The sequence below is a fragment of the Cebidichthys violaceus genome, unplaced genomic scaffold (assembly GCF_023349555.1).
Source record: "Cebidichthys violaceus isolate CVI_PGR_0920_01 unplaced genomic scaffold, fCebVio1.0.p SCAF_42, whole genome shotgun sequence".
Lineage (NCBI taxonomy): Eukaryota > Metazoa > Chordata > Actinopteri > Perciformes > Stichaeidae > Cebidichthys > Cebidichthys violaceus.
The window spans coordinates 1,129,550-1,190,497 of NW_027176617.1; the positions used below are offsets into that span (position 1 = coordinate 1,129,550).

The 60,948-nt window shown below is 40.6% G+C and overlaps 5 protein-coding genes across 14 annotated transcripts in view; 3 read left to right on the forward strand and 2 right to left on the reverse strand.

Moving 5' to 3' along the window:
- Positions 1 to 6,623, reverse strand: part of adnp2b (ADNP homeobox 2b) — a 6,745-nt gene extending 122 nt beyond the window's left edge. The window contains exons 1-5 of one of the 2 annotated variants that reach the window (XM_068728546.1): positions 6,320 to 6,623; positions 6,032 to 6,107; positions 5,458 to 5,579; positions 3,602 to 3,706; positions 1 to 3,465 (exon numbers count right to left, since the gene is read on the reverse strand). The exon at positions 1 to 3,465 is cut by the window's left edge and continues 122 nt beyond it. In XM_068728546.1, coding sequence (XP_068584647.1) covers positions 796 to 3,465; positions 3,602 to 3,706; positions 5,458 to 5,565 — 2,883 coding nt within the window. In that variant the 5' untranslated portion in view covers positions 5,566 to 5,579; positions 6,032 to 6,107; positions 6,320 to 6,623 and the 3' untranslated portion in view covers positions 1 to 795. The remainder of the gene's footprint in view (positions 3,466 to 3,601; positions 3,707 to 5,457; positions 5,580 to 6,031; positions 6,108 to 6,319) is intronic. The other variant, XM_068728547.1, reaches the window with a different exon arrangement.
- A 2,636-nt stretch (positions 6,624 to 9,259) lies between these two features.
- On the reverse strand, positions 9,260 to 15,749 carry azin1b (antizyme inhibitor 1b). 3 transcript variants are annotated; one of them, XM_068728476.1, is made up of 11 exons: positions 15,583 to 15,749; positions 14,618 to 14,761; positions 13,944 to 14,142; positions 13,600 to 13,773; positions 13,203 to 13,375; positions 12,792 to 13,005; positions 12,553 to 12,627; positions 12,069 to 12,234; positions 11,726 to 11,835; positions 10,980 to 11,197; positions 9,260 to 10,872 (listed from the first exon to the last, which is right to left on the reverse strand). In XM_068728476.1, exons 3-11 carry the CDS (start codon positions 14,043 to 14,045, stop codon positions 10,797 to 10,799), a joined length of 1,308 nt encoding a protein of 435 aa, XP_068584577.1. In that variant the 5' UTR covers positions 14,046 to 14,142; positions 14,618 to 14,761; positions 15,583 to 15,749; the 3' UTR covers positions 9,260 to 10,796. The 3 variants fall into 3 exon arrangements, with proteins under 3 accessions (XP_068584577.1, XP_068584578.1, XP_068584579.1); XM_068728478.1 differs by having other exon boundaries at positions 10,783 to 10,872; positions 10,969 to 11,197; XM_068728477.1 differs by lacking the exons at positions 14,618 to 14,761; positions 15,583 to 15,749 and adding an exon at positions 14,489 to 14,589.
- Positions 15,750 to 19,144: 3,395 nt separating this feature from the next.
- atp6v1c1b (ATPase H+ transporting V1 subunit C1b) lies at positions 19,145 to 27,811 on the forward strand. The gene is made up of 13 exons (XM_068728601.1): positions 19,145 to 19,302; positions 20,691 to 20,865; positions 20,972 to 21,039; positions 21,212 to 21,297; positions 21,512 to 21,606; positions 21,837 to 21,928; positions 22,523 to 22,621; positions 23,056 to 23,124; positions 24,488 to 24,580; positions 25,013 to 25,106; positions 25,345 to 25,442; positions 25,620 to 25,743; positions 26,983 to 27,811. Exons 2-13 carry the CDS (start codon positions 20,734 to 20,736, stop codon positions 27,079 to 27,081), a joined length of 1,149 nt encoding a protein of 382 aa, XP_068584702.1. The 5' UTR covers positions 19,145 to 19,302; positions 20,691 to 20,733; the 3' UTR covers positions 27,082 to 27,811.
- A 1,337-nt stretch (positions 27,812 to 29,148) lies between these two features.
- si:ch211-215i13.3 (brain and acute leukemia cytoplasmic protein) lies at positions 29,149 to 32,418 on the forward strand. Of its 2 annotated transcripts, none has more exons than XM_068728559.1 (3): positions 29,149 to 29,467; positions 29,727 to 29,871; positions 30,723 to 32,418. In XM_068728559.1, the coding sequence occupies exons 1-3, from the start codon at positions 29,329 to 29,331 to the stop codon at positions 30,955 to 30,957; spliced, it is 519 nt and encodes a 172-aa protein (XP_068584660.1). In that variant the 5' UTR covers positions 29,149 to 29,328; the 3' UTR covers positions 30,958 to 32,418. The 2 variants fall into 2 exon arrangements, with proteins under 2 accessions (XP_068584660.1, XP_068584661.1); XM_068728560.1 differs by having other exon boundaries at positions 29,727 to 29,851; positions 30,723 to 30,936.
- A 1,167-nt stretch (positions 32,419 to 33,585) lies between these two features.
- On the forward strand, positions 33,586 to 60,600 carry spire1a (spire-type actin nucleation factor 1a). 6 transcript variants are annotated; one of them, XM_068728522.1, is made up of 19 exons: positions 33,586 to 34,112; positions 37,717 to 37,748; positions 46,476 to 46,760; positions 49,004 to 49,129; positions 50,685 to 50,765; positions 50,866 to 51,030; positions 51,250 to 51,336; positions 51,983 to 52,112; positions 53,990 to 54,037; positions 54,312 to 54,469; positions 54,670 to 54,751; positions 54,873 to 55,015; positions 56,043 to 56,066; positions 56,484 to 56,513; positions 57,302 to 57,439; positions 57,554 to 57,624; positions 58,384 to 58,411; positions 58,510 to 58,673; positions 58,763 to 60,600. In XM_068728522.1, exons 1-19 carry the CDS (start codon positions 33,755 to 33,757, stop codon positions 59,031 to 59,033), a joined length of 2,421 nt encoding a protein of 806 aa, XP_068584623.1. In that variant the 5' UTR covers positions 33,586 to 33,754; the 3' UTR covers positions 59,034 to 60,600. The 6 variants fall into 6 exon arrangements, with proteins under 6 accessions (XP_068584623.1, XP_068584624.1, XP_068584626.1 ...); XM_068728523.1 differs by having other exon boundaries at positions 50,685 to 50,759; XM_068728525.1 differs by lacking the exon at positions 56,484 to 56,513.
- Positions 60,601 to 60,948: the final 348 nt, after the last annotated feature.

Sequence of the window (60,948 nt, forward strand, 5' to 3'; positions counted from 1 at the left end):
TGCTGTCAGGAGACCAAAAGATATACGTCATCCACCCAATAACTAGTTTTAGATTTTGTTGAATCTCTCGGTCTCCTCAAGTCTATGCAAACCTCACAATGGCACAAATCATAATTTTATCTGACAACAAAAACAAATGCTCATGCAAGCAACACATGGTCAGAAATATAATATATAATTAATGGTTCATTAACTGAGAATTCAGCAACCTGACAACTCAGATATTTGTACATTCTTATGAATTTGGCTTCCAAACTGCAAGATGAACATGAACCTTCTGCAGGAGTGTTCCCCTTAATCTGTTTAAATGTAGAGGGGGGGGGGGGGCGCGCGTGAATATGAACGATAAAAAAAACAAAAAAAAACACACAGGTCCAAATATGTAAGACAAAAAAATTGTAAAATGAAAGCATAATATAGTGATAAACCAAGTCTATGTTGAAGTGTGCGCGCAAGTTGTGATTTTAGCAGACAAACAGTGACGTAGGAATCACAAATGTTCTTTAATAAAGGGTGCAAAATCAGTGCTGGAGTTAAAGTCAGTAGCCATTGTTGAGTAAGAGATTGTAACCAGCTAAATATTGTTGCAGCTCGACAGTCTGACACCTTTATATCTCTTTAATTATTATATTCTCCTAGGATACGGACCACAGACAACATACTGAGGCCAAACAAAGCACGATTAATGTGGGCTACATTAAGAATGTCTAAAGTCTCTAGTGACTGGCTGTCATTAAAGTTATCTGGGTTGTTTTTCTGTTCGTTAATTAGGGGCATTTTCACATATTTCATGACTTACTCCATCTGCTCCCCGTCCGTAACTTCCTTACTTCCACTTTCATCCATCGGTTCTGGTCCGTCCGCACCGTTCTCCATCTGCTCTGTTGAATCTGCGGACGACTGCTCTGCTGCGTCGGCAGGCTGCTGTTCGGGGATTTTGAGATTGTGCTTGACTTTGCTCAGTTCTGTCATGTTGAAGCCGAGGAATATGGCCGCCGTGCTCTTCTTGAGACTCTTCATGCACTTGCTGCGCTTCTTGCTGAAGTGGGCCGCCAACTCCGCCTTCGTCAGGGTCAGCCTCTTGCACAGCTCTTCGGTCTCGGTTTTGGTCGCATAGGGGTTCAGGTTGAAGTACTTGGATATGAAGTCTTTGCGCTCCTCGCTGCAGCGGCGCTCCACTGCGCTGGGCTCCAGCACCAGCTTCACCGTGGGATCGATGTGAACCACGGGCTCCGGAGGGGGCAACAGCTTGTCCTGCTCTCGCTTCTTGCGCATGGCTGCCTTTTGCTCCCGCTCTCGTTTGTTGGTCTCCAACACCTCCCTCCACGCGGCCTCCAGCCTCTTCTTCGACAGCAGCTCGGCCTCCGTCTCTGGATGCGCCCCAGCGGGTGCGGCTGGAATCACGCGCGCTGGAGCTAAAGTCGGTTTCATGGTCAGTGCTTGTGGCATTTGGAGAAAGTAGAGCGGCTGACTGAGCTGCTGAACGGGTTTTGGAGGCTGTGGTGGTGGTGGTACTACTGTCGTTTTGGGTGGCTGCGGTTGTTTCGGGGAACACCGGCACCGCTGAATGTGGAGCATCACCGCCTGCTGGGTGACCTTTCCCGTGTACACCCCGTTGCAGTATATGCACTTGAAGGCCTCCGTCTTGAGGATAGCGTGAATCGTGGGTGCTACCAAGTGTTTCTGCTTCAGGTGCTGAAGGTGTTGGGTCTCATTCTGAAACTTTTCGTCACAGAAGGGACAGTACGCACTGTTGATCTTCACAGTTGCCGTGCAGATTTCCGACTGGCTGCTGGGCTGCAACTTAAAGAAGATCAGGTCGAGTGAATTCGTGACCAGAGCGAGGTTGACCTCGGTGTCTCCTAAGACCTCTTTCGGTCCAGTGGTGTGGACGTCAAAGTAAGGGAACAGGATTCCTCCGACACCTTTAGAGTACACCCTGTACTTCTGCCTCAGAAAATCACAGTATGTCTTGCTTGTGGGATTGTGCTGCTTCACGTGCTCAACCAGCTGTTTGATGGAAAAGAACAAAGCTGAGCAGTACAAACAATTCAGGCCATGCAGAAGGTGCTGGAAGACGCTTTTTTCGGACAGAAGAATTTTGCACGTTAGACATTTGACAGTTTTGTCAGGCATTTTTTTCAAGAATGCCGCTCGTGCCGCCACACTTTCCGACTTGGACGCGTTGGATTTTTGCTGGTGAGCGACCTCTGTATGCACGTCGAAGACATTAGAAGGGAAAAGTTCATTGCAGAGGGGACATGTAATCCATTTCTTAGTTTGTGGTGTGGAGTTCCTCGTTTGCTCAACAGCCTTGAGAGGGGTGCTTGTGCTCTGAGAGACCGGCATTGCTACTTGCAGCGGAGCAAAAGTGTACGTGGGCATGCCGTTCATCTTGTTGCCAGTCGGGATCAAGTGACTCAGCAAGGACTGTGAAGTCAGCATGGTGCCTTGTAGGGCGACTTGGTTCGTTGGTGCAGGCTTTGATACAGCTCCGGCTGCCATGTTGGTCCGCAGTCCTGACGGGAGGAGGATTTGCTGCGTTTGTGGAGTATGTTGTGCCGGAGCTAGAGCCATAGCTGCCTGTTTCAGAGACACGTTGGACACTGTGGGAAGCTGGACCATAGATCCTGCTCCGTGAGGCAGAGCACTCCGCAGGGCTATCGTGGCACCCGGCTGGAGCAAACCTTTAGCTTCAGCACTAGCTAGCTGCACTAGCGCCGACGCTTGGGGGGGCAGAAAAGCCTGGTTGGTTCCGGGGGCACAGATCAGAGTAGTACTGTTTGTTCTTCCTAAATGCTGTAAGGCCAGCATAGTCCCAGCTGGTTGGCCATTACTCGGTAAAACCAAGGACTTACTGTTGAACATTTGAGGTTGCTGTGGTTTAGGAGCAATGTTTGGGAAAGTCACAAACACGCCGTTCCCATTGGGTGTCGCTTTAATGGTGAAGTTCTTGTTCTCGTAAATCATACTCTGCACTTGTGTGCTGACCGCATAGTGCGACGGCTCCACCAGCATGTGATGCAGCATTTGGTCCAGGTTCCCAGTGTTCACCTTGCACACCTTGCAGCAGTAGACCTTCACAGACGTAGTCCCCTGAGGGAGGAATCTGTAACCGATATACTGTTCTGCCACACTGTCCAGGTGCTTGAGGATGATGTGCTTCTTCATTGTGAAGATAGAGGGGGCAGGAAATCCACATCTTCGACACTGATACCGCTCATTTCCACGGTGGGCGGGTAGAGGCGCTTCCCTTTGCGGTTGTACAAAGGTGGCGTGGAAGAACAGCATGTGCTTCTTGACGGATCTGGGGTGTCCGATGAAGACACACTTAGAGCAGGGTGCCAGCGCGCAGAAGGACTGCACATATCCATGGCAGCGAGAGACGTGGCTCCTGAAGTTGTAAATGTTTTGTGAAGAGTACTTGCACATGGTACAGCACAGAGCTCGAGACCTATAAGGCCACTGATTAGAAAGAGAAAAGAACAGAGTTAAAATCTGCACAGTTTGTAACAAGTATTTAACATTAACACCAAGCTACACACCTAAAGCAAAATGGAACGACTATTCTCAAATGATCATCCAAACGTGTCATATTTACCTTTTTCCGTAGTCTGACATTGTATCCATCTGTGATATCAACCCAAGCAGTCTCCTGAAAGACCTCGTCTTCATCAGCGGTTTTCTCAGACTTTTCATTGAGATCCTGCGCAGTAAACAACACACAAACAAACAAATCTTAAAGTGGCAACAGGCAACTCTCCGTGAAAATCCCATTTGGAACTATAAACCCTGATCTCAGAACTATTATTTAAAGGCAGAGTAAAATACCCCAGTATTCCCGTTATATACATTTTGCAGCGGCGGCCTGCTGCAGAATTTTATGAGATTAAATGAAACAAGAATTAGCTAGCACTCCCCCACGCTAGGAGACTACTTTGCCAGGAGGAGAGCAGGTAGTAGCTCCGGAGACGGATCTTCAGTTAGGGGCAAAGTGGACTGAAGGTTTAGCCGAAGTGACCTGCGGTAAGTCCGTCTGTTTCAGCGTGGGTTGACACAGTAGAAATAGTATAGGAGAGCGGTCATTGAACTATTGTGGTTGCAACCTCCCGGGAGGAGAGCAGATGCAGCTTCGGCGACGGATGGCTGGCTAGTTAGCTAGGTGTCCTTCTCCAAAGCGGTTAGGAGTGAGTAAGAAGGACCGGCAGACTCAGCGCTGACCACCAACCGGCTGTAGGGCTCATTGTCTGTTATCAGTGTAGCATTAAAGCATGGCGAATTAGCAAGCTAGCTAACTACCCCGTTGTTTGCTAGCTTTATTTAGCTATCAGTCCGTGACCTGCTGCAAGTCTGTTTAGTTTATTAGGAAGTTAGCACGCTACAACGGTCCACATAAAAATGTCTGCTGCCACTCTGACCATCCTGCTATGTTATTTGAATGGGAATGTCCCTTCTAATCTATTTCAATGGTTGACTTTCTTGGTGCCGTAAATCAAGCCTTTATTTTCCCGGGAGATCGTACCCGGTGGTACAAAGAATTCTACATTGTGCAATCAACATTGACTTCATAATGATAAGTTAAAGAATCGTATCTATTGCAACTTTAATGACAGCAGCAGCTAACAGTGTCATTCCAGTAGCAGCTTCATGTTCAACTCTGTGTGAGACGTGTTGTTATAGATGCAGTCTAATTGATAAATAGTTGACACATGTATATTGAGTGAGTCATCCTTCAAGATTTGAGTTTTAATTCTGTCACAAGTTAGTCAAGTGTAAGAAAATTTAAATAAAATCTATAAATCCAACATTTCCATCAAGCCGCCCTGCTCATTGATTATCCACATTAGCCCAATACCACAAACAAATCTCTAGACATGACATCATATCGCCCAACCCCACTTGTTGCCATAACAACCAAAGACCAAAAAACCCTCTGAATCGCTCTTTCAAGGTGACCATCAAGATCAAAATTAAATCTGATTTTACATGTTTTACGTTGGCTGTTAAAATGCCTACAACCCAACAAAAAAAAAAAATGTATTATAAAATACATTAGTTTTACCCGGTGAGGCTGTTGCTGCTCATATTATAATGTTGAAACTTGACTGATGTTCTCTCCTTTAATGAGTATTATTTGTAACTAACATATAAAACACAAAATGCATTTCTCCAGAGTAACAACATTTGGTGGCAGACTGTAATTCTTGACCAATGCTTTGCATACTATTAGTGTTAGGACTCAAATTTTTGGACAGCAACGCTGATGATATACATAAATCATCACAACAAAATAGACATAGTGTTTGTAACTTTTGCTATGATTCAAAAGTGTGCGCAGACACACAATCTCATAAAAGTGTTTATTACACTTATATACTAGCTTTAGACCAGACCCAAATCTTACAAGGAATCCTCAGTTGTTAATAATTCATTAAAATATATAAATATAAAACATACCTTCAGCAGATTTTGGCAGTCTTCCAGGCCAATCTCACCAAGGATGTTTTTCACCGCCTTGCGTGCCTTTCGGATCTTCTCAATATTTCCAACCGGATACTGATACATTATTCCTCTGAAGCCTTAGAAGAAAATAAGTTTTCATTTTAGCATGAAGCCATGAGAAATATCACTGAAATGTCACTTAATCTTTAACTCTATGTACTATGTTATTATAACATTCCCCAGTCAAGGCATAGAAAGTAAAACATATTTGAGTAAAATAATCAGTTGCATTATAACTGCAGCCCCATACAGTTGTTTAAATTAGAAATAGCACACAGACAAATGGCACATACTGGAACAAATGGCCACACAAACAACAAGCCGGTCACCTAATCATGTTAAAGAATAGGTATTAAACGCCAATGGTGTGTCAACTTATAAAGTCTTACTGCTAGCTTTATAAAACCTGCACAAGAGATGCAATGATGAATATACTGTAGTGAAATACTAACTGCAGAAAGATAATCCCAGGATACTTTGCGAGAAAAACCAGCATAAGCATTGTGGTAATACAAATAACATAACTTACTGTGCAACAGCTGATTTTACAATTGCACACGGCCAGTCTCTGCGTGAATAATAAATGATTCAATTGCTGGCCATTTCTGAAGGGGAAATAAAAAAAACAACTTATTCTAGCAAGTTAAAACTGTCTTGATTTAACGTTAGATCACCTACGAACTAAACACTTTCCATCCCTGCTCACACAGTGTATAATGCCCACACTGGACTCGTTAAACAGCCTCTAGCAGCACGCTGGCAGCGATAAGCCGGCCACGCCGCTTCTTCCTGCTTGAGGATGCACACAGATATTTACCTCGTCCAAATTTCGGTGTAGATTGACGATAGTTGTCGCTGTGCCACCTCTCCGACAGGGCTAACGTTTTCCACTTCCACCGGCCCTCCTCCGTGTGTGTGTGTGTGTGTGTGTGTGTGTGTGTGTCGCTGAGCTGCGTCTGCTACCACCAGCGCTGCACACAGATACTCATTCGAGCAGCATCCTCTGTCCACACACACCGCTGTATGAAGAACGTAGTTCAATGTTAAAGATGATGTTCGCAGACCCTCCTTCAGAGGTAGGCTCCTTTTTGGTCAGCTTTTGTCCCTTTCTTCCCCTATTGAGGAAAAAATGGCGCTGAAGTTCAGGATATGACGTAGTCTGTCCATATTTGCATACTGCACAAACTGACCAATGAGAGGCCTCTCAGCACAAAAACAGAATAACTTTTTATTATTTCACCAAGACTGTCACACATCGTTCCAGGGTGTCCAGGTGATGCATTTCATATTTATGTTTATGAATTTCTTGTAATACTTGACTTGTTATTTGGACTTTAGTGTTCTACAACAGACAGCTAGGTCGGGGGGCGTGGCTAATGCGACTCCTACTGGCAGTCACGTGGTACCAGTCTGAGGCTAACCAATGAGCTGTCGAGAAAATGAGCTAAATAGGTGGGTCCTTCTCATATGATGTCATATCATGCTACTTTTTCTAGCCAATTAAATTGAACCACCATTTTGATAGTGGAGTGAGTGAAAATTGATAGTTCAGATGTCTTTCAGCTAGCATAGCATAAAGTTTTAGGACTTTTTAAATTTTAAGTTTTAAAGAATTACAATAAAATCGAAATAGCTAGCTACCATTGCATAATAATGTATGCCGATAGCGAAGATTCATTTTACATTTTTATATTTAGTGATACGTTCTTGTCGTAAGAATCGTAAGATCGAAACAATCTTATGTTCAACCTTACTACTTACCAATTTATAAACGTCTCGCACAAATTGAGCAACACCAAAGCTACCTGTCTGAATTACAGCCGACCAATAAACCTTTTGGTCAGTTTGCTTGGAGACAAATCGACAATTCATCAAAGCAACAATGTGACATTACTCAAGTCTAAAGCTTCTTTGTGGTGGACTCATTACCAATCTTCTCTACAATGTTTGACTCCTGAATCATTTTATTAGCTATTTTGAAGTATCACAAGTCCAGATGTTAATAATGCTTTATCCGCATCAATACGCTGTAATTTTCCATTAGAATTCCCTTCATCTGTCAAATCTAAACTTGACCACAAGTTCTTTTGCATGTAGCAGTTTGGTGTTAAAGTGATGTAACAACCTAATTTACATTTTGACTGACAAAATCAAACCATTGTGCCCTCTGGTCAGGCAATGCAAACCAGTGAGATTTTATTTTATGTGCAAACAGAAGAACAACATGAGATAGTAAACATGTCAACATTCATAAGGGCTGCAGCTTAAACTAAAACAGTATTTCAAGCTGATAGCACTGCAGAATTTCCCAATGTTCAGACTGAAGGACAAGACAGTTAGATGGCATCATCTCTAGACCAGTGGTAGAGAGGAAGGGGAAAAGAGGTTTTTCCATCGTCACTAATCAGAATCAACCACTTGGAGTTCAGTCACGTTTACTCAGTCATAGTGAATCTAGTGGCTCCTCAAATAATTTCAAATCTACCCTGTGTGTGTTGTGACCTTGTAATTGTAAAGTCTATTTGTCTTTATGATGCTCTGCAGTGGAATGTTGTGTGTGCTTTGTTCTTGACAGAATAATCAGTCGTCTGCTATTTGATTAACATATCCACCACTATCAAATGCACCATGACCCTTCCTTCTATATACAGTCTACTCAGCACTTTTTGACCAGGGTGATATGCAGCGAGTGGCAAAATATATGAACTCTCCACTCATCTATTAATCTTATTTCTAATGTAATTAACATTTTGTCTCCTCTGATAAACACGTTAACATGAGACACTTAATATTAGAGCTATAATGACTCCTCTTAGACCCTCTCACATACAACACCAAGGAAATCTTTCTTTGGCTGTCATTCATTTAAAAGCTGAGGCAATCGATAGTTTAAAATTAGATGTGTGCACATCAATCTGCCCTCTGTATTTTAATGATGTTAAAGCTCAGAGTGAGCAACAACTAAAGCTACCTACTCAATATATGGCATTGGTCTTGTTTAAAAATCAACACTACATCATCCTACTGGAAGCTACACAAGCAAGGAAGCCGAGTGTGTTGTTCAGGGACAGACAAGACATGACAGGAAGTTTCCATGCATTAATGGAAATCATTGATTCAATATCTATGATTCAATTCTGATCCAATTCCTCTTGAGCCAGCAGGTTGTCCTGGCAACTGGGTATGGATTTCCACCTCCAAATGCCTTTAAATTATTTAATTTTAAAATGGCTGGTTCATTTGAAAATAAAAACAGACACTGTAATGTACAGTAGCAAGTGGGTGGATGAGCCATATTGTAGATGCTGAACACTAATCATTAGACTGTAGTTAAAGTGTTCTGCATTTAATGTATTTGTCATCAAAACACGTGCCGGTTTACTTTACAAGAAACAGCAGCAGCCAATTCTACAGATTAAATCCTGTTTTCTGGCAGAAGATGATACTGTTGTGCTCTGCATTTAAACTAACTTACAGTTTAATTCTCTTTGGGACAATTGAAACCATCATCAAAACACATTAAAATACTGAATCGGCCATAAAGGAGATCTCTTTCTCTGCTGCAAAATACCGAGGCTAAGCGGCCCTAAATTTGGATTAAATTGTTTCCAGGACATTCAACTACTGTACAATCAGAAGACACACCCGATCAGATCAAAACACATGGGTTTTAAATTATGTTAGCCAGTTAAAAGTCAAGATTTTGTGTGGAACTAACTGTTCGGTGCACCAAAGATCACACGTAAACAAGATAAAATGATTTCAGTCAGAAATGTATTAAATTAATCACTTTCATTACTTTAACAAGCACAATTTACAGTCAAAAACAGGCTATGGTCCATTAGTGCCTTAGACAAGCAAGTAATTAATACATTAGTCATTTATAACACACAAGGGCAGGATTCTTTAAAAACTGCAGTTCAGTAACAACACCTTTCATTTTTATCAGACATGAGACATTTAGCTGTACAAGAGACTATGCATTATGTCCCTCATAACTTTAGAGAGGCATGAGGAAGTTTATTATTTGTCATTTGCACTGCCTCAAGAGAGGTCTGTGTACAGCTAGCATGCCTTTCATGTGAGAGATAGACACATTAAGTCCACATCTGCCACATTACAGATCGTTTTATGTTTGAGAAATAGCTCCTTTGCTGCTTTTTCAGATCCTGTAAAAAACAAGGACCAATCCCATGACGAGATTCTAATGTGAAGATCTGAAAAATCAGAGCTGCGGTACTAAATGTCACAGTACTTATTTATTAACCTACAAAAGACGGTGTGCATTTAAAACCAGATTAACCTGTCTCTATTAGAGGCAAGGTGTGCATTAAGGTGTATGCAGCTTCTCTGTATTCAAGTTACAGTTCAGCCAAGAGAGAATATCCCGCAGCAATTCCTTCATGCCTTTCGAGTAAAGGGAAACCACTGAGGTCACAAATGGCAATCACAGCACACTTAATCCATGTAGCGTTAAAAAACACATAAATATCTTATCCGGAAAACACTGTTAGATGGTCCACAGTATAATACCTGGGCAAAACACACTTAAAGATGGAGCTTTACATTTGCCCCAGTATTATCTGAATCCAATAAATAAAAACGCATTGAGGTGAGCTGCAATAAAGAAATAGGTTACATCATTGTCATAATTTCATTTAAACTATGCAAAGTGAGGGGTCTGAAGTATAGAATCTACATGAGGCATTGATTCTTTGAAACAGTTAAAAAAATCATCTACAGACAAAATGTATTGGTGTTGAACAGACACGGGATTCACACGACTGTCAACAGGTAATCAATAGAGAACATGATTTAAATCAATTGTACATTTTGTAAACTGGATTTAATTTAGGAAACAAACCACCCACAACATGTTGGAGGGAGGGAGGGAGGGAAGGAAGGAGGGGATGGGGTCCCCATCTCCAAAGAGTCGTCCATTTTGTTGCATATTGTCATTTTGAGCTGGAGTTCTTTTAGCGGACACATTTTTACAGTCCATTAGAGCGAGGAGCGAGAATGAGAAGATGATCTTCCAAATCAAAATTTTAGACAATTGAGGTATCAAACAACCAATTGTTTCCCATTTCTAGGAGGTAAAAAAAAGTCCAATTCCTGGAAGAAATAATAGGACACTTCTTTTTTCCAAGGTGGCTGGAATGTTGACCACATTGAGCCCCTTGTTCCTCAAAGAGCTCACTGACCCCTCTTCTCACATGGTGAAAGCAGAGGCTAAGGGGGGGGGGGGGGGGGGGGATCTGTGCACTATCATACGAAACAGGGGCAGAGGGCAGCTACACACTGTACCGGACCATGGAGAAATTCTTCATGGCGCTGTCCAGTGCCACACCGGCCCCCTGCATGTCATACCTGTGGGCAACACCAAGCGTCAAAATGAGTTCTTTGTAAATGCAACATGTTCTCACTGCATCGGTATTAGTTCACAGGCTTCACAGGCTAACTCACTCCATGCTCACCAGTCACAAGTGGAGACAGTGTAGTAGACGGGCAGCTGGGGGGAGCTGGAGAGGCAGCTGAACTCCTCCAGGCCACACACTCCCATGTTGGAGAAGCAAAGCCAGTCTCCCACACTGAGCTCAGGCAGCAGGCAGCGCTCCACAACCTGGTCCAGCTGGTCCAGTGACGGGCCCCACAGGCTGCTGGGAAACACCTCCTCCTCAGCACACAGTGCATGCTGCAGAGAGGAAACAATGAGAAATGTTACTTAAAAAGACTGTCAGTCACAGTAAATGACATTTCCACTGCACATGTTGAATCATACTCTGTATGGGAAATGCAAAATAGGGTAAGTGCAATAAGTACATTACAGTTTGCAACTAAAGAAAATAAAAGATGCATCATCATTTGCCAACTGTATTCCTGTAGTTGACAAAAGATATTATTCTTGATATCCCAAACATGCTTATTAGCTAGCAAGCAAGCTAAAACTGGATAGCCATCATCAACCGTTAGTTAGCATCAGGGGATTGAGTTCAGAAAGAACACTACATTTAAATACCCCAGCTTTGTATTGTGTAAATCCAGAACCAATGTAGAGTCTTTATATAGGTCGATATGATTCAATATCTATGACTCAATTCGGATCCAGCTTCCATAAGTACTCATAATGCATGACGCCCTCTTCCTATTCAACTAGCACTGCTCTCAGATTCTTCATTCAGTCCTGAACGGGGTCGACTCTCGTGGGTGGAGGTCTACTAACCTTGTGCACTGACGGGACAGCGATGCAGTTTCCCAGCAGCTTGCGGCTGAATGGGCCATAAACACCCTCGTTCATGTAGTACAGGAACTCTGTATCTTCATTGTTCACACCTGTGTAAATACAGTGATGTGAGAAATATAGAACACGGGGTATTATCTAGCAATGGAGGACTTGACCACTGATGGCTTTGCTGTGATTATGCAATAGAAATCTTGACACAACAAATATGAGAACACGAACCATTCTGTCTTTTCTAAGTCTCACAGTCAGAGTGCAGAGAGAGAGATGTATTACAGTCAGATTTAAATGACCTAAACAGAATTAAGAGAATTGAGTAACTCACCTGGAGTGAGGCTGTCCCAGTGACGGTTCATCACCTTTTTGCCGATCACGTTGACAGCCAGGCTGAAAGCCGTGGCCACGTAGAAGCTGCCTGGCTGGGCCAACACTTGCACACCGGACAGTGGGGGGAAGTAAGCATCTAGCAGCGGTCTGACTGCAGACTCAACCTGCACACACACACAGTTACAGTAAATATGCATTCAGAGGGTATTTCCAAATAAAAACAAAACATGTGCAAGAACTTAGCTATTAGCTACCTAGCCTAGCTAGATGAATGAAAAGTAATTTGGGTGAACTGGCCATGTCTTCAATAATATGTTGATGGCCAAAGAGAATAAAGTAGCCTGAAATGGTGTAATCTATCCAAGTGTTGTATTTTCACTTGTGTGTTCATCAGTTATGTTTTATGTTTCAGGCCTCTTCTTTGCAGCACATGTACATAGCTATTTGACAGTCTGATTAATGCATCCCCAAAATATGTTTACCTGTTTGAGCTGACCCTCTGAGCCAGTAAATCCACCACCAATGTCCAGGATGTTCATGTTGAAGCCCAGATCCACCTGAACAGAAACAGCAAAACAATCAGTTGTTACCCTTAATGAAAAAGAACATACAAGGGATAAAAGGGCATTTAGGGAATCGGAAAGTCTTGAGTTGACACATATCTTCTAAATTCCTGCGAATTTATCATTTTGTGTTCATATATTTTCCAGAAAGTACGTACCCCCATGTCAAACACAACGCGGGCATCCGACAGTGCATGGGTGTAGGCCTGTTGCAGGTCTTGGCAGGAGCTGGGGATGTGAAAAGTCACCCCCACCACCTGGACTCCAAGTTCCTTGGCTGCTTCCAGCAGGTGCCGGCAGCTCTTCAGAGAAAAGCCAAAGGCCATGCTGGTTTCAGCTGCGTGGGCCTCGGTGGTCAACTGCAGCAGCAATCTACAGAGATCAGCCAGAGATCAAAACATGAATGAAACATCCATCTCGGCAAAGTAAGTATGTTTTTGACACGAACAATGACTTTCCCAATCTTGTGTTAATTGTCAGCCTTTGTTAAACTAATGTTGGACTAACAGTCTTCAGTTTTGCAGAAGTGCACAAGGATTAAAAAATTGCTCAGGGATTGGATCACATACTTAGCACCAGGGTGCACGCGTGAAATCTTTGACAACTCTGCCTCATTTTCACACACGAGATGTTGGATGTTGTTCTTGGCTGCGTGCTTGATGTGTGCCAGCTGCTTGCAAACGCCTGACAGAATGATGTTTTCTGGTGGCACGCCGTGCTCCAGCACCAGGCTTACTTCAGTCTGCAGGAAAGAGGACACATGTTAAAAGAAATTAACGCTACAAAGTCTAAAAGCTCCATCAAAACAAGCAAAAGGGTACTAAGTGTGTTGCAGTCATCCACTGACTAGTAATCAATTGAGTGCTGGTAATGTAATTGCCCCAAAATGTCATGTGCTTGCATAAGAGGATGATGCAGTTTGAAAAAATAAATAAAGCTACCTGAATTTGATTCTTTAAAGTTTACCTTGTTGGCACAAATGAAGCCCAGGCCCAAGGAGGCCAGCACCTCAATGACTGCAGGGCTGCTGTTGCACTTGACTGGGTAGTAGGGCTGCAGCCGTGGCACTGCACTCTGCCAGCACACATGCTGCCGCATCAGAGCACCGAGGTCTCCCACCACAAACGCACTTTTCTCCACCTGGGAACATGAGCAGGTGAAGGCTGCACTGAGTACAAATAGCAACTAAAATCACACCAATCATCAGGAAAAGAAAAAAAAAAAAACATGCTCAGTGCTAATGACAGTGTCATTAAAGCAATACATTTTCAAAACTGAAGCCATTAAAAAGGCACGCAAGCTGAACTGACCAGGGCCTGCTCACAGATGTGTCCGTCAATGACATCTTCAAGGGTCACTCCTCCCTCCAGGAGTTCAACAATGTAGCTGGGTTTGTCAACGAATCCTTTCATCTCAACCGTATTCCGCTAAGCCGACAATCATAAAGAACAGATAAGCAAGTCAAGGGGTCACGACTGAGCCAATGGGGTCCTGCCGGTATGCAACAAACTGGAAAAGGAGAAGGAGAAAAAAAACAAAAAAACATGACTTAATATCACCACAATATCCTTTATTTACAGCTTTTAACCAGGGAAATAAAATACACTGGTATACATAGGGCTGATGATATTCTAGCTGGATGCATTTCCATGTTTAAAATCAACAGCTACACTGTACAGTAAGTCTGCAGTGCTTTTGGACACACATATCCTATTTTCTGTGTTTTATCACCCCTGCATTTATTCCTATAAAATTAGTAAATGTGTAAAATCCACACACCTCTTTGAGCTTCTACCTAAATCTATTGACTTTCTCAAAAACACTTCAACCCCAACACAAATATGTCTTCACTCACATCATGGTTTGTGTGCCTAATTCCACCCCAGAACACAATGCTTCTGGACTTTGTTACCGGTGTATATGCATATAAATGCAAGCCAACATGCGTCTTGGTTGTGTACAAGAGACACTGAGAGTCACTCACAAGGACAAGTCAGGAGATGGACCTGTCCCGCTATCAGCTAGGATCCCAAGGTGGCTCAGCGTTGAAGTCAAAGTGCTCCCGGTAGAGAGCCGCCCCTAGGCCCCCTGGGTAGCGCTCATACACCTGTGCAGAGACAGGGGAGCCCTGAGGGACAAACACACATAACGCATATGAATACATAGGAAAAACGCTGTAAAATAATGACAGGCACCGTATGTTCGTCACAAGCTAAATCACCATCGTCTTGTTGGTCATTTTGACTCATCACTACAAACTTCCCCGCTACTCTCTATGAGTTTGTTGTGATGATTTCACCGGCACTATGGCTCCATGAAGCAACTCTCGCGCCGGGTTACGTGGCTTCTGTATTTAACCCAATAAACACCCAGTATAACAACCCTGACTATAAATATTACCGTAGCTTACTGTTTTAAAGTCACTATCAGTCCACAGCATGCAGTAATTGTCTATTAATAAAACACGCGAGTGTGTGTGTTGTGATAATGCAAATATGGACATAACTTCACCAATTCCATATTTTTATTACAATGCGTCACCGTAAACAAACACGAAACCTTATACTTCTTATTCATATTTACAAGTAGCACGTAAGAGTGCAGCTGTATTTAACATAGGAAACATAATCGCGAGGAAACGCGGCTGAGACGCGATTGGCAGCGAGAGAGCACGTCGAAGGAAGAAGCTCATGTTAGCGCCGCATTTTGTTAACAACAGCCAAATAAACATCAACACCGGCACTAAACTGGAATACACTATATACTACAGGTGCTAAGATCACATGCTGTTTACTAATATCGTTAAGTGTAAGGTTATTACATCTCAAAAACACAGAATTCAATGAATCGATGTGTCCTGTGTGGCTAGGAGGCAGAACGACCAGCCCGCCATGTTACGTCCGCCTGCTGAATACAAGAAACTCAACACAAGTATTACGCGTTACTTACGTGAGATAACGGCCAGAATGTTTTGGAAAATCGTCTTCTCTTTTTCGGCGGAATTTTTAAAGAGTAGTGGGCACAACGATAAAGGAAAGAAAGAGGGCTGTTTGTGCCATATGTCTGGCTGACAGACGAGCGTTGAGCGGTGTCTTCACTGTCGGTTGATGGGTGGAGAACGACTGGAGCCGAGTGGAGGAAGTGGGAAGAGTAATCAACCACTATGGGCGGGGCCTAACGTTTCAGTTCCACCAATGAGCTCTCAGCATTTTTAAGAACATACCAAATGAGTATTTCCGAAGATCTCACAGGCCGCCGTAGATCTGTGATGTTTGTTCAAGTTACATAACCATAAAGTTTCCGTAGATGGCCACTCGTTTCACTCAATCAGACCCTTGCTCTTGTTTTCGTGGGACAATTCAGAGATAGAGAGAAGAGAGTTATATTTTTTTGCTTGAAGAATAACAACTAATGGGCATCAAAATAAACAATTAACAACAAACAACTATATATAAGTAAAATACACAAGTTATTTTCCACACTGTAGATACACAATTGTAAGATTTATCAGTGTGTACAAAACATAAAACAACTAATTTTGTAATCTTATTTAACATAAGAAGCAATTTAATGTTACAGCTATTTAAGATGAAGCTCATTTGAAATACTCTATTTACAGTTGGATCATTTAATATAATATAAGATATGCTTTAATCAAATGTTAACACGACTAAGAAGTCTTTGAAGACATTTGGGCATTCATAGATGTTGAGGGCAATTGTATTTTCCTTTTTTAATCTTCTTTCCAAGTCTGTTTGAGAATGCAAAAATATGGCATTGTTTTAAGTCACATGCTGTCAATAACTGTTTCTATGATAACATGGCCCTACGCCCACCATGATGTTAATTATATGAGTTATGAAGTGCTTTTCATTGACATCTTTATATTTAGTGAATACAAAGGCATGTTTTCATTTTCATTCCTGTTTTTTTTTTTCAGACAGCATTTTATGAGCATTGGTGACAGTTGTGAGTGCATTTAGGCCTTATGGCTGCAAAGTTATGAGGTCGAGAAAGTCAGTGTGTCAAAAGCCTTCTAATTGCAACAATCTCAGTCAATTACATGTTTTTACAGTTTTCACTACCATGCTGAACTCAGCAATACACCTTTCTCTGGATCTGTATGGAGATTTGATTTATTTTAAAAACACTCACAAACTTTTACAACACAGTAATGACAAAACATACAAAATATGCTGATGTCTAAGCTGTGGATGTTTTGTTTGTGCTCATGGAATCTGGGGGATTATTAAGATTCAAAAGCTGTCAGGTTATTTTGTTGATCCGTCCTGAAGAAAAACTTTGTCAACTGTGATAATTTAATGTTTTGTGCACATCAGTTTGATGGGAAGAAATTCATTTTGGAGAATTTATCTCATAAAGCATGGTAGTCAGGAGTTCAGTGCAGCAGTGAATGGAAATCTCAGCCTGCAGCCACCTTGGTCGTATGACTTGTATTTCTGTGACACTGGAGCAACTCGCTGCATGTCTGTAGCTATTTGGCTCTCCTATGGCTCTTATCTTTGTTTTATGACAGTTACTCCGAGGGACACTGTGTTCACAAAACAGTGTGGCCTAGAAAACCGTGGAGTCTAAACAACAAGGAGAGTCCTATATGAAAGCACTCTGACACAGATATTTTAAAGTGCCTGAGCTGGCTGGCCTTCTTAACAGAGACATAGTAAATTGAATAAATGTATGGATTAATGCAGTACAGTCATGCTCATGGCCCTGAGGTACATATTACAGGAATAGACAATCAATTACCATACAGTTCACAGTTATGACATTGACAATATATATATTAGTATATGTATATTAGTCCAAATACTAACATGGATTTTGTATCCTTTCCACTCGATTATGACTGCACAATTAAAGTTATCAAGAAAAAAAGGAAAATGAAAGCTTTGATAATTATTTTTAAATGGGTATATTGCTGTTTCCTTTAATATGTTCAACGATGCAACGTTTAAAGTAAAGTAAAAATAAAAAGTTAACTAAGTGCTTCAAGGTTCATGACAGGAAATGAGATTTCATGCTTCAGTTCTGCTGAGTTCAGTTAAATGCCTTGACTGTCAACAGGAAGGAAACTCAATTTGCAGAAAGAAGTCAAATTTATAAACAGCTGCATTAATAATCAATTCACTAAACCCCCAGCATACAATTCCAAAATTAAAACTTTTTCCAAACTATGAATCGTTGGTTGTAAAGGGTGTTCGATAAGCTGGGCAGATATATCCACCAGTATCAGCTCATGTTGGTATCTGTTTATATGACATCTGATAAATAACAAGAAAATATCAGTAAAGAAATGCCCAAAACATTTTGTCACAATTACATACTTTGTGATCAAGGAAGTACTGACTATTGGTAAACTATAAACTACTACTAATATAAACTACTAATAACTATTATTTCTCAATTTTAAAATGTTCTGCATTGTACATATGCTATTTACAATAGGCCTATTTCACAGCACACATGTGGGAAATAACTTTAATTGTATCATTTACACATGTGGTTTTGATGCTCTTACTTTGACATGTTTTCCATGAAAAAGGGCTGTTCTTAAAAAAAGGGTCTGCTGATATACCGTCCTTTTTAACTCTCAAATATTATTAGAACTAATGAATAAAGAAATATTATTATACTAATTGATGTCAGTCTAAAAATCCAACATTGGCCAGTCTCTTGCATAATAGTGGTATTAACCTTGACTCTAGTAATAACACTTTTCACCCATTGACAGATGGACATGTAGGATAATTTATTTGATTTCATAATAATGGACAGAGATTGTTGAGAAATTAAAAACAGCTCAATCATGATAAGTCCACTCCACTGAAACTGTTCACTGTCACCAAAGGGCTGAAAACATGAATGTGTTAGATACATTTTACCAGAAGAGGGCGACATTGAGTGATACTGACTGAGCTGTCAAAACAAACACACATGCTGCCTTAAATGACTATCGAAAATACTATCATTACTTTGTAACCAAAAAATGAAGCAGCTGTAAATAATCAAACATTTTTGGATTGTGATATGACTAAACAAAGGGGAGAGCAAGTAATCTAATAACATGTGGTAATACTTATCTTAATAATATTAAACTGACCAATTAGGGCTCAGGAAACGTGTTTTCCCATCTCCATTCAGCCACTTCTGTACATGATTAACAGGAGCATCTACAACCAAAAACTACATTTGATTTGTACAACGCCTACTCCCATTTGTTTTGTAATGGCAGCGGCTTCTTGTATACAGTTATATACAGTCTATGGGCTGGACTTGTCAACCATTTCTCCAGGACTTATCCATTTCAGATGTGAGTTCAGGTGTACCTTTGCAGATATATGTTTTTTAATTATTTTTTTTTTAAATCAAATCACAGTTTTTATGCCTTCCACCACGTAACACCTGCTATTTCTGTTTTTATATTCAGACGTTGAATCTTACAAGGACTTGTTGGTCACGTGGAGGCAGTCCAGCGCGCAGCAGCCTTTGCGCAGACGCACAACTCTGATCAGCTGACTGTGAGTGAGAAGCTATGTTGATGCACCTTTGAGTCGAAAAGCTGCTATTATCTGCGCCATGTATGGGAAGCTGCGTCTGTCTAACTGAATTACACCGCGTGGACCAAATACTAAAGCCATAAACATACCGGTAAGTACGGAAATATACCGATTCATGACGTCGTGACAGCGTGAGAGACTGCGATGCAAACAAGCTCGTGTCAGCAGCGAGCTAACACTGAATTTAAACGCACATGAACCAGGTGTACTTTGCTCATTAACAGTGCTTTAGAGTGAGTATGTTCAACACATCCAACATAAAGAGCAGCAGCCCTCAGTCACGTGTTGTTCATGGTGTTTAATTAAGAGGAGGGTCAGTATTTAGCATGTACTCTGCAGAGCAGAAACTGATCATATGACTGTCAATCAGCAGACATGGAGACCAGTCTCTTCTGAGTTTTACTAATGCAAGCAACCTGTGTGTGTGTGTGTGTGTGTGTGTGTGTGTGTGTGTGTGTGTGTGTGTGTGTGTGTGTGTGTGTGTGTGTGTGCGCGTGTGCGTGTGCAGTGACCGTATTATAATCATAGGGATATGTGAGGAAGATAATGAATCAGAAGCAAAATAGACGTCAAAAGAGGAACAAACATCTTCTTAATATGACTCTGATTCATGATACTCACACAGCTGCGAATCCTTCTCTATAAGGTGATGGAAAAGTACTCGTACCGTTTACTAGCATGTGAAAATACTCAGCTGTCATGCAGTACAGTAAACATTTACTTAAGTAAAGGTACCAAAGTATGATTAGCAAAATAAACTTGAATATCAAAAGTGTAAGTTCTCATTATGCAACTTTACAGTATCATGTATATCATATTATTGGACAAGTAACATGTAAGCAGCTTTAAATGTTGTAGCAGTTTGAAGAGGAGCTGAATTCAACTACTTTATATACAGTTGATTAGTTTAATGTGTACCCAGGCATCATTTGTATATGTTGATCATGTGTTTTGCTTACAAATCTCAACATCCAAAATAACTGGCAACAAATGTCAGATAAGTGTGGTGGAGTAAAAAGTACAATATTTTTGGAAGTATTCTGGATAACATCTTTTATCAGTCCAAGCGTCATTTTGTTTTTCACCAGTCATGTTATTAGGTTATTTTGAAACCATAATATTTGTGGAAAATCAGAGGAGAAACTGTAAACTGGAAAAATTACCAAACAAGGATTTCTGTTTTTGGCCAATACAGCAAATTGAATGTTTTACAAAACAGAGTACTTCATGGTTTTAATGCAAAAATCATTGAAATAAGTATTTTTAAACATTGCCCACAGTGGCTCAATACACCCAAAGCTGTCCAAGGAATATCTACCATTTTATAAATGATAATAGCAATAATTCTGATACACTGTACATATCATCGTCACCAATTCTCTTCTTACTTTCCCTCCTTCTCAGAGTCAGCAACAGAACAGCAGCCCTGGATCAAATCACAGAGCTCTACTGATACTCTTTCACTTACTTCACCCTCAGTGACTTCCTCACATCAAAGTGGACAAACCTCCCACCAACAGCCATGACAGAATTCTGGTTGATCTCTGCTCCGGGGGAGAAAACGTGCCAGCAGACCTGGGACAAGCTGATGGTGGCCACCACGCGCACCAACAACCTGTCCGCTAACAACAAGTTCAACATCCCTGATCTCAAGGTAAAACACAGCAGTCATGTGCATTCCCCACCAAAGACAATCCACCTTTAAGTAGTCTAGTGGAGGTTTTTTGTTCATGTTTTTGTGTGTTTTGTCTCTTTAACAGGTCGGAACATTAGATGTCTTGGTGGGTCTGTCAGATGAACTGACTAAACTAGACACCTTTGTGGAAAGGTAAACCTCTATGTGTTAAAACTTTGTTGAAAGAGTTTGTAAAATTCCCTCTATATCTGTTAGGGAGCTAGGAGACAATTGTTAGATAACCAAATACCACATTTTAGTACAGTTCTGCCTATTGTTGTCATCTATTGCTTCTCTTGTGTTTGTTCCCCGTGTTTTGTTTCAGTGTGGTGAAGAAGGTTGCTCAGTACATGGCCGATGTCCTGGAGGACAGCCGAGACAAAGTCCAGGAGAACCTACTCGCTAATGGAGGTAATGGCTGTTCACTTAATCATCAGACTGGTGTCCGGACGAACGCTTTTCAGTTGTTAACAGACATAAGTGGAAGGAGGTAGAAAGCAACATGATGCTGTTTATTAGACTTCAAAGTAAAACATTACAGGTTCCTGTGTGTTCAGATGTACAATCATACACAGACATTGGAAATTAAGGTGATTAATGCAGATGACTTTAATCTGTTCTACAGTGGACCTGGTCACCTATATCACCAGATTTCAGTGGGACATGGCTAAGTATCCAATCAAACAGTCGCTGAAAAACATCTCTGAGATCATCTCTAAGGTAAGAATCTGTCGTAGTTTGATTTTGCCCATTTCTGTGATCCAGTGAGAGTTATTATGTTATGTTATATGTTTGGTGCAGGAAATGATCCTTTACTGAACTAATTATAGTATCTTTCTTCACTCATTTCAAAATATGGAAACCATCATAATATGTGTTATATATTTATTATATTTTTACATTTTGGGAAGTATCGGTACGCTTATTCCTCCTCTTATTGTTATTGTTAGCAAGCCTCTCAGATAGATAATGACCTAAAGGCCAGAGCTTCAGCCTACAACAACCTGAAGGGAAACCTGCAAAACCTGGAAAGGAAGAATGCGTGAGTTATAAAATACTAATAACATGAATATGCTCTATGTTTTCTGTAATTTGATTGCAGAAGCATTGACTAAAGCCAAGTACTGTGGCACTTCTTCAGCTTTATCACAAATTACTAGCTTGTATTTTATCTTTGGTGTGTTTTTAAAGTTAGTCCTCATGTACTATTTACCTTCATGACAGCATGTACAAATATCATCCTTGTCCTACACACAGCAGTTACAAACAGAAAATATTTTTCTGTTGCATATGTTTTCCTCTTTGCTGCCATAGCTATGGAGTAAAAACTCACTTAACATTGTTGCCTTAACAATATACATTTCACACTTCACCCTCTCTGAGCTGATTTCCTGCTGTAGCTTCAAGAATGTTCCCAAAATGTGGACTTATAACATTTGGCAGCCTTTTTTGCATAATGGTACACCTCTGTGTATCAACTCTAAGGAGGATGGGATTGAAATATTAAAATATATAAAAATAGTTTTGTTAAATGTGTGCAATACTTCTGCTCCACACATCGTTAACAAAAATATTTGGACTTTATGTGAAAGATTCAAGTTGCCTGAGTATCTGAACTACACGTGTCGTCCTTTAGAGGGAGTTTGTTGACCAGGAGTTTGGCTGACATAGTGAAGAAAGAGGATTTTGTACTGGACTCAGAGTACCTTATTACCATGCTGGTGGTTGTCCCAAAGTAAGTACCCTTACATCAATATCTATATATTCAATATACGGTGAGGTAAGAGTTCTCATGTCATTGTATCTATGGAAGATCTCCTCTTACTGCAGCTGCATAAAAACAGTCAAGAAACAGATTTTTATTTTGTAAAACTATCTATTTTACATTTTTAAAGGTATAATGGGGGTTACATGGGGTAGTTGACAGTCATTTAAGAAGACACCCAGTTAAAATAATTTCTCTTCAGTCCCATGATGTAGTGTCAGAGGCTTCTTCGGTCTCATAGCTCAACACATTCTAACCATGGAAATAGTGAAATTGTAATGCGTTCAATTTCAAAATAAAATAAAAATCTTTTTTTTATATTATCAGCATTGGTATTGGCCTTAAAATGTAATTTTTAGATGTAAAATACATTGATGCAATCTTTCCCTTTCCACCCTCACCAGGATAAGTTATGCTGACTGGCAGAAGACGTATGAGACCCTGTCAGAAATGGTTGTGCCGCGCTCCACAAAGTAAGTTAGGTGGTTCAGTTCATTTTCTTTGACAAATTTATGATTTATGATTCACCAAAAGAAGAAGACAATTTAGTTCTGCAACGTATCTGAATTTAAAGCCTCAATGAGTCGGTTTTTTGAAAAAAACAAAAGAAATTATAGACTAAATAGGCCAAATAATTCCTCTCCATCGTCACTTATGAGCCACTAGAGGTGTGTGGTGGTGTCTGTGTCTGCAGAGACCCGGCCCTCTGCCTGTATTTTCTTATTTCTTTTCATTTTGCTGTGTTCGGGACATTTCTGGCTATCAACCTCCTATAAAAACGTAGCGGCCAGGTGAGAAAAACAGAAACATTAAAAGCAATAACTGTATAAAAACAGCTACAACAATGAAAAAGGAAAAAGAGGGGTGGGTTGTGAGTGGTTTTGAAAGAGGGGAGTGAGGGAGGTTTTGGCAGGAGAGAGTTCCAGAGGGAAAGGGCAGAAGTGGAGAAGGCCCTGGTGCTTGGACCGGGTGAGAGGGGTGAGGAGGTAGGCCTCTGCAGATCTGAGTAGGCGTGTGACAGTGAGGTGGGAGGGGGCCAGGTTTTGGAGGGCTTTGCAGGTGATGAGGATCATTTTTAACTGGATTCTTTGGTGAATGGGGAGCCAGTGGAGGTTTTGAAGGACTAAGGTGATGTGATCTCTGGTGTGGGAGTGGGTGAGCAGACGGGCAGCTGACTTTTTGGTTGTATTGTAGTTTGTTAGAAAGAATGAGATAGCTGTTGTAATAGTTGAATCGTGAGCTAATGAAGGATGAGTGTTTTCAGCAAAGAAAGAGATGCGAAGATTGGCAATAGTCCTGTGCTTCTTTTTGTCATAAGGTTTCCTTTTATATGTGAAAACTGCCTGAAATGTGTCAAACATACTTTGTGTATCCAGCTTCTATGTTAAAGCTTAGTTTATGGTCCGGCAAGAGTTGTGCACGCCAGAAAATAACGTAATCATGTCCCGTGCGTCGTGTGTAAAGGGCGCTTGGTCGTGGTCCTCTGAATTTTTGTAACTTGGCGCTGCATGGCGTGGGAGCAGACCTTTTCAGACATGACTATCACAAATAGTTCACTGATAAAAGCACTGTTTACATGTCTAGGGATTATACAAAGAAGGCCAATTCGTTTGTGATGCTTAAAAAACAGGAGGTCTTAAAAATCTACATTTGAGTAAATATTTTGCAGCCAAATCAAATTGATTACAGGATATTCAACCTTTTGTTTCTTTATGATGAATGTAATACTTGACTTCTTACTTTACAGGGCTTGTACAAAGACATTAAAGTAGTCCATGAATATGAGATATGAGTTTACAGTATAAACAATGCTATGTGTCATGTCTTCTCCTCCAGGCTGCTGTTTGAGGACAACGACAGCGGTATGTTCAGTGTCACTCTCTTTAGGAAGGCTATAGATGACTTCAAGCACAAGGCCAGAGAAAACAAGTAAATTCATTTTATTTTCCACTTAAGCTGTGTTTCACTTTTTGCCACTTGAGAGATCTTAGTTTTGGATTACAGATTATGTTTCTCTTTTGTGTTTTTGTAATGTTTGGAAAATCAACCATAGATAAATATCAGTAATGATACCTCATTATTGTAATATGCTATTTGTTAACGCAGGAAAAAAGGCTTGTTATGCTCTAAAAATAGACTGAAAATTCTATAATAAACACAATTTGCCGGCACTCGACAGTCTCTCCAATTAGCACAACTGAGGGATCTGTGTGTTTAAGTATCATGTGTCTGTTTGTATGTAGCCCTTTTTCAGGTGTGCACTTGAGTGTGTGTGTGTGTGTGTGTGTGTGTGTGTGTGTGTGTGTGTGTGTGTGTGTGTGTGTGCTGATTGCCAGCTCTCTGCTCTGTGTCCTGACCTAGGTTTACAGTGCGTGATTTCCAGTATAATGAGGAGGAGATGAAGGCAGACAAAGAAGAGATGACACGGTTGTCCACTGACAAGAAGAAACAGTTTGTACGGCTGCTGTTTTCTACTCAAACTACTGACTAAGTAGGGAAGGAAGACGTTCAAGGAGCTTTCTGACATAGTGGCTGAAAGCCTAAAAACCAGTTTAATACACTTCTGTCATTATGCTTACTGGTAATTCACGAGGATGATTTCATTAAAAAACATCCAAAATGGGAATTTCAGCTAGTTAGAAAGTATATATTCTTTATTAGAAAATATTAAATTGCTGTTTCTATCCACCCAGGGGCCTTTGGTACGATGGCTGAAAGTGAATTTCAGCGAAGCCTTCATCGCGTGGATTCACATAAAAGCCCTTCGTGTGTTTGTGGAATCAGTTTTGAGGTAAGCAAATGAAGACCCAGCAGCTTCCATGAAACGCCCTCTGTAAAGTTCATCGGTCTGCTACTTTTTGCATACTTTGGTAATCCGTTCACTCGCCCTTCTTTAATCCAAGATTTGTTTCCTCTTGCTTCCTGTGAAAGATAAAAGATGGCCTTAAAGACTTCTTGTGTTTCATAGATATGGACTGCCAGTGAACTTCCAGGCCATGCTGCTGCAGCCCAACAAGAAGAACATGAAGAAGCTGAGAGAGGTGCTCTCCGACCTGTACAAACACCTGGACAGCAGCGCTGCAATCATTGATGTGAGTTCCCTTCATGCGCTCTTTGACAATTTAAGTGGCAAGTAAAATTGTTGGAGGAAGGCAGGTCCAGCTCTTTGAAATGTAACGGGATCCTAAGATCATCCCTTGTGTTTGAGCTGCTAACATCTGGTTGACACTGGTTCAGCATGGAGGGACTAGATTATCCTTCATGTCTGTTGCTATTGGCCTGTTAAACATACACTTCCTTAACTGGACTTGACTCGGCTGCAAACTAATTATTTCAATAAAACAATATAAATTATTACATTGGTTTTCTCCACCAATGCAACGTCATTTTTCATAAAATTCAGTCATGCAAAATGCGTATTGTAACAAACATGACTGAAATTGGAAAAAAAAGATGTTTCCTTCAGATGCCAGAAAACTTGTCTCCTTCACTATGCTAGATGAGCTTTGCTTTGCCTTATAGGCTCGGAAACAAAGAGGCTCTGGCAAGCTTCTGGATTGTTTTATCGCCGTTCACTGTTCACCATCCTGAACAAATGGGAAAGCCTTTATGTCCTTGTAAATCTGTTCTTTATTTGACACCAAATCATCCTGTTTGGTGTGACAGATATTGCGTCGCTTGTTTCATGTAGGAACTGTTCACTCACAAGGTTTGTGGAGTATCTTGAGTAACCGGGTCATGATTTCTGGAAAGAGACGTTGCTGTTGAGTTTTTCAAAGGTATTTTTTGGCGCTTCGAGCATCACAAGTCGAGTGTCAGCTAGTTCCATTATTTTGGAGATAAGGCAGACATCTCTTCGGTTGATGTCTTCATCGGGCTGTGACCTCCAGCACTCACTGGATCGGTTCGCAGCTGAGTGTGAAGCGGTTGGGATGAGGATCAGCACCTCTAAATCTGAGGCCATGGTTCTCAGCAGGAAACCGGTGGATTGCCCACTCCGGGTAGGGAATGAGTCCTATTCTGAGCCGAAATGGGTTTCTTCAGGAGGGTGGCTGGCATCTCCCTTAGAGATAGGGTGAGAAGTTCGGTCATCCGTGTGGAAAGGAGCCAGTTGAGGTGGTTCGGGCATCTGGTAAGGATGCCACCTGGGCGCCTCCCTAGGGAGGTGTTCCAGGCACGACCAGCTGGGAGGAGACCCCGAGGAAGGCCCAGGACCAGGTGGAGGGACTATATCTCAAAACTGGGGGAACTTGGGAACTTACTGTATGGATACAAACAATGATTTTGTGTGTGTGATATTTTGTCTAACTGTGTCTCTGTTGTGCGTGCAGGCCGCTATGGACATCCCAGGGCTGAACTTGAGCCAGCAGGAGTACTACCCCTATGTTTACTACAAGATCGACTGCAACCTGCTGGACTTCAAAGTCTAGATACATTTCCATCATCATCTCACTCTCTGTGCGGTGGTATTCCGATGTGACTCTCATTTATTTCCACCCTGTTTTTCTTGTTTTCATTGCCATCCTCTTTTCCTCTCTGATGCTCCTGGTACATTCCTGGGTCCATATTGAGCAAGTTGTTGAACTTCTGTTCTAATATACTTGACAAATATGGGCCGTCTTCTTTATTCTTTTTCACTTCCTCTTTGTACAATGATGTAAAAGTGAATAGCTCCCCAGGTGACACCCACCAAACATTCCCCATCAAAGGACATAAAACTGCTGCCTTTTTATTGTTGTTTTTCTCTCCTGTCAGTCTACTTCATTAAAAGCAACAAAAACGGTACATATGGGGAGAAATATATATGTATGTTAAATATAGTATTTATTTAAAGCCTCTAAAATCAGTGAACATGTTTTTGTTTTGTTCAGTTTTTGAAAGTGATGTGTTAGCTCCATGTAAGGAATGTCTGTTACAAGTAGATGTTGCCATTGTTCCCCCCAAATACAGCTGTAATCCTGTGAAACACAGACGGATCATTTTACGGTTTCAAGAAGCAATATGTTTGCTGATTGTATGCTCCTATAATTTCTGTATATTAAGCAGTTTGAGAAAAACAATGATGGGTCTATGTGCAAATACTGTATTGTCAGTATACCTGAGAATGACACCACATATTTAAAATAAATGTGAAAAATAAATACTCTACGTGAAATATAATTGACTTTGGCTCACTCTCCTTTTTAACTGCAGAATAAAGTTTATAAATGTTCTCAGGCTGATATTAACCAACATCAGAATCACTCTCAGTTCCATATGAAGAGAATAAAGTATAAGAAGAAAACAAAATCTTAGAACAGGATACCATTTAAAATCTAGACCACTTATAATGTAAACTTGTTGGAAGCGAACGGTTTATCAGAACAGATTTAGAGTTTATATATTTTGAGTCACGTTATACACTTGTTCTGTTGTATATTATCAAAAGAAGTAAAATATTTGGGAAACATAACGCAAGCATATATAAGTCTTCATGAAGTACAAAGAAGGAAGTTATTAATATGGTTTTACTAGGGGAAATTATTTAATTTTGAAAGTTTGCTCCATAGGTGCTATGGAGCTATTTTTAATAGTTTTTTTCTCCTGTTTTTGTGTTCTGTATAAATATTTTTCTCTACTACAAGATTCCTTTCCAATAAATCTCCCTTTATGAAGGAGTTATAAGTTGTAACTAATGGCTATATTTATGGTTAAAGTATTTGTCAAGCCATTAATAATTACAACTTTGGGATTGCCAATATTTGTTCTTTTATAGATCTTTAATTAATCAATATCACCTCTGGAGCATCTGGAACAAAAATCAATTTATTAACAACTATAATATTTCCAATTTCAGATTGGATTGATTATTGTCTTTTTTTTCATCATAAAGTTTAGCAAACATGGGATTTCATACTTATAACAGTGAGTGGTACGAATTTTTTTTGTTAACTATGCACTTTCGATTCTTTTTGATTATTTAACTTAAAATTAATCAATAAAATGTACTTAAGCAAGAAATATTAAAAACATTAATGTTTTTTGGGAACAAGCCGTCATATTTAGCGTTTATAAGCAGTATAATTATTGATAAATGGTTTATTACAAATAAGCAAATATAAGAGTTGTTTATTCACAACTATAACTCCTCCTGTGGGCACTCATAAGTTGAGGCTGGTGTTTAAACACATGATGAATGAATGACAATAAAACAATTATAAAATGTGTGTTCATATACGAGCAGCTGTTATTGACAAAAAGCTGTACATTAATAAACACAAAACCATGTTCTTACAGCTGCTTAGCCTACAGCTAGGCAACATTATAAACTGTTTAGTAAATGTTTCTACAGCTATTATACATGCTAAACAGGGGGACTTAAAGTACAGTGTGATTTTGATTGGTACGAGCGCATATTTGCATGATGACGATGGTGACGGAGTTGATATCCCTCGCAGCCTATCAGCGGTCAGAGTGGGTGCAGTTGGATGACGCAGGTAGCTGCTGTGTGTGTTAACGCTGGTCAGCTGCTGTCTGTGGAGGGCAGCGTCAACATCAGCAGCGGCTCCGACTGGTGATGGAGACGGAACCACGGATTGAGCCGCAGTAGAGAATCCGGGGAGAGGAGAGGATGCTGCGGCTGTCGTGAGACGACCCGAGCCCGTGTTCAGCCCGCGTGTCAGCCGCACCTGCCGTGGATGCTTGTCCCGATGGGTTGTGGAGGGAGTCGGGCGGACGCGATCATCGAGCCGAGGTACCATGAGAGCTGGACCAGAGAAACGGAATCGACGTGGCTTACCAATACGGACGTCGAGACCTCTCTACCAGTAGCAAACAGTAAGAGCCCCCCGCCTCCGTTGTGTCTGTTTCCACTGCAACGTCTCTCAGTGCATGTACCACAGGCCACATCACACTAACTAAAATGAGAAAATAATGCACATGAATAGGGATCACATGAAAGCTAAATAAACCATTTTAAACTGCCAGCTGTCAACTCCCTGACATTGCAGTTTTGCATCTCTGAGCCTTAATGTTAAAAAATAAGCCAGGACAAGAGGTTTCACGTGATAATCTGAGCCCTGACTGTTGTCCAAAGGTAAAGCTCTGGAGGCCAGTCTGAGGGAGAAGAGGATGGTGAACACAGGCACCCAGTGTGGGAAGCAGGCCCTCACGTCCACAGGCTCCAACCACCAGAGGAGAGCCAGACGCTCCTTGAGTGATGTAGGTGTCCCTGGTAGCAGGTATTGGCACGCCTGACAGCTAAACATCAACACCAACAGCCTCTGTCTTTGCACACATGGTGACGTTACAGGCCGTGAGACCCAACAGCATGACTTACTGTACCTGTCCTCTGATGTTATATGTCTCATATGCAGTGTTTGAAAGTCCTTCTGACAGGTTGCTCTGCAGAATCAAAATCAACTTTAGGAGGAATCAGAATCAGTAATTTTGAATTTATTATCATGATTGTGAAAATAAGACGTAGTTCCAGACATACGAAGGTCTTATATTTACACAATATTTTCCTAAATATCATGTTTAAGTGTCCTCTGGCCATACTTAGCTGTGAGTGCAAACAGTAAACATTAAGAATGATAAATTGTGGGAAAATAATCTTCATTTGCCATAACATTTCTTTTATTCTTTCTCTGTCTTCCTAATCTTTTATTGTAAGAGCTACTGCACTAGAGGAACAGTGTGCAGATGCCATGATCTGCTCTAAATGCAAATGTATGGGCTTTTAATACTCATGAACAGCAGATAAAAAGAGACAGACAGATAACACTGTGTGGACACTTTTACTTTGCATGTTTTAAATGTATTATTATTATTGAGGAACGAGTTGCAATTCTTTTCAATTCTGTACAAAACACATTTAAAAAAGATCTGAAAATCAATTCCATGACCTAACAAATTACATTTTCAACAACACAGAAACCTAGATTGTTGTGTTTTATTTATTTAACCTTCCACTTATGGGCAGAGCTTCAGTGACTCAGGTCTCAGTTGGCCATTTTTGCCCACTCGCTCCCTGTCCAGTGTGGTGACATTTAAATGACGTGGCATTCAAATCTCTCACATCTTTTCACAGCAAACCACTCGTGAGTCCAAAAGGAGGGCATCAAAAGAGGCCGGTGCATTGTCTAAGGATGGGCAGCCCGTCACTATCAACAGCAGTGGAGACGCTGAACCTGGGAACGTGTGTGATGAAAGATGAAGAAAAGCCAAGACTCTGTGAGGAGGAAGGCGGCAGGTGGAGCTGTGAAAAGTTCACCAGAAGATGGGATGGGGATTTACAGACTTGTGTGGATGATGTTTGCTCGTGACTTTGCAAGACCGTGGCTGTCGAGCTCAGTGACTTACAACAAAAGCACCTGCGTAATGTCTCCATCCAAAGATCTCGGGATGCTGCATCCTTGTTGTTGCCATTGCAAATGCATGCGTGAAGTGAAGCAGAGAGTGGATCACAAAACGTGTGCACGCTCTCCACCATGCTCTTCTCCCATGCTTACGGTGCGGGTCAGGGAATGAGTCACTGTGTTAAGCCAATGTTAAAGAAAACAAGAACAGACTGTCCCGTATGCACATGATAATCACAGTCTGCACATCAAATGTTTTCTGTGTGGGGCCTTCCTTAAGAATTTGCTTCAGTTCTTTGTGCAAGTATATTCCTTTTGTTGTGAATGAAAAACAATGATGATGGTGTTTAACCTCAGTTGATACTGTAAATAATTTTAATTTAAAAGACCCTGAAGTGCTGTTTAGAAACTGAGATTTGGAGGTTTAATGCTTGAAGGCTGAAGACTGTCTTTTTCCAGCCTTTGCAAGACAAAGAAACCAACACACCCGCATGTGCCTACATTTTGATCTGAACTGCTCCTGTTCTCACTTTGAGAGTTTGTTTTGTTCAGTATTTTGTGTTCTCTTACCTCTTCTTTTATGTTATATTATGTTACACTTTACCATTTACCATTATTATGTATTGTACTTATCCGTGTGGCTTACACTGATCTGCATGTTTAAATCAATCTCAAATTGTTTCAGCATTGGTGGAAAAATTACTCTGCCCAAACATGATCAGAAGTAAGCTGTCTGAAATCAAACTTTATGCTCATTTGGTAGACGTAACAATAGAAAAGCTGCACAGAGAAGTACATTAAGAAGGGTATTTGAGAATGGGTCATCAGGAGAGTGAGAGTTATGGCCAGCAGGTGGCGTTCACCAGTCTGACCTAACATTTTCTGCTTGTGATAACTGTTGCTTGTCAAGAGTTTTTGATGATTCACTGAGATGATACAATTTGAATGTGTACAGGCAAACTTTTGTGATGGAAAACAACATTTGAACACATGATCTACCACAGTTTTCTTCTTTGAATTAAAATTGCTGTCAGTTTCTTAAGTTGTGAAACTCAGAAAGAGGTGAGATGTGCAGTAATTTCTCCCTACAGGCAAATGCTACAGCAGAATTAATTAGCCTACATCAATAGACCATTAACTTGCTTTATGTTATTTTCTATTAATGAATTGATATGTTTCTATACCTTATGGATACTTTTAGAAACAGTTATCTCTTTGTCCTTTACAGAGCCCACAACCACATGAGTTGATAGATATCTTATTTGTTTGCTGCTGGGCTTACTACAGAATTTATTTTTTGTATGAATAGCATGAACATGATAACCATCTAATAGCAAGAAAACAAAAGCAGTTGAGTTCATATTTATTTATTTATTGTATGTTTGTCCAAGAGTCCCTAAAGAAAATATGCAGGCATATTAGGCTGGGAAAATGCCCCCCCCCCCCCAAAAAAAAGAACTATATTTATTTCATGAAATAAAACACATCACCTAACATCACCATAGTCTGTAAGCTCTCACTGAAAGTGTAACATGATAATATAAATAGTTATTGGCCATTTTTAATAAAAGTCTATAATAATCACATAATAATGTGAGCTACATCTCAGTCAGCAGGAGATAGAGCTTGGCGGAAAATGTGTGTATGAGAAGTAAAGTAAGCTTCTCATTTGTGCTATTATTTCTGCTTTCCAAACAAATAAGCACAACTTGATATTGATGACTTGCAACAGCGAAAGTACAACGATTATTTAATTGATTAAATGTGGCTATATTGAGGTAAAACTGTACTAACTTATAAGTAAAAGTCCTGCATTAAAAATTTACCTAAGTAAAAGCATATTTTGAGTATTAACGGTTGAAGTTTCAAACATGAAATTTGACTCAGTGTTTAGAGTTTATTTATTTTATTATAGTAATTAATACATGTATTGGTGCATTAACATGTAGACAGCATTTTAATGTTAATGTAATTGTTTAAATGTAGCCTAACTACTTTTAAAAGGCTATATTATTTTAGGTAGGATCCTGCAACATTTAGTAAAGAAAGATAAGATGATCGGCATGAGGAAAATCACAGCAGCAAATGACAAAGGTCAAAAGGTAAGAAAAAACATACTTATTTATTTGAATGTAATAAAATTTTAAGGAAATCAAAGAGATGGCAATCAAGATGTAATTACTCAAAATGTACAGGGTTACTTTGTAAAAAAAGTATTTTTTCTTCTGTCTCCGTTTTTATTTATTCTCTAAATCTGATTTTTGCACTCCAGGAACTATAATGCTTTCTCAAAATCTAGTAATTTTCATAAATCATGTTTTTATTGTGCACTCAAGGGGTACTCAATCAAACAGTTTTAAGAATGGTGTTTATTTGATCTTGCAAATTAACTTAATAGTTACTTTCCACATATCTAAACCATTGCATTTCACAATTATAGTGTACCCTTTAAATTTAACCTAACCTTCTTTTCTTTTTTTTTTGACTACACACCTGATGGCGGAAGTCGTGTGGCCTACAAAATGACGATTTCCGCTTTCAGTTTAAGATGATGGACAAGCGAGTTATGCGCAGTGTAACCGGCGGGCAGTGAGACCAGTCGGAACGTGCTGTGCTGTCAGTTAGCCGTTGGTGCTCCTCGTTCACACCGGAGAGATACCAGCTGAGAGCCTAACGTCTGTGTGGACAGACTCTGGAATATTAATTCATAACGCACCTTCGTTTTCTTTTTCTCCTTAACTTATGTGGTCATAATGAGGTGAGGATGGCCAAGCGACCGGGGACTGACGACGGGATGTTGACTTCTTCGCCGACCATTCTCCGGGACTTCGCGTCCGATTTGAGCCCCGGAGACGTGGTGAACATGGACCGCAGCGACGGAGGAGCCGCGGAGGTCTCCCTGGAAGACATCCTGAAGCTGTACAGCCAGCCGATCAACGAGGAGCAGGCCTGGGCCGTGTGTTACCAGTGCTGTCGGACTTTAGCGCAGAAACGTCGGAGGAAAAGCTCCAAGTCTGCGGGGGGTTCAGCCGCCGTCGACTACCCGAGGAGGATTGAGGGACCCGGGGATGTGAAGATCGGGAGAGACGGGACCGTGAAGCTGTTCTTTGAGGACGACACAGGTAAACGAACGGAGCATCTCTGACGAAGAGGCCATATTGTTGTGGCCGTCTGCTTCCAGCCATGTGGCGAATGTGTTTACAGACGCTCGATGGTGGTCATTAAAAATACATCACAGATCACCGCATAGCTGCAGGGAATCAACGCGACAAAAGAAAAGCTGTATATCAATTATTAACAGGCGGGGTCCGTTCTCACGACATACATCTAATATTGACATTATAAACATGGTTCGTATTATTGCTTCATTCATACGGCTGTGTTAACAGGGCTTGGTCTGGTTGGTTCTCTGTTTTAAATTACGCTCCTGCAGCGGTCAGTTATCTACAGTAAACAATGGACCATGTGATGGATTCAAACTGCAGAGCACCGTGGGCCCAGTCCAGAGCAACGCCATATAGCGAGCATCACACAGATGACTCATGTTGCTGCTAACAGGCACATAGTTTGTGTTGTGACATTTAGGTAAAGGCACAGATTAGTGCATGCATGCACCTGAGGGAGATAAACACAATGGAAACACGTTTTAATTTATTTTGGTTATAAATAGTGAGGTGGAATCTTGCAGGCACATGGGCTGTGTGTAGTGGATCCACTTTCCTGCTATTGTGCTCCACTTTGACTATTTACCTCAGAGGTGAAACGATTATTAGATGAGTTGATCAGTTAATTGACAGAAAAAATAATTTGCAACAATTATGCTAAATAATCCTTCAAGCAAAAATGCCAAAATTTCACACCTACCAGCTTCTCAAATGCACACATTTGCTACTTTTTTGTGACAGTAACGACTACAGACCTTTTTATAGAACAAACTATTAATTGTTGATGAACAAAATAAGTCCTGACAGCGGGCTACCTGTCTGGCCTCATGGACATAAAACAGGCACATTATATCAAATATTTCTTGACCGAATGACTTGAACCCTGGCGTCTTTTAATATAGTCAAGCTTAGATTTACACTTGAGGATTCAAGCTGAATGCAGTCAACTACTGGAACAACTCAAAAACCATGCTGTTACTAATTCAAAGGTGCTTCCTGCAAGGCCTCTTCCAGTACACCAGTTCAGGTGTGTCGAGAGACGTACTGAGCGTCTCAAATACTTTGAACTGCATTCCATTAATATGTTAGCGATAGAGCTGGGTGTGGGTGGAGGAGGTGTGGCTGTTGGCTCAGCATAGCCTCGAGCACCGAGGTCATATCCCGTCTCTCCTGGGAACTTATTAGACACCTTTTCTTCTTATTTTCCCCTCCCCTGTTTACACCCCTCCATTTTCTCTCTCTCTCTCTCTCTCTCTCTCTCTCTCTCTCTCTCTCTCTCTCTCTCTCTCTCTCTCTCTCTCTCATTCGTTCTCTCTCTCACCCTTCAGTCCAGCTCTCCCTTATCTCAGCATATTGAACCAACCGATGATGTTTGCTGTGTGTGGAAATTACACTCTCGATATAAACCAATTCAGCTGGTTCTTCTGAAAGTCTTGACGCTGCTAAAAATAGAATAAACGTGATGATTAATACACAGACTTTTATCAGTCTGACTGCAGAGGATTTTGGAGAGTTTCTTTGCTGCTCCTCTGGCTAGTGGCTGAGGTATTTTGGGACAGCTCGGCCGTGATTCTTATTAGGCCTGGTGATGAGAAAGACGTGAGGCCTATTAAGCTTTTCTCTGCGTTCTGTTTCAGAGGCTTATGCAATCCACATATGGGCCTGTGCATGAGTCAGTGTCAAGGTGGCGTTATTTGGCCAGCACCCAGACCACAAACACTGAGGCCTTCACGTCCCTCTTCCTATCTTATTGCTTGTATTAAGATGTCGTCTAGAGCTGCACACCGCAGGAAGTGTGTATCTCAGTAATACGTAGCAAACATAATCGGACTAACAAGCAACAGAGTCCCAGTCAAAGTGTTTATTTTTGGCTCAATTGATGCAAGATATCCGCTGCTCCTGCTGCAGTCGGATCAATTCACACGGAGCACAGGGAAGAATACATTCACTGCCACTCCACGTTGCCAAGAGAAGGGCCTGAATGAAGCCTGAAGGCTGCATCCAAATGAAAGAAACGCTTGTTTACCTCGAAGACTTCCAATGATTCATACCAGTAAAGAGGAATTTGTTTTGTTGTTGATTTGTTGCATGTGGTATTTTAACTGGAATTTATACAGTTGATGTGGTTATTTATATCATTGAAGGGGTTTGAATATGATTTAACGTCTTGTCTGTATTTATTAATTAGATTAGAGATGGGGCAAGAAAAATCTTGTTTAAAGATTCAATCTGGTAGAGGTCTTTCATCTCCCCATCTGTTTCCCCCTCTCTTTGAAGCCCCTTTTTTTTCAGCAGCACAGAGGTTGATATTTCGCTGAATGGGATAGTCTGGGTGACACGGCACACTGCTCCAAATATGCCTCACGGTGACTTAATCGCTCTAGGAGAGACGAGGGCCCTTGCCAAGCCATCTCTCCTTGACTGGGACAAACAGAGGACCTAGTGTTTCTCAAATGAGCGTTGGTGGATGACTGTTTATTTATTTTTCCTCGTGTCTGTTGGCTGTAATTCATAGTGACCTGCGCAGAACTGAGCTGAGAAATGTGTATTTTCTTTGAACGTCTCCTTAAGCTCTGTATTGAAATACAACGTCATCATATGCAGCCACAGCAGTCAAGAGTAGTGCTATTTAATTGGAAATTACTCAATGGAATTTAAACTGAAATGGCACTTTATATTAGCATTCAGAGAGATGACGCATCTGACCAAAGTGTCTCATTTATATGACCTAATTTTGCAGTCCGTACAGGTGTCAAAGTCTGCACATCTATCTCCCTATTTGTACTTTCACCCCAGACGTTACTCTTACCGGCAGTTACTGTGTTCCAATCACTATTCGCCAGTGATTAGCTGTCAAAAGTTAAAGTGTGTGTATATAATTATGCAGTATGGGAAACCGACTTACTGTGTGTACTTTTGAGCTCTAGAAGGTCTATCTAGAGGTACATGTGTGTTGGAAAAGCCAGTTAGGGAACAAGAGATAAGATTGTCAAAGCTTTTGTTTTCTCTTTTGTCCAATAAATGAAAGAGAAGCTTCAGGTTTGTCCCATCCATTTAGGTTCCCGTGATTCGTTGTATTGTTTAGCAAATGCGTATAGTGTACGTGAACGGTCACGATCGGGGTTCTTTATATTGAGTTTCCATCTTGAGAGAGGTTTTCATGGAAATGAAGAGAGGGCAGTGTCTTTCTCCAGAGCATGAGGGAACAGTCGTATCTCTATAACCAGCCCCCGGTGGCAGGTTTTGACACCTCAGTTAGCCTCAGGCAGTGTGCAGTGACTGCAGAGAAAACATAATCATTTATTCACTCTGTAGTTTTACAGTCAGCGCTGTCGAGGAATCACATTTTGTTGCTCCCCCTACATTTAGTTTCCTCTCCACCCTCAAGTTGAATATTTTATGTCCTGTATCACTGTGTGAGGTGTGTTTTCTGTCTTTTTAGATGTCATACATAATTATACAGAACATGTACACAAACAATTCAGAGCGTGTGTTTGCACAATTAATAAGTATCCAAAGTGTTTATGAGTGTAATAACTCTCTCAATGTTCTGTCATTACAGAGAAATACCAACCGGCTGCAACGTCATTAGAGGTGAGTTTCACATCAGTCTCCTTAATCACTCCAAGTTCAGTTTCAGAGAATTACTCTTCCTTTTTAACATGTGCTGTTAGAGCAGTTGGTCACTATTTATTACGCTCAAGACAAAATATGCAGCTTTTTAATTCAGTTAATCAGATTTCTTTTCACTCCACAACTGTCATGCATCATTTAGTTATGACAAAACGATTTCAGAGACTTTCACAGCTTGCCCACCACTGAATCTACTAGTGAGCAATTGCACCACAAGTAGGTTGGTGTGGCCGATGTGTTGCAACGTTGTTGACAGTGGCCTTGAGAAAAACATCTATGAGGAGCCAATGCAAAAAGACATGTAAATGAACATTAACTGATTATCAATGCTGGTGAAGAGTGGTGGTATTTTCTTGTGAGTAAAATATTTTCTCTTTAGGAAGTGGTAGAAATCGTCTTGTTGTGTCAGTCAAAGTGTAGATATGACACTGCTCAGCAGCAGCATGAAAAGTAATTGTTACCTGTCTAAATGTACCAACATGCAAGCATTACACCCTTTCAAGTGTTAGCGATGCACTAAACAAGAGAGAGTGGGAGTGAGCTCTGTGCAAATAGTCCTCTCTACTTTGTCCAGTACTTATTGTCTTTGCTGCACTGTGATGCAGAAGAGCACGTTAAAAGAAGAGCACGACTTCTTCTCTTTTTGTTCATTAAATACATTGCCAAAACCACGTGAAGAGGACATGTGTCCACTGTCTGTTTGGCCGAGCAAGGTACACTGTATAATCCTGGAAGAAGTCTCTCTCAAATCTTAATTGTGTGTACATAGACTAAGTGCACAGAGAGTCCTCTATCAAGTCTGAGCAGTCTGATCATCTTTCATGTTTGCCTTGCAGTTCATGTGATCACAGGCATGCACAGTATGTTTGTGTTTGTATGGCTGAGTTTGAAGTAGAATTCCTCTTGCTCAGCTGACAGTCCCTGCCCTCTCCTCCTCCTCCTCCTCCTCCTCCTCCTCTTCTGCTAGTTGATACTGAGTTCCTCCTTGCATCCTTAGCTTTGCTTATACTGTGTTACAAAGAATTAACAGGGTGTTTTTACTTTGTTGGTTTGTTAAAAATGTGTAACACCTTGCACAATGGCTGTTTGTGCATCAGCATGACTATCCCACAGAATCGACCACGAGGCCAAACTTTGAGGACGCACCTTGTGTTATTATTTTTTTGTCTCATTGATTGATAGCTTAACCAAAGAGATAATCACGTGCCTTTTGTGTGAGCTCTCATATAGACTCAGTGGCTTGTTTTTGTCAGTTTTCAGTCACACACGCTGAAATAAAAAAAACAACACAGTGGCAATGTTGGCTTGTCGGTCAGTCCACCATTTTGGTCTAGACACGTGCATGGTCCTCTGAGGATAACACCTACTGATTTTGACGATGCACTGACTTCCTCTAGTCCCACCAGCATTGACATTTTAGTTTTTTTAGTGAAATGTCTAACCATCTAATGGATGGATTGCCATGACATGTTGTACAGACATTCATATCCACTTTGTTTGACTTTAATTATTTGTTGTAACAGTTCATAGACCACCACCATCTACCAATATTTTAATTAAGTTGTTAATGGCCAAATTCCTGCAGAACTAATGACATTCCCATCAGCCCCAGCAGTCCTTTTGTTTAGTGTTAATTAGCAGACTCTACGGTTTTGTTTTCACCTTGATTGTGGGTCGTCATGGCTAAATGAGGTCCACAACTACTGTACGAAGTTCTAGACTAGAAAATCAATCAAGTCTTTGTCTTCGTTGAACTACCGCAGAAGCGGTTTTGAGTGCTTTCCTAGATGTTTTATATGCGTGTGTCTGTCTATGGACAGATTTTGTCAACCTTGCAAGATCTAGTCACGAAACATTACAGGTGGTAAGATCAAAATGATGGTAGTAGTCCGAGCAAAGACCGCGTACTCTGTGGTTTTTCAAGAACGTTCTTCAGCATGAATGAAGAAGAGTTAAAGCTCACAATTTGTCACAACTGCAAGTCCAAAATAAGCCGAGGAGGAATAACCTTAAATACATTTGGAACAACTTACTTAATCAGACACTTATTTTGTAACTCATTCCCATCCCACATTTAGTTTTTGCCGAGAAACTTCAATAAACCCAGTTATTGAAGACGATGTTTTCACAGCAATGTAAAATATATATTATAGAGGGAATTAAGAGTTTAAATCTGCAGAATCGGAAGATCAGACTTCTGATCTGAATTGGCTAAGAAAATTGCAATCAGTGCTTAGTATACTTTATCATTGCTAAACATGTGAGCATTATTGTTTTTAAGGCGTTAGCATTTATGTGATAAATGTAATGTTAATGTTCTGAGCATGAACTGGAACTATGAATTCACTTTGGTGCTTTTCCTTGACCTAATTATATTCAGATCATTCTGGAAAATTTATTTAGTGAAGAGACTCACACAAACACGATGTTACCCTTTTTATTGATGATACACATTGGTCACATTTGGACCACAGCCCATCGTCCCTCGTGTTTTGGCGTTGTGCGTTTGTTCGTTTGCTTGCACCTTAAGTTGACGCCTTCACTACAAGCTCAACCCAGCGTGTCCTCTGTTGAAGATGAGATTAGTTGTAGTATCCTATTACAGGTTTGCCAGCTTCATGCACAAAGTAAAACCTTGGATTTTGAAATGGATCCCAGTAATTTTAGTCTTCAGTGAGGTTCTCAGCCATGTGAGTAGTCTGAAGATTTATTTTCTCATTCTCCAAATAATATGGACTCACTATACCCCAAGACTGAACCATTGTTCACTCACAGACCTGTTTTTTTTTCTTGTGTCAAAGTTAAATTCCAGATCCAAACTGCATCATCATTCTCATTCATCCTCTTTCCACATGGTTGGATTTGACTGTTTGGCTCAGATTCTGCAGAGCGGTGCATATTTTTGCACGTAAACAGTCCTGGGATCCACGCTGCAGCTGGTTGAACAGGGGCTGCAAGTGTCTGCATGTGAAGCTTCTGTGTTTAGTGGGTCTCCCGCCCTCCTTATACCAGTCACTGCAGGCAATGAGCTCCGTCTCTACAAACACTGTTTCTTACTCTTGTCAGCTCTGACGTGATGCTGCACAGTTCAAGAGGAAGAGACGTCGTTTTGTTCATGATTTTTAATGATGGCTGTAGAGTTTTAGTGTAGAGTTTTAGAGTTTGTGTAAATTTATATAAATAAGTGCAGGTCTTTGTGTATTGGACAACAAACGAGCGTGTGTTTTTTGGGTCTGTTGTCTGTGACTTTGGAGTGCAGACATAGTCCCCTGGAGTGACTGGCACCCAGTTTGATCTCTGTATGCCGGACATTTACCAGTGACCTTATTGTTATATCTTGCTTTTATCCAAATCAATCAATTGATTTTTTTGTGACAGCTTCACTTAAAAGCACCCGTGCAGCTCACATTGCAGCCCCCTAGGGTTACATTTCTGCCTATACAGGGATATTCACAGCAAGCACAAAACCACAGGAATGCCAATTATTGAGTAGTCAGGGTGTTCTATTTGTGTCCAACAAAGAAGAAATCTATATATCATTTTCTTCTGGTCTAGTCAGCCCTGAGAGATGAATTGAATTTCCATTTCAGTCGGTCAAGTTTACAAAGTTATCTTTTATCACAGATATTTTACAGTAGTTGCTAGAAGGTCCTGTGTGGTTTTTGGAATGTTTTTTGTGTGAAGAGTTTTTGTTGCGTTTTAGAGCCAGGGGCTCCAAGTCTGACAACCTTTTAGGTGAAACGGTTAGCTTTTGCAGATGATGAATATTGGATGTAGATAAATAAGCTAGACCATGTAATGCTCAGGTGATTTAATCTGAGTTTTACATGGATATGCTCCTTTTGTTTAAAATATTTAAAACTAAATGTACCTGCATCTCCAGTATCAGCTTTTATTTCACCATGATAGCTTGAAATGATGACACATAATGTCAGTAATGGCTGTTTGATCCAGAGGGACTTTTAAACAATCCTCTTCTGTAATTTACAGCTGACTTCACATGAATACAAACTGGACAGCTTTTTAAGAAGGGGATATAAAAGAGAGAGTCGTGTTCTGTCCCACAATGAATAGTGATGCTTCAGACTGGAGGAGGCCGAGCATCCCGCTCTTGCAGTGGAAGATCTCTAGATTTAGCTCCGCTTATGTAACTGTCTGTGTTGTGATGGCTTTGCAAGCGCTGACGGCTGCTTAGCTGACTGTTTTGTGAACTCAGATGGTCACAGTGTTGCTTTGGGCCGCAAAGGCAAGATTGTGCTGTTTTAACTCCAACTCAAAGAAATATGTCAGTCCTGTTGCTGACGTCTGCAAGAATATAGACCTTTGCTTTAAAATGAATAGTGTTAAAAAAGGGTTTTCATATTGTTAACGGTGACACTTTAGTACTCCTTCTCTCCCAGACCTGTCCTAACTTTAACTCTCGTAAATCTGAAGTCTGATGAATGTCAGTTCATCAGCTATATTAGATGTTAACATATTTACAGACATAAATATGACAACTGATATGAATTGACAATTCATTAATGGAAAGCTAGGGGTAGTTGTATATTTCTGTACACAGATCTGCGTGCTAAAAGACTCAACAGCACATTGGCCAGACTTTTTCCTTTCTCCCACGTTTGTGTTGAAGAGCACATTAACGTTCACACAAACGTCTCTTTCTTTGCTCATCTGCATAGTGGTTGACTCACTGATACTCTCCCCATCATGGTTGTTCCTCTTGTATTGCTTGTCGAGCCAGTTTATACAACCAAGGATATGTATATGCCTATTTTTCAACCTAGTCTTGTTTTTTTTTTTTTTTTTTTAGGATTTTTTGCCTTTCACTTTGCCCCATATGAATGGCAGTTTATCAAAGCTATACTTCATTTACTTAATTTAAGCAGGGGGTAGTCCCATAGAGAATTAATCGTTTTTCCAAGGAAATTCTGGTCAAGAAAGCAGCACACAATAAATAGTTGAGTTTTAGCTTCTACAGAGACGGCATTTCTACTCACGAGTGCCCATACTATCCGGTCTGAGCTTTTGGGCCCAAAAAGCCAGTGTTTGCAATATCGCGTGTTCAGCTTGACCCATTTTTAAGTGGAAAAACTGTGCTTAATTTGAATGGGTAATTAATTAGGTCATGTTTGGAGAAAAAAGGTCCACTTAATGAGGATTTTCTTTGTGTTAATTTGTATGCTTTTTTTTTTTCAATCATTTGAAATCTTTGTTGTTTATCATTTATTAGTTATTTGCTACTAGTTATACTTATTGGGAGCGAGATCTAAAAATTAAGATTTGATATGAAACGAGGAGACAAAGGTTATTCAGGAGTAAAAATTAAATGATCTTCCTATTCGTTATTGATTTTCAAGATGATGTCTCTGACACCGATCTTCATGTGAAAAGGAGATTCTGAAGTATAAAACAACTAATTGTTGGAAAACATAGGCCTGAAGAACCTCATGCAGGGATGTCATGCAAGACCATAGCAGGATTATTTGTTTGTGGAGCGTGACTCCTCTCGTTACATTTCCTGAGAAGCATTTGAAAATGTTGACGATCTCCCGTGTTACCTGTGGTTGGTCAAGGCCACAGCAATGGCTGCTCAGGGTTTCATCCACCCTGGCAGGCCTCCACCTGTCCCGGGTGGAGCCTGGTTTCAATTAGTGGTTTGCCACCAAACATTTCTGCCAGTGACTGAAACCCAGCAGTGGATTTTCTGGCTGTCTTTCCTAACTGTTTATTGCATACTTGTTTCCCCTCCTTCCTCCTCTGCTTTGGCTCCTCTCCTCATTCCTCTGAGTCACAAGTCTTCCAGTGAGATTGTGAGCTGTATTTATAAAATAGATGTAATGTTTCCTCTTTCCTGGGTGCTGGCTATTGATTTTACTTTAAAATGCCTCTTCCCGGTTCCATCTGACATAACTCATAGGGGACTTGATGCCATTCTTTAATATTAAATCATGAAGCTGTTACAACACTGCCATGTTGGTGGAGTGATCCAGCAGTGTCTTTTTTTTTTTCCTAGCTATTTATATATAGACTTAACTGTGTGTTTGCCAAATTGAGTGTAAGTTATCATTATTTATGTTCAGCAGCGTCAGAACTAGATTAATAATGTACAGAGTGCTTTTGGTTAATTGTGTGAAACAGTGAGCCTTTCTGTGCTAGTCACTGTTAAACCACAGGCGGTTCATTATTACAAGCCGTTTTGTGTTTGCATGGAAATTAAATTCAAATGAAATTCACCCAAGCCTCAACAGTATAGCAAATGTTCCTCAATTAGAAATCTAGTGTAACACAGCTGCTAAAATTACACATGGATACAGGAGGATTTCCCTCACTTATTGATGTTGGTTTACTCTACATGGTCCAATGTAAATCTTTACGTCCCTGTGGCCCATGAATGACATCCTGGTGCTGTCTGTCACTCCAGCAGTCCCTAGCATGTCCACCCACTACAGCGAATGTTGTCGTACGGATGGATTATAAGGTTACATAATGAGACGCTAAGGAATAGGATATTTATTTTAGCCATGGAACAGGATTATCAGCTGCACACAGAGATGGTTGATGAGTGATAACAGTAGAAGACCAGGAAACCGATCCTTTTCCAGTAAAAGAATGGGATTGATAGTTTAGTGTTGGAAAATTCAGAATAGAGGTTATTTTTATTCATAGTTGGACGATGAACAGTGAGCTGAGTTAAACCGACAGTTCAGGGATTTGAGCCATAGAGAAGAATAACAATCAGGTGATATAGAGCAAAGATTGAGAAACTTGAAATGATTATGACATGTTATGTGCAATTATTGGCAAACACTAAGTGGATACCAACTTAATTTTGAATGGTGTATATCCCCATATTTTCACTGTTTATAAAAAAGAATAAAAGGTGTTGAGAAAAATAGCGCATCTCAGAAAGATCAATGTCAAAAAACAATCTATAGGGAAACATCAAAGTGTGTTAAGTCCAAACTCAAGGGCGTCACTTGAGCTTGACTTGCTGTGTTGGTAATGTAATGATTTTCCGCCTTTGTTGCTGCTGTTGATTATCCCAAACATGCTCAGTCAACACCCTCCCCTTCTGTGCGCTACACTCCCAGACACCACAGCCAGGTGCTGTTCTCTGGGCCAAGCAGACCGACTAGACCAGCTTCACCCACATCAATACTCTGTTTTATTTCGACACCTCCCTTTTTCAACAATGTCGCTCCATTCCTTTCTGGTTATAAACACACAGTACAGTAATGACTCACAGTAGGGAGTGCATTTACCTCATCATTTTATCACGTCAACAAAGCAAATTCAAAATAACTTTGAGGTGTTGCTTGTGCGCAAACGAATAAATAGCAGCAGGAGGTTCCTGTCCACATCCAAATTTTGAGCAAATCATGTATCCACAGCAGTTTGACACTGACACAACTCCATTGTTGAATGTTCTAGAGAACAATGAAGAGAACTCTATAATACACCACTAGGAAAAGGGATGTAAGCTACAGTATATTTTCTTGCAGGCTGAGAGTGCATTGTGGAGCTGTTGTGCTTTATTAAGGGAATTATAAAAATCACAGACTTGGGTTGCACATTTAAATGTGAGTGCTGAGGGAAGCGAAAGTATCAGTTGTGTTAAAAGTCCGGAAAGGAGTTGAAGTTTCAAGCAAAGTTTACGTGATAAACAGCTACAGCTCTATAGACCTTCCTTTGGAGTCCCCCCTCAGTGAGCTACTGTCCTGTGACAAATATTTAGCTCCTCTTGCCTCCAAATACTCGTTGAACTGAGAGCAATGGTTTGATTAAGTTGTCAGGAGTGGACGTTGCACGGCAGAGACCGCTTGTCATGCTGCAGTGAAAGAAGAACTTTGTTTCTTCTCAGCACGGTGGTTGTTTGAGACATTTCGGAACAAACTGCAAAAAAATAAACTAGAAAAGATGGGTCATACTCTGCTTGTTAATGAAGTGAAGCAGTGATGAAATTAAATCATCCCCAGATTATGGTAATAATCACGCTCTTTGGAGGAACATTGTGGCCTCGTTTCACATCTGGCTTATGGACATGAACTGTCTTCTTGTCTGTTCAGGTGAATTGAGTTTTTTGTAGATAGAGATGTTTACGTATCCAACTAAGTCAGGGGTGTTAAGAAATTGGGTCTGTCCATGAGGATCTTCCTGTGTGCCGTTGATCAAAGAGCAGCAGGGGCAACATGAAATTCTAATTAATATAATAATAACAACTATCATAGTATGATAATACACTTTATTTGTATAGCACCTTTTATAAAATGAACATAAAAACAGTGTAGTCGGTGTAGTCTGTCAGCTGGAAAGAACATAATTTTGGAACTCATAACTAAACGTGGATAGGAAAAAAGTAATTTAATAACCCTTGCTTAATTAGAAAAGTCCCTCAGCTTCCCTACTTAATTGTCATGCTAAAGAACAGTTAATTTATGTGTACAACTGAATGTTCAATTTCTTCAAGTTATTCTTTTTGTCTTTAATATCTAGCTTAGGAGTAAATGATGTGATCATTGTGAAAGATGGTGAATGTCAATCTTTAGTATAACTAGACCAATCCTGTACCATTTTTTTCTTTTTTTTTCCTGTAGAAACTCAGTTGAAAGGAACTCTTTTATAGTTCTGTAGAATAGATTTATTTTCCACTACACAATAATAATGTACACCATTCTATTTGTCCCACAGGTCATTGACTCTTTGGGTATCATGATTTACAAAGCTCTAGACTATGGCCTCAAAGAAAATGAGGAGCGTGAACTCAGCCCGCCGCTGGAGCGCCTGATTGACATGATGACCAACGCCGAAAAAAACCAGAGTGACCCCTGTCCTGACGAGGGTTACGAAGCCACAGAGGAGGAGGATGAGTGTGAGGAGGAAGGAGAAGAGGAGGAGGAGGAGGAAGAGAAGCCCGTCTCCGCCACCACCACCAGCTCTGTCGGCAGCATTCGCAGCTATCGAGACCTCATGACGGTAGGTTGCTGGGTTGCTGAACATTTCATGAAAGCTTTATTTTTGTTGTTTTTCTCTTAAAAGCTGGTGGAAGATACACACAGAGCTCAGAGGCAGACGATCAGTGCAGATGGCAACATTTCAGTAAGATGCAATTTGAGATCTGTTTGAAACAAAAGTAGAATCCTCAAACTCTCATAACATTTTGATCTGTCATGGTTCAACGGATCAGGCTGATGAAGACCCAAGATCTAAGTCATATTAGGAATATTAAATATACAGATTCCTCTTTTCCTTAGAATATTTTCTCCTTTTTATGCCGTTTTCACATCAAATCTGTTAACAGAGCAGTGTATACACATCACTCAAATTCCCGATGAGGGCCGTCATGCTGCAAATCCCCCAAGTAGCTTGTGAATATGAGACTGACAATTATAGCTGCGTAAACATGCTGGTATTTGGGGAATAGGCTTAGAAACTTTCACAGTCCGTTCTTCCATATAATGAACCCGGTGTACAACACAACCATTAGGTCTGTTTGCTGCCAGTCTTGCCTTGCCTGACTCCTAATTCCTCCAACAATCATTCTCTTGAGTGTAAACTGCAATATGGTGGTATGGCATGGCTGGAGTAGATTACTGCACATTCCTGACTTGACCTCCTTCCTTCACTTGTACTCTGCTGCTCTGTCAGAGGAAGGTTGGGTCGATGAGGGTTCAGCAAGACGTGAAGTTGACGAAGGATGACAGGACTTGCAATAGAAGCATCCCACTAAGACAGGAATAGTTAGATGTTGAATGTGCTGAATGGGTTTTACTCATTGCCATAGTGAGCTGAGGAGGGGCTCATCAATAGAACACCAAATCTCCAAACTCTGACATTGGCACAGACTGTTGTAATATCTAAAAATATATATAGGTAACCTACCGGCTTGCTTGATACCGATCGTTGTTTTTAGCATAAACTGTGAAAACCACCAATGCAGCCGTATTTTAAGCATGTTCGTAAAGACTCACTGCATTCAATGGATAAGGAAGAAGACGTTGTGATGACATTCCTGTGGCTAGCCAAGCCCTGCGTGAAAATGTCACTCGTCTGGTTTCTCTCTTTTGTGTCACCGGAGATAATTCGACAGCTCTGCCATTGCTCTGTCACATGGCCTTTTATCATCTTTACAATCACTGTCAAATGCCATGAGGGTCAGATCTTTAGATGGTGCCCAGGTGATACTAGTGAGGCAATGTAGCTCAAACTGGACAAACGTGTTCAGACTGTACATGTTTGTAGCCACGCCAAACAACAACGTTGGTCCAGATTGAAATATTTCAAGGATTGTCCGATGGATTCCTTCACTGCGACGGCCCCAGTGATGCCGGTGGTCCCCTAATGTTTTCTCTAGCACCACTTTGAGCCACACATGTTTGTGTTTTTGTAATGGATCAGCATTACATTTTATACAAACATTGATATTCCCCTCAGGATGAATTGTAATAACTTGAATTTTCCATTTTAACTCTCCATCAGGCCAACATTTCAGTTTGATCAATACTTTGACCGATATCTGCAAAACATCATCTGTGGTTGGCGGGAAATTAAGTCAATGATTTCAACAGCTGAAAAAGTAAAGCCTATAGTGTCTTTGTACATGGCCACCGCGTTGTGTGTATTTCCATAAAAGTTTGCCTCAATAATTGTAATATTTGTGTCTGTGTACATGATTTCCTGATATGTATGTTATCGTTTCAAAATGTTGGTCACAAAAATACTCACTTTGCATTAACTATATAAGAGATCTATGTATGCATCGGTTATGCAGGATATTAATATGTGTGTGTGTGTGTGTGTGTGTGTGTGTGTGTGTGTGTGTGTGTGTGTGTGTGTGTGTGTGTGTGTGTGTGTGTGTGTGTGTGTGTGTGTGTGTGTGTGTATATGTGTGTGTGTGTATATATATGTATATATATATATGTGTGTGTATGTATGTATGTATGTATGTATGTATGTGTATATATATATATATATATATATATATATATATATATATATATATATATATATATATATATATATATATATATATATATATATATATATATATATATATATATATATATATATATACACACACACATTATATTGGCCATTTTAAATGAATGATTTTTACATAAGTAGAAGTTAAATCCATTTTATTTATATAGCCCAATATCACAAACCTACCTCAAGGGTGCCACTGTATATAACCTAGTTCCTTCCCTTCTCTCCTACAGCTATGCTCTTCCCACCTGCCCAGCACATCCGACGCCGTGAGTCATTACCAGGCTGTGTGTCGTGCTCTTTACGCCGAGACCAGGGAACTACACACCTTTCTGGAGAAGATCAAGAATGCCAAAGAGGTAAGAAACTATGGCATGTGACATCTGCGGGTTTTTAATAAATCCGGTGAGGATAAGTCAGTCGAGCGGAAACACAACGGATTCCATCTGCTCTCTCTTTTTTTTATTTTAATTTTTTTTTTTTTTTTACATAACACTTGCATATGAAGAAGTCACCTAAAACCTATTTCAGAAATGATGAGTAACACTCACTTCTATTAATTGCCACTCATCCAAAGATGGAAAATGTTGCCCATGAGTCATACTCAAAACATTTGACTCATTTTGCGTCTCACAAACCTATCAAAATATGAAATGAATTGAAAGCGAACAGATAAGAGGACATGAGAAAGTACCAACCTTTTGGTCCATGGGGTTACCACACAGAATTCAATTGGTTGACTCAGAACCTGTAAGGACAACAGACTTTCTAATGATGGGAAAAGAAAATATGAGAGTCACAATTACAACATAACGGCTCGCAAAGTGGTAATGGTCCAGAAGAGTTGAGACTGTGGGTGTCCCTTTATGACCTAGGAGGGGGGAGGGGACATTTGCCCGCCCATTCAAGAATGAATTTCTTGTACACTTACGAGTACAACTTTGTGTTCCCTGATTGTGTCAAGATTTTGGAAAAGATGTAGCCACGTGACTTTTTACATAGCCCAGACCTCACAGTGTCTACTCACTTGTGCAATATGTTCTGGCTTTGTTTTCTGCAGGAGGCATTAATTATGCAAACAACCTTATGTAATATGTGGTTATACGTGGTTATAGAATCAAGTTTAACCTTGTTACCGTAATGTAAGGAGCTTACAGGAGGGGACCCCCCCCCAAGCTATGGGGGCTGCTTTGCTCTCCCTGTAGAACTGAACGTCACTGGATAGTTGCTAATAAGTAACTGTACAGTATCACACATGTTTACAAATTAGGAAGCTAGTCAGTGAGTCTTTCTCTCACTGTTGTTGTTTTTCTCTCTTCTCTGGCAGTGTGTATCAGCTTCTACTTGTTGGATTCCCCTGTCTGTTCTGCCCATCTAGAAATAAACCAAAAGCGTTGTTTGTTGTGAAGGGTGTCAGTGAGCTACAGGTTGTTGTCATGGTTTAAAAGTGGTTTAAAAAGATTAGACTTGGTAAGAAGGAGTGTGTTTCAGCATTTGACTGTCTTTGACATAGGGAAATTAAAAGGGGCCGTATTTTTTTTTGGTGGTGGAGCTACTAGAACATCACCCTGTCAATCAAATGTGGGCAGCTACTGTGTCCTCACTTAGTGCACAGTTATGCATGCCTTCAGTGAAAAAAATACAGAATAGTGTGACAGCAGATTAACTGTTTACAATATCTAGCATGCCACATGCAGTTGACAACAAGGAGAGCGATCCTTACCCAGGTTGACATTTGAACTGGTCACCCAAAACTTTTAATAACTAGCTTGGGCAGTTTGCCAGTGACCTCAGCTTAATTTACACCAATACTAAGGATGCAGTGGTACATCTTTTTGAATATGATGACATCAGAAAACATTTTCATGGTTTTTCTCCCCTTTTTCTGCTTTTCCTTTCCCTTTTCTTGGCTAGAACCTTCGGAAAATGGAAGGCGGGACTCGGGATGAACCTGTTAAAGACCTCGATGAGCTGCAAAATGCAGATTGGGTAAAAGTAATTTTTTTTTCTGACTCTGTGACCATGTGTTGACTATCGCATAACTTATGGACTGCAGTAATTGTCATATCGCATCTTTTTCTTTTGTCCCCACCAGGCACGGTTCTGGGTGCAAGTGATGCGAGATCTACGAGATGGTGTTAAATTGAAGAAGGTTCAGGAGCGTCAGTACAACCCGTTACCCATTGAATACCAGCTCACACCGTACGAAATGCTGATGGACGATATCCGCTCCCAACGCTACAAGCTGCGAAAAGTCATGGTAAGACAAAAGTATTTTTATTCAGCCTTTTTGTCTTTGTTTTGAATACATCGAGCAAATGCATTACAATGAGATGATTTTTTTTCCTCATTTGTGTTAATAATGGTCACATTTCTTAATGTTCTCACGTGACAATGGTATTTTCTCTCCACAGCTTTATACAACCTTATAAGTATTCAAAAAACACGATCCTCATCAAATGTAACAATGTCATTCCAGGTGAAGGGAGACATCCCACCGAGGTTAAAGAAGAGCGCTCATGAGATCATTCTTGATTTCATCAGGTCGAGACCGCCTCTCAACCCTGTGAGTAGAACACAACATGGCGACAATAATCTACACCGTTTTAGTGTGTACCATATTCAGTATACAATATTGATATATGATTTAGAGAGTGACTCATGTGATAATTATTATCTATGTTCAACCTGGTTAAACAAACATTTTATGTCAGTTGTTTGACTTGCACACTGGCATTCAGAGTACATGCCAAATGACAGGGTGTGGATCACAGGGAACATAATTTCACATGGTGGTATTGTTTACTAATTGATCAGCTTTGACTAATAGAATAGAAGAGTTAGATGACTTAATGTAGTGTATTTCAAATGGGGGTACCCCAAGGGGTACTTTGGAGTACTACATGGGTACATGATATTTTTTTAAATGTTAATTAAAAATTATTAGTCATGCAGTAATAGATAATTTGATAAACTACATTTTATATTCAAGATTCCTATCATCAATGCAATTGTATATTGCTGAAAACTCTCAACTGCTGCAACAAATGTTTTTTCTTTCTTTTTTTCCTAAGAAAGTGCTGGTTTGGGGGAAAAATATTTCTAAGGGAATACATAATGGAAAAATTGTTTGAGAACCACTGACTTAATGCAATTACGAAACATGCGCTCTTAAGTTGAGTACTCACTTGGTGTGGTGGTTGTCATGAAAGGTTGCAGCCCGTAAACTGAAACCCCACCCGGTACGTCCCCGGAGCCTCCACGAGCGACTGCTGGAGGGCATCAAATCTGAAAGGAAGCTCAGGCCGGTCTCACCGGACATGATCCGCAGAAGCCGCCTAGGTAAGCCGCTAACAATTGCACACATTGACATTCTAATGTCTACATGCATACAGTACATGCTCAAATAACCATTTAGAGGATTTAAATCAGCAAAATTTTGTTCAAACTAAACCTTTTTGTTTTAAGAAACCTCTTGATTGTTTCTAATCAGTGAGAGAATGTCTGTTAACTGACTGCTTTACGAGCCAAACCCAACCACTCAGAATAAAAACCATTAACCATGACTTCACCACATCCATCATGGTTACTCTAACAGCCCTCTTCTCACATTGATCTGTTCACTTAATCAGAAGTCACAGTGTTTGAACAAGGATCACTTTGACTGCCGCTGTGAGCCTTGAGTTGTTTGCCTAACCTGACCTGCTAAAGGAAGAGTTGTGGTTACTGACAATTGGGCTCTTGAGCTCACAAGTTCTTTGGTTTTAACTTAAAAATATGGATCCTGTAAGTAATACTGCTTTTTATTGTTACTTTTCTAAAAGTAAGCGCATGGAGGTTGATAATTCTTTTGGTATGCGGCCGTCGTAATTGGCCAATTAGATAATATGTTCAAACCATTTAAGGCTTTAATCAGATAAAAACAGCAAATATGTTGTCAGTCTGTACCGTACAGCGCTTCTATGCAGTTTACACAAGACGCCTTTTGTAAGGGGATTTAGGAAGGTAATGTGTTGCAGTGGTTGCATAATAATACATATGGGAGGCTATACAGGGTGTTCCTAAACATAATACAGCTCTGTAATGTTAGATTTTCAGGCAATATGTGTTATAAATTTGGATTATTTATTGACATAACCATCCATTTTAACTCTCGTGGATTTCTTTTTCTCCTATTTGCTCCCATTTCCTTAATTTCAAACATGGGTATATCTGTCAGTCATGCGACCTCTTAGCATGTCTTACAGCTTTGACTCATCAGGTAAAGTTTCACGTCACCTATTGTGTTCCTATCGTTGCACCTTGTGTTTCATTCCAGGCTATTTTAGGGTTAGCTCCTGCTTCCCTTTGATTTAAACACACCCTCTTTTTTATTATTTTCGTGCTTGTGTTGTACAAGTATGTGTTTGTATGACACACTACTGTCACCTGTACTGTACCTGGGGAACAGATCGGTCAACACAGTGCAACTAAATCTCAGACTGGGGGAAATGGTCACCTTGGTCCTTGCTGGGAGGTAGAATGTAAACATAAAGCTTCAGCGCAGGCATACTTTATTTTTAGTCATGTTATGAATGACAGCGTGCCTCGGATATAGTAGTTACTCGCAGGGGACCATCTGTGGTCTAGGTGATGAGGGATAGCCATTGAGACGGAGCCAGTAGGGTGAGATTACAGATCATCACTCTGCCCCTGCAGCCAGTCTGCCCTGTTTGTCACCCTAATCCGATCTCACTGAGGAATATGACAAATTACGTAAGGCTGGTGAAAAATTGAACGGCAGATGACCGTTTGAATGTGTCACTACAGTGTCACAGGATGACCATAATCCAGATGGATGTATGGGAATAACCTTTTGCGCTGTGGCTGCCTGCACTCATTGTCTTTCTCTGCTTCCCCTGGCACTTCCCCTTCACTTACCGCTCCCTCTGTGCTTTCCAGCTATGCAGTGTGTGTGTGTGTGTGTGTGTGTGTGTGTGTGTGTGTGTGTGTGTGTGTGTGTGTGTGTGTGTGTGTGTGTGTGTGTGTGTGTGTGTGTGTGTGTGTGTGTGTGTGTGTGTGTGTGTGTGTGCGCACAACTACACGGCATCTCCTCAATTCACACCTGACGGCTGCTTGTTGTAGTAGCCCTCCCTGTGGCATTAGGATGGTGTCAGGAATGAATGTCAGAATATGAATATGTGTGGTTCCTGCTAATAGTTATATTCCCTTCATTGCAGGTGCAGGGAAAAGCATCAGCACTCCTCAGGACTTGTTCCGCGGCTCAGGTAAAGAAGACTCAGTGGTGTGGTCTTTAGGCCTTTGTAAAGAAATACATTTTCAGTTTGCTTCATTTAAATGAAGTGAAAATCTGTAATATAAGCATATGGTTGGGGCTTATCTTGGTCACCATGTGGCCTGTGTATACTGACTCTGTGGTATCATGAAGTAACGATAAAAAGACACAGGTGGCATGATGACCAGCTGTTAAGATAGGGAGATGATTCATGAGAATTTATTGTTCACTTGTAATAAAAGTTAAATTATATCTTTCACCCGCAGACACTCCTGATGCACCCAGGAAATTGGCTGTCAGCACCCAGTTTTTGGATAGTGGCCCCCTGCTGGGACCAAATGAAGATGGAGCCGAGCCCCTTAGCCAGAGGAAGAGGCTGCTTAAAGCGCCCGCACTGGCTGAGCTGGACAGCTCTGAATCTGACGTAAGATGTCTGACTCTTATTGCTTGTGCTCATAAGATGATCATCACAAGCTTAATGGGGTTTCAATTAAGCGTCTTGAAAATTATCCGAGTTTCCACAAGAACAAAGTCAAAACTTAAATGTACTTTCTGTTGCCATTCAAAGTAATTTAAAGGCATCAATGTCTCGTGACTAAATGAGTGTAATCTTCTTGCTGACAGGAGGAGCCCACACGGAGCACCTCCAGTATGTCCACATCTTTGACGGAGGACACGTCACCTGAGCCTGTCGTAGGGAAGAAGGGTAAGCGCTTACCTGGAACATATTGGAATATATTACGTTTGGCTTTTTGATCACTACAAACATGTCTAAATTGTCTTCATAATATTTACTTCTTTTTTTTTTTTTTGTCCCATGTGTCCAGTTCCTCCAAAGTTCTTGCCTGTGTCTGCGACCCCACAGCCAGACAAGCGTCAGTCTCCACAGAGGCGGCACTCAATCGAGAAGGAGGCCCCCACCAATGTCAGCCCCTTTCTACCTCCATCCAGACAGGGCTCCAAGTCTTTGGTATGTAAACTGTGGGCGCTATCTCTGTTGGATTAACCATCAAATCCTCTGGATAAATGAATAATGAATTAACAAATGAAGACTCAAAAGTAGATGACAGAGCTTGCATGAGTGACCGATCTTAATACACCAGTTGCAAATAAACTTATACAAGGTGGTTAATCTAAGATGGTCAATTATATTCTTTATTGGTAAAACTAAGATTATTCTCTTATCAGCATCTCTTATCAGTCAAAATAATAATAAAATATAACTAAATGAAAAGGAGATTCTACTAAAAGAGTAAAAAGTGCAGGCATACATGTTAATTGCAGAGTTTTTAGAACAACAACTCATATGGACATTACAATTTGAATGAACTCTAAATCTACCAACAACACTGGGTATGCACACACAATATTTCTGTTGAATTTACTCCCGTCCTGTGACCAGTCATTCGTTTTCCATGAGGTCACTGGTTCTCTGAGTAACTCTGCGCCGGTCGTATGATTCTAGTGAGGTTGATGGATATAATTGAAAACACAGGACAGGCCGCTGTTTAACTTTCTAGTTAAATTGCAGACCTCTGGCGCCAAACCAGGAGCCCTGGTTTCAACCATTGTCAAATCAAAAGAAATAACATAAAGCCCTGGAGAAGACGGCTCTTCTGTGACAGTTGTCTCATTTTAACTTTATGCCTTTCATGTTAGTGATTACATCCTGGTCTCTAAAAATTAGAATAATTAAACTTCTTTGTGACAGATTGAGCTAATCAAAAGCAACACGATTACAGTTTTCCAGTCTCCCTTTTAATGAAAGAGTAATTTCCACAACCTGAAGCTATGTTTATTTACCTTTTTTTTAATTCAAGCACATGCTCAAGCATGCTTTGCCTTTCACATAGGAGTTGAGTTTATCTGGTAGATGTAAAACAGGAAGATCTTTGTTGCAGTTCCCCTCCCTCTGTGTTACTCATTTTATATCTCATTAAAATGTCTCATACCAAAGACTTACTTGCAGTCATTTCCTGTTTCATATAATGCTGCAGCTGATGGCGGATCCCTGTGCCAAGGTAACCTGGAAACCTTCTGTCTATCCATCACCGTCAACACGTTTTAAAATTTGTTTTTGGGTTGTGCGTTTGTCCTGTTCACGTGAACGAGATATCTCAGGAACGGCTGGATGGAAATTCCTCAAATTTGGCACAAATGTCCAGTTGGACCTACGGGGTGAACTGATTTTATGTTGGTGGTCACTGGAACCTTGTGTCCGTCCCGTTCTTGTGAAAGGAAGATGTAGGTCTGCACCAGACCTACATCTTTCTTATGTATGCTGTATCCTTATGAGTTATGAATGCTGCCATTTCATTGAACTCTTCTCCTATCCTCTAATAGATACATCATGTATTGTGTTAAGCATAGTTGAAGCAGAGCTTAGAATATAAGGTCCTACCTATTTTATAGTCCTGTTCCCTCTTTCTGCTGGTCAGGTGGAAGCCGCCAGTGGTGCTCAGGGCACGGTATGTCGCTGTTACTGCATATCTTTAAAGGCACATAACACTGTGGTGAACTGTTTGGGTATTCCAATAGACTTGTTTTAGATGAACGGCACCTTGTGTCATGACAGTTTGTGTGAATGGGAGATCTGTGGCATACTGAAAGCACCTCGGGGAAGGTTAAAGAGAAATAATCAGTTAATGCTTACAACTCAGTCTCACATTTTCTAAACTGAAGGAGAGTGAGAGTAAATGATTGGTGAAGAACTTCCCTGAGCTTTGACTTTAGATGCTCTACTATAGAGTTCAGATGTTCAATAGCTGGATGAATATGTTGAATAGGCTCCCAGCTATGTCACAAATCTCCTGGCGACCGCAGCATGCACCGTGATGGGGGTCCACATGCAAATTGGAAGCGTTGAAATGCTTATAAAACAGTCATAGTGAAGTAAACTTATGGTGCAAAAATGAACATTCTCCACGTTGAGCTGGATGACGATTTTGAATAATTGAAGAAAGTAATTTGATAACAAAAAGCTGTGGACCACCAACATGACTGGCGTGTGACAATCACCAGCATTCTGTGTATTTTCTGTTCATTGTCACAATGACATGTCAGTGGAAGCTTCTTCTGTGGTTCACAGAGAACATAGAAGATCAGTGTTGTCACCTTCACCATCTCATCGCATGCGTGGTCTTTTGGTTAAGTGGTGTGCAATGGGTGTCTCATTGGCAGCAGATACCATCTGTTTTTTTAAATTTGCATATGTACGGTTAGTTTGCTGATTTGATTATGTGTTTTTTTCTTCCAGGAGGAGTTCTGCTACCCAGTGGAGTGTCTGGCTCTGACGGTGGAGGAGGTAATGCACATCAGACAGGTTCTGGTGAAGGCAGAGCTGGAGAAGTTTCAGCAATACAAAGAAATCTACACTGCACTCAAGAAAGGAAAGGTAGACGCCACATGTATAATTTACATCGTGGGAGTGATCATTTTCCTCAGTCATCATTTGAATACAACAGATTCTATGTACCTTCTTCAACTCACCTCGTACTTTCCTCTCTAGGTTTGCTTTTCATGTCGGACCAAGAGGTTCTCTCTCTTTACCTGGTCCTACACCTGCCAGTTCTGCAAAAGGTAAACTGAATCACTTCTACCACAGCTACTTAACTTAAAGGGGCATTGGGAGTACTACTTGCCTTGCACGGCTGCTGGTTTCTTGCGATGTCACGTGTGAATCGCGGTATCAAAATCACACAAAAATGAATCTTGTCAGGCTTCAAGTAAAGCGTTTGTGTCCAGCAGGCCAGAGAACGGACCAATCGGCTTCCTGTGAGGAGCTACTGGCAGCTAGGGGCTTGGCTTAGGTTTGTGCGAGATGACACAGAGAGGCAACTGTTTAAGACAACAATGGCGGCTCCTAAAGAGGTTAGCATAGATGCTGCAATAGTTATATCTGAACTGGAGAGTATTTCTTCATTTATTAAAGAAGCTCAAACGACGGCACTTAAGGCTTTTCTCGAGAAAAAAGATGTTTTTGCTCTTCTTTCGACTGGCTTTGGTAAGAGTTTGATTGACAGATGACTCTTCCAATCACCTGCCAAGTATTTTGTGGAAGTGCCTGCGCTTTTCCAAACGATGACGGCTTCTCAGATGGTTTTGTGTAACTAACCATCCGGCGGGTCAGGACAGAGTACGACTGTATATGGGAACATATCAAACCTTTTGTGGCTCCTGAGGGAAGTTTGGAAATGAATATAATTTGGGGATGTGGAGTTATAAAGAATTGAGGTTACCAGACCTCTTTAGCCTGCTTCCCCTCTCTGCTTTAGGATGTTTTAAGGATAGCTTCTGTTCATGTTCAACATAATAGCATATTTTTGTCTTTGTCTCCAGGCCTGTGTGTTCCCAGTGCTCTAAAAAGGTAGGCGGCTGTTGATTTTATTTTAAACACACTTTAGAATTTCCTCCCCCTCCATAAACGTCATTAAAAAACATTTTGTTCATCTTTTTTTATCTCAGATGCGGCTGCCATCCAAGCCCTACTCGACCCTGCCCATTTTTTCTTTGGGCCCCAGTACTGTGGCTAAAGAAGAGGCAAGTGGAGCATCTGCCTCTGCTGTGCCAGAAAGGCACCCATTTGGGTCTGGACACAGCCGAAACAGCCTACGCAGAAGTGCTTACAAGTATGTTACTGTAGAACTCCCATGTCTTTTTATATACTGAGGAAATGTCATGCTTTGTCAGAGTAGTTATTATTTCATTCTGTCCTCAGGTTGTCGAAGCAAAGCGGCAGTAGTACCAGCAAAGATGGGCAGTCACAGGACGAGCCTGAGCTGCCCAAGGAGCTTACTGAGGACTGGGTCACCATGGAGATCTGTGTAGACTGCAAAAAGTTCATCACGGAGATCATCACCTCCAGCAAGCGCAGCCTGTGCGTGGCCACAAAACGTGCCCGTCTCAATCGCAAAACCCAATCCTTCTACATGTCGTCGTCTAACTCGGTGAACTTCAGGCCCTCTGAGCGCACCATCAATGAGGTGTAGGAGGTGGGACTACCCTTTGCACTTTTCTTCACGCCTCTCCTAGAGCTCAGTCCTTCAATGAAGCAAGTCCATCCCACCCCAAAGTTAATAAAGGTTCTTATACCTTACCCTGTCTCAGGAAAAGTTGGCAGGCTATGATGGGTCATGACTGGTCAGGACTGTATGGTAGCTGCCAGATAACAAAGGAGAGCCATGTTTCTATAAAAAATCAGTCAAATCAATTAATTGCTGATGTTGCAATTGTGATCCAGGTAAGAGAATGTATATTTGACATTAAAGCGGGATCCAGGGATACAGAAAGCCAAAAGCTGCAGTGATAATATATAATCTTAGGCCCCTTCCTAATCTTGGCTTTGAATATAGTTTCCAGTTCCTGTTTACTTCTAGCACTCAGGATTAGCAACAGATTGTCTTTTGACAGAAATGCACTGTAGATCTTCCTGTCAGGCCTGTTGGGGTAAACCTCTGCCACTCCCCTGCCCTCCTCTTTTATTCTTCCAGCAACATTGATGCCAAATGTAACATCATTCATTTTATAGCCAGTTTAAATGCATATTTACTATTTTCTCTTGTTGTAGGGACGACACGTTGAGGTGAGAATAGTCATATTATTTTTCGGGGGGGGGGGTTAGTTAGTAGTTTTAATGTAAATTCAATTCTGTGCCTGGTGCCAAAATGTAATTGCTTTCTTCGAATGCCTTTGTAGTTATGGACCTATTGTACATATGTGTTATAAACTCAATGGGGGACATTTTTAGGGTAATCCAAGGTTTCGTTTCTTGCCCTTTCCATGTTCCAAGTTGGGCAACAGAAGCACAGAAATGTAGGGTTATGAATGTGTACATGTTGTAAATCTTAATTGTTCCAAATTTAAATTTAATATAGAAGTATAATTTTACCATGTTTTAAGATTTCTGCCACTGGAGTTTCTTTATTTGAAATTCTTTTCTGAAAACTTTATTATTATTGTTATATTTGTGTCAATGTAATAAGATTGTATTTCTATTGTATAGTTTATAAACTCCTCAGTGTTAAAATACTCCCCTAAATCACAAATCGCACTTTTATTAGACCAATTTATTATTTTTTTTTTGTGTAATTAATAATAATTATTAAAATCTTTGTTTTTCACCTCTTGGAGGGGGAGAGTCCATCGTGCCATTTCCCAGAGTTCATCATGAATGAAAATATGTGTAAATGGCTGAAGGTTGTTTGAGAAGGACGAATGGCTAAAACAAAACACTCCATTTAATTGAATGTAGGCAAGTTTATAACTGTCATTGAATATGCTTCATGAACGTTTTATCCCCGTTACTACACACACACACACACGCGCGCACGCACACGCGCGCGCGCACGCGCGCTCGCTCGCTCATATAGTATGTTTTGTGACAATAGTTGTCAAATTAACACAAAGCCTAACCAGCCTGTTCAATAACGATGCCATGTTCAGTAAAACCATACATCTGACCAGTTTTATTTTAGACCTCTGTTAGGAATGTATGCATGCTGTACTGTGATGTTTGTTTTTATCAAAGAAATTATAATAAAACCATCATGATTCTTACTTTGGCTTAATGATCCTTTAACAGAATTTAAAACCTGGTGTGAAATGTACTTTCACAAATGTGCAGTATTGTGTTAGACAACAGAGGGCGATACAGCTACAAAGGAAATCTGTCTGTTACGCTTCACATAAACTCTGTGGTCTTGGGGACATCAGGTGGTGGATGGTGTGTATTGCAGGCATTTAGTTTTTTCCATATTCAGAATTGATGCATCCGATTATGCTGATTGAGTGTTGACATACAAAAACCGTCTTTGTAATTGACCCTCTGTAATAGTTGTCGTTTTAGAAATGGTAAGTGAATTAAATTCAAACACTTGAGACCTGGAGACCTTTACTTGCAAGTTG

Bases quoted from the DNA above. Each gene is read 5' to 3' on its own strand.
- azin1b (XM_068728476.1), bottom strand. From the start codon at position 14,045: ATGAAAGGATTCGTTGACAAACCCAGCTACATTGTTGAACTCCTGGAG. The intron at 13,774-13,943 runs GTCAGTTCAGCT...TCATGTTCCCAG, and splicing joins ACATCTGTGAGCAGGCCCTG to GTGGAGAAAAGTGCGTTTGT. The intron at 13,006-13,202 runs GTATGTGATCCA...TGATCTCTGTAG, and splicing joins CGCGTGCACCCTGGTGCTAA to ATTGCTGCTGCAGTTGACCA.
- atp6v1c1b (XM_068728601.1), top strand. From the start codon at position 20,734: ATGACAGAATTCTGGTTGATCTCTGCTCCGGGGGAGAAAACGTGCCAG. The intron at 24,581-25,012 runs GTAAATTCATTT...GTCCTGACCTAG, and splicing joins CACAAGGCCAGAGAAAACAA to GTTTACAGTGCGTGATTTCC. The intron at 25,107-25,344 runs GTACGGCTGCTG...CTATCCACCCAG, and splicing joins CTGACAAGAAGAAACAGTTT to GGGCCTTTGGTACGATGGCT.
- si:ch211-215i13.3 (XM_068728559.1), top strand. From the start codon at position 29,329: ATGCTTGTCCCGATGGGTTGTGGAGGGAGTCGGGCGGACGCGATCATC. The intron at 29,468-29,726 runs GTAAGAGCCCCC...TGTTGTCCAAAG, and splicing joins CTCTCTACCAGTAGCAAACA to GTAAAGCTCTGGAGGCCAGT. The intron at 29,872-30,722 runs GTATTGGCACGC...ATCTTTTCACAG, and splicing joins GTAGGTGTCCCTGGTAGCAG to CAAACCACTCGTGAGTCCAA.
- spire1a (XM_068728522.1), top strand. From the start codon at position 33,755: ATGGCCAAGCGACCGGGGACTGACGACGGGATGTTGACTTCTTCGCCG. The intron at 51,031-51,249 runs GTAAGACAAAAG...ATGTCATTCCAG, and splicing joins ACAAGCTGCGAAAAGTCATG to GTGAAGGGAGACATCCCACC. The intron at 54,752-54,872 runs GTAAGCGCTTAC...CCATGTGTCCAG, and splicing joins GCCTGTCGTAGGGAAGAAGG to TTCCTCCAAAGTTCTTGCCT.